General features: G+C 44.1%; 2 pseudogenes; one reads left to right on the top strand and one right to left on the bottom strand.

Moving 5' to 3' along the window:
* Positions 1–44,391: 44,391 nt before the first annotated feature.
* Positions 44,392–44,511, bottom strand: LOC134912812 (5S ribosomal RNA; annotated as a pseudogene).
* Positions 44,512–52,212: 7,701 nt separating this feature from the next.
* On the top strand, positions 52,213–52,332 carry LOC134912811 (5S ribosomal RNA; annotated as a pseudogene).
* Positions 52,333–72,089: the final 19,757 nt, after the last annotated feature.

Here is a 72,089-nt window from a genome sequence, read left to right as displayed (position 1 = left end):
CTGAATTTTAACAGCATACAAGACAGAGCCAGTGTACATTTATTTTCACTGCACCCCTGAATTTTAACAGCATACAAGACAGGGCCAGTGTACATTTACAGATAGATAGATAGATAGATAGATAGATAGATAGATAGATAGATAGATAGATAGATAGATAGATATAAATATATTTTTAGATTCTAATAATACATTTAATTTGTTGTGGTGACAATGAAGTGTACCATATAGTAAGGAATCTTGAAATCCTCTAAAGAGCACCCGTTAGTGGTCCAGTCTGGTGCCAGCTCCAACCTTCTTGTTTTTTGGTTGTATGTATTAATGTATTTATGTAGGTATGTGTGCATGTTTTCCTCTCCTCGAGGACTGGATAGATGTGAATAACCAAATATCTGCATAATGTAACATATATATATATATATATATATATATATATATATAAATTTTGAGGAGATCCGGGTATGAGTGCCCGCTCGTGGGGTAGATGGGCAGCCTCTTACACACAGCAGCCAGGATAACAGCACACCAGTCCAAGGTTTCCATGCAATCTAGCCTTGGTTTGTTTTATTGTGTAGTACAGTACATTAAACATAAAAATAAATCTTAGCCTGTCTGGGCACTAACTAAACAATAGATTACCCCTCTCAGGGTGATAGGACCTAATGCCCCTACCACAAACACAGGCATACTGTGTGCACATTCAGTAAATCACAGGCCGGCTACCTGTTTCCCCAAGTAGTGAGACCCTGAGCCAAGTCCTGACACAGCTTTTATCAGCCTTTTACCGATGCAGGTATTAATTAGCCTGCTCCAGGCTGAACTCTAAAGACCAGTAATGGGCCTTGTGGATGGAGCCCTCCCAGGAACCCTTTTCCGGCTTTTACCAAAAGCTCTCAGCAAAGCAACCACAAACTTCTTCCTGGAGTTTTAAAATACATAGGCCAGATCCTGGGACAAAAAATAGAAGTGTTAATCGTTTATTTTTATGAATTAACAAAATAGCAAGTTACGTATAAGATACATCTCTTAATTGGTTAAATAGTCTCTCTTTATGCTTCTAAATCCCACAAATCAAATTCAAAGTCTGTATGTGTAACTGACCAATTGTCTCATGCCTCCATATACTACTTCTTCACTCTGTGTGTCAGCAGTGCTTCCAGAATGGTTGGTCACCAGTTCTGTTTAAGAATGATGTGTGAGTTCTATGGAGTCCCAGAAATCCCCTTTGTTTTGCAACACACCTCCGCTGTAAAGAGTCCACGCCACCACTCAGGATACCACCAGAATGAAGCAAACCTACTTCTACCCAAAGCTATGGGTCTTTTCAAGGCTATACACACCTCCCCAAATTCCAATGGATACTTTGTGATGGTAATGTGAGTATTGGTATTAAAGTATTACCATTACCATTGTACGAATTAACACTGCCTCATAAAGAGATGTTGTAGAGTTGTCTTTGTTAAAATTGGACATTTCATTTAGTTCTGCCCAGATGTTATAACAATGGGCCTAATTCAGACCTGATCGCTGTTGTGCGAAATCACACAGCAGCCAATTATCAAACGAGTGCGCATGCATATGGATCGGAATGTATAGGCGTGAGTCCAAGCTGCGAAAAAATCCTACGTTGTTCTTATCGCTAGGTGAACGCAGGTTGGTTGACACGAAGCAGGAATTTAGGGGTGGTAACTGGCCGTTTTTTGGAGTGCCTGGAAAAACACAAGAGTTCTCAAGCATTTTCAGGTAGGTTATGTGACGCCAGTTCCGGCCCAATCAGCCTGGTTCTTTCGCACTGTAGGCGTAAGTCCTGGGCTATGCACAGACTGGAAAAATCATTAAATTGCGAATGGATTTGCAGCTGACGGGCGTATGCAAAGCTTTTCACACAGCGTACGCAGGCTTGCACGGAGAGGGCTTTAACTCTGTCTGGGCGGCGACTATCCGATTGCGAACCTCTGCAAATTCACAGAGGTGCAATCAGGTCTGAATTAGGCACAATAACCTTTCATTTCATTGTCTGTGAATCTCTGTGAAAAAAAAAGTTTTTTTCTGCCATTATTGCTACTACTAATTTACTAATAATAGCAGCAGCAGCACTATTAGAAGCTGAAGCAGTGGATGTGGCACTTGAGACTTGGTCTATCAACTTTCTCACAAGGATCTCTTTACACATCTTAAGATCTGGGTCATTTGGAAAAAAAAGACTTGACATAGGACATAACATTCTTTGCTTTCATAATTTCCTACTTGAGATTTCTAAATGCTTTTAAAGTAGTGTTCATTAGGGGTAAGGGTGTAGCTACCATAGGTGCAGAGAGTGCAGCTGCTATGAGGCCCAGAGCTGAGAGGAGCCACCTTTCCTGTGAAAGTTAAATATTCTATATACATTTTTCACCACTGAATAGTACATAGGGGACCTTACAAACGTTTGCCTTGGGCCTTTTTGCCTCTGGACCTGCTCATTGTAATGTGGTATAAAATGAACTGGAGGGCATTATAATATGAACCGGGCTACTGTAATGTTGCACTATATGAAGTGTAACCAATTTAGTCTGGCATAATATAAACTAGAGATGAGCGGGTTCGGTTCGCCGAGAACTGAACCCCCCTGAACTCCACGTGGCAAACACGGGTCCGCCTGACTCGGAAAACCCGAACGAGGCAAAACGTCATCATCCCGCTGTCGGATTCTCGCGAGATTCAAATCCATATAAAGAGCCGCGCGTCGCCACCATTTTCACTTGGGCATTGTAGAGAGTACAGAGAGGACATGGCTACGTTCTCTCAGCAGTTCTCAGTATCAGTGCTCAGTATCAGTGCTTATTGTCTTGTGCTGCTCAGTAATACTAGTACAGTGTCTCTCTTGTGCTGCATCTTGCTGCTGTAGGGTGCTGTGGTAGTAGTGTCCTGTGACCAGAGCTGGATTAAGGCATTGGGGGGCCCGGGGTTCTTAAGACAGGGGGGCCCTAAGGTCTAAAATTTTATATATATATATATATATATATATGTGCCAATAGAGGAATGGGCGCACTTGGGTTGTTTTTCCACCCAATATTCAACGGGGAAAAACAGCAGTCTCCCTAAGATATTTACTCCTAATTTGTGAGCATAAAACCACATTTAAGATGTTCCATGTAAAATTTATTACAACATAAAAGCAATGATACAAAACGGTATAGTATCTCTTCTTGCAGATAACACCATATAGTACAGAGGACCAGTTGAAATAACTTTGATAGATTCCTCCTTCTCCTTTGACAATTCGGAGATTTGATGTTTATGAACAAATAACCCGACGCGTTTCGTCTTACTCTAAGACTTCATCAGGGGTATGTCTAAAAATATATATAAAATATTTATATCAGAATCTTATCCTGATTAAAACAATAATATGAGGGAACATGTCAATGAATGAGGAAAAATGCAAGACAGAACTTAAAACATGGGCAAAATATACAAATATATATATAAATATGTGAGGAAAAAATATACATACACATATGGTTTAACATACAAGGAGGATGATCTTAACATATCCATGGAAAACAATTATGTGATACAATCTCAGAACAAAGAATTCACAATTATACCAAAGAGAAAGAAATAGACATATAAAGAGGAGTTCATCATCACAAGAACATAATAATTACATATGGCATACCTCTAGTGCTTGATAAATACTGTTAGTGCATCAATAAAATGGCAATTACGTATTCTGGATACTTGAAAAAACCACACACCGGTGGGGTACACAGGTGAAAGTTAGATTAAGCCTAATTGGGGAAATATAAGTTTTTAGTACTAACAACAATTAATAACATATTCTGCATAATACTGGGCTCAATAATAACAAATAAATGAATATATCTGTACATTGAACACATACCTTATGGTTAAGTGCTTGAATAACAAGTTCAAACGCATAGGCCTGAACGCAAGTTCAAATAGGTATGTGACCTAACAAAAATTATTAATATTCACTAATTAGAGATATATAACGTAACAGCCTTTATATAAATTGGTTAATGTGCTAGTAGATTGAAACACATACCTTATGATTCAGGGATTTGGATAACAAGTTCAAATACACAGGTCTACCACAATTTCATATGCGTGTGTAACCTGGTAAATTAGAGGAATATGATTCTTGAGACAGAGAACTTGCTCATACCAGGTGTGAGAAGTTTTAATTTAATAAACTCCCTTTAGAAAGGGGGGGTGAAGGATACACTAGTTTCGAAAATTCATTAATTCGATTAAATCTTACGTGAAATTGGTTCCCCAAGGGGGTATAAAACGTATTAAAAATATCGATAACCATATGTTATCCTTGAAATTCAGAATGTTGAGTTAATTCTCATCATCTCATAAGATAATATTAATAAACTTTCATATTGTTACTAATAGTCATAATAACACCCCCTATTTACAAAATAAGCAGGACATAGTGAAAACAAGGGATTCCATTCACATAAAGTGCTAAATGGAGCCATATTTAAAAGCGGTGTTCACAAATAATAAATAATAAATCTTACCTTGCCAGCAGCTACAATAGCTTCAAGTCACAACCAGTGTAATGAGGCTGTGTGCTGAGACTTACCCTTAAATAGGAAACAGAAGTGACCTCACTTCCCCTAATGCAGTGATTGGGGTATTAAAAACCTTAAATAATATTGGAATAAGTCCTATGTTACTAACTGAAATCGTTACAGTGATTAAACATTAAAGTGAGAAAATTAATGGCCTTAAAGTGAACTTTTATAATACACTATAAGGGATAAAAAAACCTTAATAGTAAACACATCCCATAATGCATCTGGTCGTTACAGACCAAACTGACATGATTGACAGGGCTATTCACCAATAAAACTGGTTCAGTGAAAACAGACCTAATCTCTATCCCATACGTCCCATAATGCATCTGGTCGTTACAGACCTGACTGACATGATTGACAGGGCTATTCACCAATAAAACTGGTTCAGTGGAAACAGACCTAATCTCTATCATTATAAGTATAATAATATTATTCTCCTCTGTGCATTACAAACAAAGTGTGAAAAAGCTGTCCTGGTGTGAATTATAAACACCTCAGTAGTAGGGAAATTTATCCCCTTAAACAGTGTTTTCGTGATAAACTAATCCTGCCGCGCTGGGACTAGAACACTGATATCTCGGCGTCGATAAGGCCAGTGTCCCACAGAGCTAGTTACATCTAGATCGCGCCGCTGGGTAAAACGGCTTGCTTTCCAGCGGCGCGATTGTTTGCGTTCCACAGCGCCGAGATGGTGTCACGTGATTGTATCACCTGACACTCGGATACATGATCTGAACTGGCCAATAGGTGCTGAACAGGGCAGCTGGTGTTTAGTGACGCGGACGTTAGTACTCCACGCAGCTGTATCTCACCACATGACCACCCCACGTGACAATTAGACATGTGGTTTGGGCGGCCAATAAACGGATCAAACTAGGTAACCTAGGAGACCGCTATGCAATCGCTACCAAAAATAACATTTATTAGTGTGTAATAATGTGTATATACACATAGTAATGAATAATGTGATAAGTGCGATACTCTACCTAATCTATTAACTAACTCCTACATTATTAGCTACATATATACGATGATTTAGAAAAATATATAAATTGGTCTATTGTTAATTAACCACCTACATTTAAAGCACCGCTCCTAAAAGTGGCTCCACTTTTACAAATAACATATTAAATATTAACAAATGCCCCCTAATAGGAATACAAATGATCATCCTTTTCAACACCATTATTTATAAATACACCAATATTGGGAATATAAATCATAATCAAAGACATAAACAAGGGAATATCTTGAAGTGTGAAAAAACATGATACTACAGGAACGCTACCATATCTATAGTTTCATTTAAACCAAACGGGATAAGAGTGTTCAGCGAATAGATCCAATAGGATTCTCGCTGGGCTAGCAGTCTATCTCTATCTCCTCCTCTTTTATCTACCATAATATGCTCGATAACCGTAAATGAGAGACCCAGGACTTGAGAGTTATGTTTCTCCTGAAAATGTCGAGGTAAACTGTGGTTTTGGACCTTGTTGGTAATATTTCGTAAGTGTTCCTGTATTCTTAACTTAAGACACCTTTTGGTTTTACCAATGTAAGAAAGGTTACAACCGCAATCAATTTTATAGATTACGTAGTTAGTATTGCAGGTCACAATTGTCCTCAGTTTAAAGACTCGTTTGCTGTCGTCTTTCCAGCAAAAGCCTTTTTTATCGATAAAGCGACAACATTTACATTTATTACAGGGGAAGAGCCCTGATCTCTTCATTACAGGATGTTCATTAAGAGTCTCACCCTTGTTTTTATCATTCTGAAGTTGGCTGGGAGCGAGAATGTTCTTAAGGTTCCTGGATTTTCTGAATACTATGTTAGGCTTGGTAGGTAAGTGTGGTCCCAATATGGGGTCCTTCAAAAGGAGATGCCAATGCCGATTCATAACACGTCTAATCTTGATATTTTCTTGATTATATTGTGTTATGAACGGTCTTTCGGTGAAACGTTCTTCTTTTTTACTTTCTTTTACTTCCAAAAGGCTATTTCTATCAATTTCAGAAGCTCGAACCTGGTCTCTCCTTAGATGGATCTCATTATATCCCCTATCTAAAAACTGTTCTACCAAAATAGAAGATTGTTCCCAGTACCTTTCCAAACTGCTACAGTTTTTCCTAATCCTCACGAACTGGGAGTAGGGTACTGTAGTTTTCCATCGTGACAGATGGCAACTATTTGAAGGTATGAAACTGTTAGCGTCGGTCTTTTTAAAAAAGGTTCTCGTATCAAGAGTCCCGTCATCTTCGATGTTTAAAAGGACGTCCAGGTAATCAATAGTAGAAATATGCTGCTTATAAGTAAATTTGAGATTATGGGAATTAATTTGAATCTCTGAAATGAAATCACTCAATTCCTCCAACTCTCCATCCCAAATAAGAATCACATCATCTATGTATCGCTTATAGAATTTGATGTTAGGGTATCGATAGCCTCCGTCCGCATAGATGGTCACACGCTCCCAGCTGTCCATGAAAATGTTTGCGTATGATGGGGCAAATTTAGTCCCCATCGCTGTCCCCTGTTCTTGCAGGTAATACTTTCCTTCAAACTCAAAATAATTGTGATTTAAAATGAATTTTATACTCTCCAATAAAAAGGTTCTTTCTTCTTTACAAACATTCACATCCATTGTTAGGATGTTGCTCACAGCCTCAAGTCCTTTAGAATGGGGAATGGATGTGTAAAGGGCCTGTACATCCACTGTGGCCCATCTATAAGTGGATTGCCACTGAAAATCATTAAGTAGCCTGAGAAGACTGGTTGAATCTTTCAAATATGAAGGTTGTACTCTCACATAAGGTTGTAATTTTAAATCGAGAAAGTGTGACAAGTTAGAAGTCAGGGACTCGACTCCAGCCACTATAGGTCTTCCTGGGGGTGGGACTATGCCTTTGTGGACTTTAGGTAAGTGGTAAAATACCGGAACCCGAGGCTTTTTGTTAAACAAAAATTCAAACTCTTCTCGACATATGATGCCTCTACTACATGCATCATTTAATAGCACATACAGTTCTTCTCCAAAACTGGCTGTCGGATCCTCGTTAAGTAGTTTATATGTTGCCGCATCATTAATTTGGGTCATAGCTTCTTTGACATAGGCCGTCCTCTCCTGGATGACCACCGCTCCTCCCTTATCTGCTGTTTTGATAACAATTTCGTTATCATTCTTAAGTTGTTTAATGGCATACCTTTCCTGTGGATTAAGGTTGCCACAATACTTGTCATCTTGGACTTTCAATCTTCTAAAATCCTCTTTTACTGCGTCAAAGAAAAAATCGATATGATTCCCTCTCGATTCCACTGGATAGTATCTAGACGGTGGAGCCACTAAGGGTTTGCTTTTCGGTTCGTAAGACAATTTCGGTGTAGGATTTTTAAGGAAATGCCTCTTTAGGGTTAAACTGCGTATGTATTTATTGAGGTCCACATAGAGATTAAACTTATCAACGTGTTGGTTCGGAGCAAATTTCAGACCTTTACTTAATACCGAGATCTGTGGGGCTGATAGTTCCTTCTTAGTAAGGTTGACGATGCTTGATTCATTGGCTCTTGTGAGAAGTTGATCGCTCTTCGTTTTTTGTTTGGTGACCTTTCTTCCACCTCTCGTCCCTCTTCTCCTGGGTAAAGTTGTCTTTTCACACCTTGCGGTGAATCCAATCTGGTATGAAGATGTTCCTTTTCTTGGAGGTATGGTAAAACCATCCTCTTTCTTTCCCCTAAAAAAACTTTATTCCTAGGGGATTCATATCTACGTTCAAATTTATTCCGTTGTGCGAACCTCTGTTGATTCCCTCGGGGCGAGTATTGATTATAATATGATGATGTCCTCCTATATCTACGTATCGGGGAAGTGTATGAGCTTCTTCTTCTCGTACCATAGCCGCCTCGTCTGCCTTGATATTGTGGGGGGGGGATATTCTCGTCTACGGTGAAAAACTTCATTATCTAGTGTGTCCGTTTCTCTTCCCCAACCCCCCTGGTCAGGGTATCTTCTTTGACCAGGTTTTTGACTGACATTACTCCAATCATGTATATTACCATTCTCATAGTCCAGTTTATCTCTTGTGAACTTTTTTTGCTTTCGCAAGATGATCTCCTTCTCAAGGGTATCAAGTTTATATTGGAGATCCGACACATCTCGTTTGAATTCATCATCCTCATTGAATTTGGTAAGTAAAACCTCCAGTTTAGCTATATCTACTTCTAAAATTTCTAACTCTTTCTTTCTCTCCTTTATAATCAACTCCACTAATCGGGCTGCGCTCTCATCAAGGATCTTATTCCAACTCTTAGTGAACTCGTCATTCTGAGATCCCATAATCGGGGTCTTATTTAACCTCAGACCTCTAGGAATTCGTCCGACTTCTAAATATTTCTCAAGTGTGCTTAGATCGTACCAACTCTTAAGTTCTCTAGTGGCCAGTTTTTCCATATTATTTAATAAATGATAATACTCATCATTATCATCCTCCGTTTGTTCCATGTCTTGCATATCCTCTAAAAAAATGGTTTTACATTTCTGACTCCTACTTTTCCGATCATTAAATAAAGGCATATCACCTAGCAGCAATGGGGAGTAACTAACAGCAACGAAATAGACAAAACAGATACTCTCCCTTTTGCGCTATTAAACAGAAAGTGAGAAAGGATTGGGTTAAGGCTGCCAAATTCCACTAAGTCCCTTGTTAGGAGGGACTAAAAAGATACAAATATGTGCCAATAGAGGAATGGGCGCACTTGGGTTGTTTTTCCACCCAATATTCAACGGGGAAAAACAGCAGTCTCCCTAAGATATTTACTCCTAATTTGTGAGCATAAAACCACATTTAAGATGTTCCATGTAAAATTTATTACAACATAAAAGCAATGATACAAAACGGTATAGTATCTCTTCTTGCAGATAACACCATATAGTACAGAGGACCAGTTGAAATAACTTTGATAGATTCCTCCTTCTCCTTTGACAATTCGGAGATTTGATGTTTATGAACAAATAACCCGACGCGTTTCGTCTTACTCTAAGACTTCATCAGGGGTATGTCTAAAAATATATATAAAATATTTATATCAGAATCTTATCCTGATTAAAACAATAATATGAGGGAACATGTCAATGAATGAGGAAAAATGCAAGACAGAACTTAAAACATGGGCAAAATATACAAATATATATATAAATATGTGAGGAAAAAATATACATACACATATGGTTTAACATACAAGGAGGATGATCTTAACATATCCATGGAAAACAATTATGTGATACAATCTCAGAACAAAGAATTCACAATTATACCAAAGAGAAAGAAATAGACATATAAAGAGGAGTTCATCATCACAAGAACATAATAATTACATATGGCATACCTCTAGTGCTTGATAAATACTGTTAGTGCATCAATAAAATGGCAATTACGTATTCTGGATACTTGAAAAAACCACACACCGGTGGGGTACACAGGTGAAAGTTAGATTAAGCCTAATTGGGGAAATATAAGTTTTTAGTACTAACAACAATTAATAACATATTCTGCATAATACTGGGCTCAATAATAACAAATAAATGAATATATCTGTACATTGAACACATACCTTATGGTTAAGTGCTTGAATAACAAGTTCAAACGCATAGGCCTGAACGCAAGTTCAAATAGGTATGTGACCTAACAAAAATTATTAATATTCACTAATTAGAGATATATAACGTAACAGCCTTTATATAAATTGGTTAATGTGCTAGTAGATTGAAACACATACCTTATGATTCAGGGATTTGGATAACAAGTTCAAATACACAGGTCTACCACAATTTCATATGCGTGTGTAACCTGGTAAATTAGAGGAATATGATTCTTGAGACAGAGAACTTGCTCATACCAGGTGTGAGAAGTTTTAATTTAATAAACTCCCTTTAGAAAGGGGGGGTGAAGGATACACTAGTTTCGAAAATTCATTAATTCGATTAAATCTTACGTGAAATTGGTTCCCCAAGGGGGTATAAAACGTATTAAAAATATCGATAACCATATGTTATCCTTGAAATTCAGAATGTTGAGTTAATTCTCATCATCTCATAAGATAATATTAATAAACTTTCATATTGTTACTAATAGTCATAATAACACCCCCTATTTACAAAATAAGCAGGACATAGTGAAAACAAGGGATTCCATTCACATAAAGTGCTAAATGGAGCCATATTTAAAAGCGGTGTTCACAAATAATAAATAATAAATCTTACCTTGCCAGCAGCTACAATAGCTTCAAGTCACAACCAGTGTAATGAGGCTGTGTGCTGAGACTTACCCTTAAATAGGAAACAGAAGTGACCTCACTTCCCCTAATGCAGTGATTGGGGTATTAAAAACCTTAAATAATATTGGAATAAGTCCTATGTTACTAACTGAAATCGTTACAGTGATTAAACATTAAAGTGAGAAAATTAATGGCCTTAAAGTGAACTTTTATAATACACTATAAGGGATAAAAAAACCTTAATAGTAAACACATCCCATAATGCATCTGGTCGTTACAGACCAAACTGACATGATTGACAGGGCTATTCACCAATAAAACTGGTTCAGTGAAAACAGACCTAATCTCTATCCCATACGTCCCATAATGCATCTGGTCGTTACAGACCTGACTGACATGATTGACAGGGCTATTCACCAATAAAACTGGTTCAGTGGAAACAGACCTAATCTCTATCATTATAAGTATAATAATATTATTCTCCTCTGTGCATTACAAACAAAGTGTGAAAAAGCTGTCCTGGTGTGAATTATAAACACCTCAGTAGTAGGGAAATTTATCCCCTTAAACAGTGTTTTCGTGATAAACTAATCCTGCCGCGCTGGGACTAGAACACTGATATCTCGGCGTCGATAAGGCCAGTGTCCCACAGAGCTAGTTACATCTAGATCGCGCCGCTGGGTAAAACGGCTTGCTTTCCAGCGGCGCGATTGTTTGCGTTCCACAGCGCCGAGATGGTGTCACGTGATTGTATCACCTGACACTCGGATACATGATCTGAACTGGCCAATAGGTGCTGAACAGGGCAGCTGGTGTTTAGTGACGCGGACGTTAGTACTCCACGCAGCTGTATCTCACCACATGACCACCCCACGTGACAATTAGACATGTGGTTTGGGCGGCCAATAAACGTCACTAAACACCAGCTGCCCTGTTCAGCACCTATTGGCCAGTTCAGATCATGTATCCGAGTGTCAGGTGATACAATCACGTGACACCATCTCGGCGCTGTGGAACGCAAACAATCGCGCCGCTGGAAAGCAAGCCGTTTTACCCAGCGGCGCGATCTAGATGTAACTAGCTCTGTGGGACACTGGCCTTATCGACGCCGAGATATCAGTGTTCTAGTCCCAGCGCGGCAGGATTAGTTTATCACGAAAACACTGTTTAAGGGGATAAATTTCCCTACTACTGAGGTGTTTATAATTCACACCAGGACAGCTTTTTCACACTTTGTTTGTAATGCACAGAGGAGAATAATATTATTATACTTAATATTATTATACTTATAATGATAGAGATTAGGTCTGTTTCCACTGAACCAGTTTTATTGGTGAATAGCCCTGTCAATCATGTCAGTCAGGTCTGTAACGACCAGATGCATTATGGGACGTATGGGATAGAGATTAGGTCTGTTTTCACTGAACCAGTTTTATTGGTGAATAGCCCTGTCAATCATGTCAGTTTGGTCTGTAACGACCAGATGCATTATGGGATGTGTTTACTATTAAGGTTTTTTTATCCCTTATAGTGTATTATAAAAGTTCACTTTAAGGCCATTAATTTTCTCACTTTAATGTTTAATCACTGTAACGATTTCAGTTAGTAACATAGGACTTATTCCAATATTATTTAAGGTTTTTAATACCCCAATCACTGCATTAGGGGAAGTGAGGTCACTTCTGTTTCCTATTTAAGGGTAAGTCTCAGCACACAGCCTCATTACACTGGTTGTGACTTGAAGCTATTGTAGCTGCTGGCAAGGTAAGATTTATTATTTATTATTTGTGAACACCGCTTTTAAATATGGCTCCATTTAGCACTTTATGTGAATGGAATCCCTTGTTTTCACTATGTCCTGCTTATTTTGTAAATAGGGGGTGTTATTATGACTATTAGTAACAATATGAAAGTTTATTAATATTATCTTATGAGATGATGAGAATTAACTCAACATTCTGAATTTCAAGGATAACATATGGTTATCGATATTTTTAATACGTTTTATACCCCCTTGGGGAACCAATTTCACGTAAGATTTAATCGAATTAATGAATTTTCGAAACTAGTGTATCCTTCACCCCCCCTTTCTAAAGGGAGTTTATTAAATTAAAACTTCTCACACCTGGTATGAGCAAGTTCTCTGTCTCAAGAATCATATTCCTCTAATTTACCAGGTTACACACGCATATGAAATTGTGGTAGACCTGTGTATTTGAACTTGTTATCCAAATCCCTGAATCATAAGGTATGTGTTTCAATCTACTAGCACATTAACCAATTTATATAAAGGCTGTTACGTTATATATCTCTAATTAGTGAATATTAATAATTTTTGTTAGGTCACATACCTATTTGAACTTGCGTTCAGGCCTATGCGTTTGAACTTGTTATTCAAGCACTTAACCATAAGGTATGTGTTCAATGTACAGATATATTCATTTATTTGTTATTATTGAGCCCAGTATTATGCAGAATATGTTATTAATTGTTGTTAGTACTAAAAACTTATATTTCCCCAATTAGGCTTAATCTAACTTTCACCTGTGTACCCCACCGGTGTGTGGTTTTTTCAAGTATCCAGAATACGTAATTGCCATTTTATTGATGCACTAACAGTATTTATCAAGCACTAGAGGTATGCCATATGTAATTATTATGTTCTTGTGATGATGAACTCCTCTTTATATGTCTATTTCTTTCTCTTTGGTATAATTGTGAATTCTTTGTTCTGAGATTGTATCACATAATTGTTTTCCATGGATATGTTAAGATCATCCTCCTTGTATGTTAAACCATATGTGTATGTATATTTTTTCCTCACATATTTATATATATATTTGTATATTTTGCCCATGTTTTAAGTTCTGTCTTGCATTTTTCCTCATTCATTGACATGTTCCCTCATATTATTGTTTTAATCAGGATAAGATTCTGATATAAATATTTTATATATATTTTTAGACATACCCCTGATGAAGTCTTAGAGTAAGACGAAACGCGTCGGGTTATTTGTTCATAAACATCAAATCTCCGAATTGTCAAAGGAGAAGGAGGAATCTATCAAAGTTATTTCAACTGGTCCTCTGTACTATATGGTGTTATCTGCAAGAAGAGATACTATACCGTTTTGTATCATTGCTTTTATGTTGTAATAAATTTTACATGGAACATCTTAAATGTGGTTTTATGCTCACAAATTAGGAGTAAATATCTTAGGGAGACTGCTGTTTTTCCCCGTTGAATATTGGGTGGAAAAACAACCCAAGTGCGCCCATTCCTCTATTGGCACATATTTGTATCTTTTTAGTCCCTCCTAACAAGGGACTTAGTGGAATTTGGCAGCCTTAACCCAATCCTTTCTCACTTTCTGTTTAATAGCGCAAAAGGGAGAGTATCTGTTTTGTATATATATATATATATATATATATATACATACATACACAATGTATCCTTTGAACTAGGGGAGTGTCACACGCCCTGCATGTCTGCTGGTCTGTGTTGCGGCCTCTGCCTTCGGTGGGTCATGGGCTCCGGCGTCTGGCTGGCGCGACTCCTGGCGGTTCTCCAGGGCATGGGCGCTGCCATGACACCCGGCATCACATGGACGGGGGGCAGGTGACGTCATTAGACTGCTCCGCCAATCCAGCGGTGGCGGGGAATTCAAAGTCAGACGCCGGACAGAGCCTCAGCGCCTGAGTATTGTCTTTCCCTGACGTGGATGCCAGCGCTCTCGTTCCCGGCAAGGATCTCTGAAGTTGTACTCCAGTGTCTCCGGCATTTCCAGGTGCCAGTTCGCTGCACCGGTTCCTGTGTATTCGGCGGCCGGTATATCTCTCTGCGGTCCAGTCACCAGTGCTCCTAGGAATCAGCGTGGGCTGCGGGCCTAAATCACCGTTCTCAAGTTCTGCGAATCACCAGCGTCCTAAACCACTGCACCTCAGTTCTTCACATCATCAGCGTCTCAGTCACCGTTCTCAAGTTCTGTGAATCACCAACGTCTTAAACCACTGCACTTCAGTTCTTCATATCATCAGCGTCTCAGTCACCGCTCTCAAGTTCTACAAATCAACAGCGTCTTAAACCACTGCACCTAGATTCTTCACATCATCAGCGTCTCAGTTACCGTTCACAAGTTCTGCAAATCAACAGCGTCTTAAACCACTGCACTTTAAGTTCTTCAATTTACCAGAGTCTTAATCTCCGCTCACAAGTTCTTTATCCATCTGTGCCTTTAACCACCATTTATAAGTTCTTCAAGTTATCAGTGACTTTTAAACATCACCCACAGTTTCTTCAGTTGCCAGCATCTCTAATATTGCTCACAAAACCCTTCAGTGGGTCTGGACATTCCCTCATAAATTCTTTTTGACATATGACTTTAAGGTGTTCTTTTCCTGCAATAAAGCTCTTCAGTTTTTCACCATACTCCACTGTCAGTGTCCTGTATGAGGAAATCCTATATTAGGCCACCCCTGTCCCGGCTCAGTTGTGGTTCCTCTTCCCAACCATCGGAAGAATCCCCGAGTTCACAACACCCTCAGTCTAGGCCAGTGACAGTATACTCAGGCCTCATGGACCCGGGGAATCGGAACCCAGAGGCAAGCACCATGCAGGACCTGGTTTCCCGAGTACAGAGTCAGAAAGCAGCACAGAATCAGGTGATGCATTATCTCCAGGAATTATCTGGCCGGCTGGATCAAATCCAGACTTCTCTGGCTTCAGTGGTTCCAGCTCCAGTTCCAGTATCCGCTCCAGTGGTTGTCTCTGGCAATGTTCCCTCCATGTCTGGAACCAGGTCACGCCTTCAGCTTCCCACTCCTCCTCGTTATAACGGGAATCCAAAAAATTGCCGTGGATTCCTCAATCAGTGTGAGGTACATTTCGAACTCCTCTCACATAACTTCCCTACTGATCGGTCTAAAGTGGCATACATTATCTCTTTGCTTGAGGATTCAGCGTTGGAGTGGGTGTCACCGTTGTGGGAGCGATCAGATCCATTAGTTTCTAGTTATACCAACTTCATCACGTCATTCCGAAGGAGCTTTGATGAGCCCGGCAGGACGACTGCTGCCTCTGCTGACTTGCTCCGAGTTCGACAAGGCTCACGTACAGTGGGACAGTATGTGATTCACTTTCAAACTATAGCTTCTGAACTGAGCTGGAATAATGATGCCCTTCGGGCTGCTTTTTGGAACGGGCTCTCGGATCGTTTAAAGGACGAATTGATTACTAGAGATCTGCCAGATTCCTTGGAACAGTTGATCTCACTCTGTGTAAAGGTGGATCTTCGCATGCAGGAATGAGGTGGTGAACGTAGTCGGTCAGTCCGGTTGAGATTCCGATCTCTTCCTTCTAAGCAAACAGTTATTTCAAGTCCAGACGAACCCATGCAGACCAATCGGTCTCGGCTGTCTCCAGAAGAACATCAGCGTCGTCGTGAGGGTAGACTTTGCCTCTACTGTGGAGCGGCGGATCATTTCCTCAAGTTTTGCAAGTCTCGCCCGGGAAACGGGCAGTCCTAGCTTGTTCTGGAGAAGTCGAGCTAGGGGTTTTTTCTCAATCTTCTCCGGCAGTGGACTGTTTACTCTCCGTGTCTCTGTTTACTGAGTCTGAAGTCAAAACCGTTAAGGCACAATTGCCAAGGGTAAAGCAGGGGAGAATTATCAGGGAAGATGGATGGAGAGGTTAATAGTAAGGCCATGGAACAGGCTTAGTAAAGCAGAAAGGAGCAGGCTGAGGGAGTAGGAGAAGTTAGCGCAGTGGAGAAGAAGGAAAGGAAAGGAAAACTAACAGGACCAAATTTATGAGAGAAAAGGGGGAATCAGTTGTGTGCTACGTGTAGAATAAAGTTAAAACCTCTCCCTCCATCTTCCCTGATAATTCTCCCTTGCTTTACCCTTGGCAATTGCTTCATTGATTACAGTGATCCTATAGATTTCACATAGTGTACTCATTATGCAGTTTAACAACATGCTTCCGCATTACCCATGTATGGGGTTACATTTTTTCCTTCCTCCGTTTACAGATCTGCCCCCCTATGTGTTCATTTTACACTGTGCCCCCACTATTGCTGCTGCATTTTAGTTTCACTGCTGCACTTTCTTTCTTTCACAGAGCCGGCGCAGGTGCTCCGGGAAGCGCCGCTGGTTACCATGGCAACCATGCCGCATACCCGACACCACGTTATCTCCTGGAGACGCCGGAGGACTTCTGGCGACCCCCGTGATTGACGGCGCCCGGCCCTGTGTCTTCCTCCACGTGCGGGATTCACCAGGGCGCTATAAAGGTAAGTGGGTCTCTTTCTATCACTGTTCACGCCTTGACAAAGGGGTCTCAGGACCCCGAAACGTTGGTTTTGTATGTGACCACTGTTATGTGTTTTATTTGAATACATATCTGATTGTTTACACCGACGGAGTGCCGCTGCTTCTTTCCTTTCCTGCATTATTGTTGACTGCGGAGGGCACCCGGTTTTTGCCATAGCATACTGGGAGTGCCGGGCATCTCTACATTCTATACAATGGGCTCCAGGGTTTTGTCTCTGTTGCCCACCCAAGCCAAGGCACCCACCTACAATTCAGTATTTACAACGGTCCAGCATTATTAGGACAGCTTAGTAGCAAGGCGATGTCATCCAGCACTATTGGACACTTTTCACTTTATGACACTATCTTTTAAGCAGCATATATACCATAAGCACAGTATGGACAAGCTGCAAGGATCCGGAAATGGCCACCAGGCGGGTTGTCAGACTGCTACAGCACTCAAAGGGGACATGTTCAGTTTCAATACGGAGGATGCCGAGAGGCTACGCTTCAAAGAGAGCTTGCCTCTGATGGATACGCACCTGGAAGCACAGGACATCTTTCACCACTTATTACGATTAAAAAAGAAGGAAATGGACTTCCTCATGCATGGCATCTCCTTGTCCGATTACCATCGCGAACAAATGATCCCACGCGGCTTCAGGATAAGAAATGTACCCACATTGGGAAGATATAATTCGGAGTTCTGCCGCAAATGGACGGCCATCCTGAACAAGTGCAGTTTGGACTTAGTCCTTTTAGTAATAGAGGAGGTGGGCCGAGAACTAAGAACGACTAGAGAGAAAATTACCACCTTTGAGAAGCAATGTTTGAAGACACTGCAGGAAAACACCACGCAAGACTGGGTACTAAAGTTGCAGACACAAGTCGACCAGTACAAACGGGAACTGGTCAGATTTAAGAGAAATAAACATCTCATAGTGAAATCAGACTATGAAGAGAACAAGGTGTACCGCTGGCTTATGGGAGGTGATGGACGAAGAGAGGAGCAATCCAGGTTCACCTTTAGAAAGAATTGGCGGAAACGTAGGGATGACTCCACGTATTCGGCTCAATCGTCTAATAGCGACAGCGAGTTTCCAGTCCCCGAGCCAGAGGAATCCCCGATACAAGGTGGGACCCCTTTAGGCGGGGCTTCTACCAATTTGGGGGACTCCAAGACAAAAGGACGCCCCCCCGCAGGGGGGGCCAAAACAAGAGGCAACAAAAACACCTCCAACAAACGGAAGACCTAATTTTTAATCACTCTGATAGAGTTTTTACCCCAACAGAAATGGCTGTATTAAATAAAGGCCTATCTTACATCCCTACCAGTAGACATGACGAATTTACTTGGAAGATGGACCTACACCGCTTTTCGCGGAAGCTCCGACTCCAGGAATACTTCCAACACCACCAACCTGAACAATCCACGTCTGTCTTTGACAATTTTGAGAGACACAAGGTTTGATCCTCAATCCTCCAATCCATCACTCAAAACTTTTTCTCGATTACTGGACAATTCAGTTCAACGTTACAATGCCACTCCGGTAACGCAGCGTAATAACTTAACTAGGGCAGAAAGGAGTGCCTTAAAGGATCTGGGCGATGCCAGGGACATTATATTCCGCCCTGCCGATAAGGGGGGTGGCCTGGTTATTCAGAATCTAGAGGATTACCGCATAGAGGCCTTACGACAGTTAGCAGATGTTCAAACATACCAGGAATGAACTTCAGACCCCACTGCAGGCTACAAGCGGGAATTGGATTTAATCCTGGATGAAGCTCTAGAAAGAAAACAGATTACGTTTAAACTACACCGGATACTGAAGAAAGAGCACCCAGTTTCACCAGTTTTCTTCACGACCCCCAAGATTCACAAAGATGTCCACAGGCCCCCGGGCAGGCCTATTATCTCTGCCAGATCGTCACTATACCAACCCATATCCCAGTTTTTGGATAGCATACTCCAACCACTGGTCACCAAACAACGGTCATACATCAAGGATACCACAGATTTCCTTAATTTACTGGACGACATTTCTTCTGTTCCCACAGGTACTCTGTTGTGTGTTATGGACATTTGCAATCTTTACACCAGTATACCACATGAAGGAGGCCTGGCCGCTATGCAAGAATTTCTAGTGCAAAATAACATGCAGGATGTGGACAGAACGCTGTTTGTACGCCTACTGGAACTCACCTTAAAAAGGAACTATTTCCTATTTGATGGAAAATATTATCTCCAACTAACGGGATGCGCCATGGGCAGTAATGTGGCGCTGTCATACGCTAATACTTACATGTTCAAGGAGGAACAGAAAATTTTCTTCTCTAATCAATCATACTCCCAGAACATTCTAGCATACTGTCGTTATATCGACGATGTCTTCATGCTGTGGACTGGCAGCAAAGAAGAGTTTATCAGTATGATGGAAGACATCAATCAAGCAGCGGTCCATATTAAATTCACTTATCAATGCGATGCCTCCACCATCAGCTATTTGGACGTACAGGTCACCATCCACAACAACAACATCAGTACTTCCATCTACACTAAACCAACGGACAAAAATACGATGCTTTTGGTGAGCAGCCATCACCCTAAACCCCTCATTAGAGGTTTACCTCGGTCGCAGCTAATACGCACAGCCAGGATCCACAGTACTCATAACACTTTGGGAGTCCAACTGGATAAAGTCATTGACAAATTTCTCCAGAGAGGTTACAACAAGGCTGATTTGCTGAAGCACAAGAATGAGGTCATGATAATGGATAGGAAGGATCTGCTGCGCCCAACAGTAAGAAGGAAAGACGGTATAATACCTTGGAAAAGTCAGTTCTGCACGTCCAGCCCGGTGGTCCAACGGGCCACGCAGGCGCTTTAGCCCATAGTGGCCACTGATGAAAAACTTGCTTGTTTTTAAAAAACAAGAGGCCCATGAACTGCTTCATGAGGGCCAGAAACATTAAAGACACCATCGTGCATGCTGACATCACGGGCTTTACCAGCCCTGCACCGTCTCATTTCCTCACCAAACAGCCTGGCTGTTATAAATGTCTGGGATGCACTACCTGCAAGAATATGATCAGTGGATCATCCTTCAAACATCCATCTAAGGACTTTGTGTTCAAATTAAAGCATGTTATGACCTGCACGTCCACTCATGTGGTATACCTCATTACCTGCCCGTGTGGGCTAGGATATGTTGGCAAGACCATCACCAGCTTCAGAACGAGGATGGCGCAACATAGATCAGCCATCAACATGGCTATCAAGAAGGGAAGTTCTGATCAACCAGTGGCGCAACATTTTGTAGCCAAGGGACATTCAGCAGATGCACTAAAACATATGATCATCGACCACGTTCCAGCAAATCTCAGAGGAGGTGATAGGAGCGGCGCACTATTGAAGTTGGAGGCCCGCTGGATATTTAAACTGGAAACTTTTCCACCGAAGGGACTTAATGACAAATCCAGTGGAATAGTCTCTAATTCGGACAATTCTCTCACGCCTAACTTGATCTAGGTTTAATGTACATGTGGACAATACTGTCTTTAATTACGGTTAGGCTTTCTAGCATCAATTTTTTTCCTTCTCTAGTTGCATGTGGGTCCTAGCTTTCCTTGCCCTGCACTCTGGTATGACTCACTCTTTCACCTTGTATTTCCAGCCCAATTGCACCAGCTCACTTGACATTCCACTTTACAGCCCCACTCACAATCTTCTTGTGCATATCACGCCTATCACACCTTTACTTCCTTACATCTCTACATCGTTTTACTACACTACACAGCAGGTTATGGTTCGCTTCTCTCTCATATGTCCCCTTCTTTTCTCCCTACAGCTTTGGCTTCGCTAACCCTCTATTTTTAGTTTCCCACGTTTTAACTTTATTCTACACGTAGCACACAACTGATTCCCCCTTTTCTCTCATAAATTTGGTCCTGTTGGTTTTCCTTTCCTTCTTCTCCACTGCGCTAACTTCTCCTACTCCCTCAGCCTGCTCCTTTCTGCTTTGCTAAGCCTGTTCCATGGCCTTACTATTAACCTCTCCCTCCATCTTCCCTGATAATTCTCCCCTGCTTTACCCTTGGCAATTGCTTCATTGATTACAGTGATCCAATAGATTTCACATAGTGTACTCATTATGCAGTTTAACAACATGCTTCCGCATTACCCATGTATGGGGTTACATTTCTTCCTTCCTCCGTTTACAGCTCTGCCCCCCTATGTGTTCATTTTACACTGTGCCCCCACTATTGCTGCTGCATTTTAGTTTCACTGCTGCACTTTCTTTCTTTCACAGAGCCGGCGCAGGTGCTCCGGGAAGCGCCGCTGGTTACCATGGCAACCACGCCGCATACCCGACACCACGTCATCTCCTGGAGACGCCGGAGGACTTCTGGCGACCCCCGTGATTGACGGCGCCCGGCCCTGTGTCTTCCTCCAGGTGCGGGATTCACCAGGGTGCTATAAAGGTAAGTGGGTCTCTTTCTATCACTGTTCACGCCTTGACAAAGGGGTCTCAGGACCCCGAAACGTTGGTTTTGTATGTGACCACTGTTATGTGTTTTATTTGAATACATATCTGATTGTTTACACCGACGGAGTGCCGCTGCTTCTTTCCTTTCCTGCATTATTGTTGACTGCGGAGGGCACCCGGTTTTTGCCATAGCATACTGGGAGTGCCGGGCATCTCTACATTCTATTTATATATATATATATATATATATATATATATACTACAGAATAATCAGCGGCAACTGTATTGAACAAGTCACATACAACCGACGTTTCGAGGCTCGCAGACCCTTTTTCAAGGTGTGAATAAGGGGGAAAATAGGTCTGCGAGCCTCGAAACGTCGGTTGTATGTGACTTGTTCAATACAGTTTTTGTTTACTGTAATGCAACGTTTTGAGGTAATCCCCCCAACTGTCATCAGGACCCACTTGTCCTGATGACAGGGGGAAGTATCCCGAAATGTCGAAATAAAGCACTTTATCTCTCACCAAGTGCTGAGTCCAGGAGTGCCGCCTCTGTTGTTTGTGTGTGTGTATGTATATATATATATATATATATATATATATAATATACACATACACACACAACCCAGAGCCTACGTTTAAATTTACTACATAACTTTAAGAAAAAATGAACAGCCCATCCTGACCTTACAGACCGGACTAGAGCCTGTCTCTTCACCCGGCCAGCCCAGTACACACGCGCTGGCAGCTTCCTTGTTTCCTGCAGCCTGCGTGCTCAGCCAGTCGCTAAGCAGCAGGCTGCAGCGTGACACATTATTGGGCAGCAGAGCCATCGCTCAGCACAAGCAGCCCAGGAAGCGCTCAGCGGCGCCGGCGGCTGTGTGAGCGGCAGCTGCTGCTGGGCTCATAGTGGGGAGGGGAGCGCAGTGCAGTGCAGCGGATCGGATTACAGATCCGATCTGTGGTACGTGATGGGGGCCCCTTCAGACAGGGGGGCCCGGGGTACTTAACCCCGGAGCCCCCCCCCCCCCCCCTAATCCGGCTCTGCCTGTGACTGCGCATCGGTCATCATCATTCCAGTCACAGTGGTATCTGGGGGGTGACAATTCCAGAGTGCTTTTGTGCTGCTCACTCATACTAGTACAGTGTCTTGTGCTGCATCGTGCTGCTCAGTGTCAGTTCTCAGTAGTATCATCAGTGCTCAGTATCACTGCTCATTGTCTTGTGCTGCACAGTAATACTACATTACTAATACTAGTACAGTGTCTTGTGCTGAATCGTGCTGCACAGTGTCAGTTCTCAGTAGTATCATCAGTGCTCAGTATCACTGCTCATTGTCTTGTGCTGCTCAGTAATACAGCATTACTAATACTAGTACAGTGTCTTGTGCTGCATCATGCTGCTCAGTGTCAGTTCTCAGTAGTATCATCAGTGCTCAGTATCACTGCTCAGTAGTATCATCAGTGCTCAGAATCACTGGTCAGTGCTCAGTGTCAGTGCACCTCTTTTTCTCTTTTCTTTGCATCATGTGCTGTTTGGGGACGATTTTTTAAAAAATGCCATCCTGTCTGATACTTCCGTATATGTCCAGTGGTACTGCCATTTGATATAATTCCCAACATTACTGCCATTTAATTCCAGTGATTTTGACATTTCTCTTACGTCCTAGAGGATGCTGGGGACTCCGTAAGGACCATGGGGTATAGACGGGCTCCGCAGGAGACATGGGCACTACAAAGAACTTTTAGTATTGGTGTGCACTGGCTCCTCCCTCTATGCCCCTCCTCCAGACCTCAGTTAGATCCTGTGCCCAGAGGAGATTGGGTGCATTACAGGGAGCTCTCCTGAGTTTCTCTGAAAAAGAATTTTTATTTTCAAGGAGCACTGCTGGCAACAGGCTCCCTGCAGCGTGGGACTGAGGAGAGAGAAGAAGACCTACTTAAGTGATAGGCTCTGCTTCTTAGGCTACTGGACACCATTAGCTCCAGAGGGAGTCGGAACGCAGGTCTCCCCCCGCCGTTCGTCCCAGAGCCGCGCCGCCATCCTCCTCACAGAGCCGGAAGATAGAAGCCGGGTGAGTATAAGAAGAAAAGAAGACTTCAAGGCAGCAGAAGACTTCAGATCTTCCCTGAGGTAAGCTGGCATTTATATTGATATAGGCTGTGGAGGCAGTTAGTATATAAATCCCCCGCCAGTTTTTATAAAATTGAGCGGGACCAAAGCCCGCCGCTCAGCACTAACCAGCGCCATTTTCTCCACAGAAGCTGCTGAACAAGGTGACAGAGGGCAGAAAAAGAGGGGGGGGGGCACTTGTAAGGCGCAGTGAGTGTATTACACGGTTATTATATATAAAAGCGCTATATCTGGGAATTTGTTTCCAGTGTCAGTTGGCGCTGGGTGTGTGCTGGCATACTCTCTCTCTCTGTCTCTCCAACGGGCCTTGTTGGGGAACTATCCCCTTATAGATATATCCCTGTGTGTGTGGGGGTGTCGGTACGCGTGTGTCGGCATGTCTGAAGCGGAAGGCTCATCTAAGGAGGAGGTGGAGCAGATGATTGTGGTGTCTCCGTCGGCAACGCCGACTCATGATTGGATGGACATGTGGAATGTTTTAAATGCAAATGTGACCTTATTACATAAGAGATTGGACAAAGCAGAGTCCAGGGAAAAAGCAGGGGATCAATCCATGGCTTCGACTGGGTCACCGGGCCCTTCTGGGTCTCAAAAACGTCCCCTATCCCAAATAGCAGACACTGATACCGACACGGATTCTGACTCCAGTGTCGACTACGATGAGGCGAGGTTACACCCAAGGGTGGCCAAAAGTATTCATTATATGATTATTGCAATAAAAGATGTTTTGCATATCACTGATGACCCCTCTGTCCCTGACACGAGGGTGCGCATGTATAAGGAAAAGAGACCTGTGGTTACCTTTCCACCATCTCATGAGCTGAACGAGTTAATTGAAAAAGCTTGGGAAACTCCAGACAGAAAACTGCAGATTCCCAAGAGGATTCTTATGGCGTACCCTTTCCCTGCACAGGACAGGGTACGGTGGGAATCTTCGCCCAGGGTGGACAAGGCTTTAACGCGTCTGTCCAAGAAGGTGGCGCTGCCGTCTCCAGACACGGCAGCTCTCAAGGATCCTGCTGATCGCAGACAGGAGACTACCTTAATATCTATCTATACGCATAATGGTGCTTTACTCAGACCGGCAATTGCATCGGCATGGGTATGTAGCGCAGTTGCGGCTTGGACAGATACCTTGTCAACTGACATTGATACCCTAGACAGGGATACCATTTTATTGATCTTAGGTCACATTAAGGACGCAGTCTTATACATGAGAGACGCTCAGAGAGACGTTGGACTGCTAGGTTCGAGAGCAAACGCCATGGCGATTTCTGCTAGACGAGCCCTGTGGACCCGCCAATGGACAGGTGATGCCGACTCAAAGAAGCATATGGAGGTTTTACCTTACAAGGGTGAAGTTTTCTTTGAGGATGGTCTCGCGGACCTGGTTTCCACAGCTACCGCGGGTAAATCTACTTTTTTGCCTTTTGTTCCCCCACAGCAAAAGAAAGCTCCACAATATCAGATGCAGTCCTTTCGGTCGCATAAGTCCAGAAGAGGTCGGGGCTCCGCCTTCCTCGCCAGAGGTAAGGGTAGAGGAAAGAGAACGCCTGCTTCGGCTAGTTCCCAGGAGCAGAAGTCCTTCCCGGCTTCTGCTAAATCCACCGCATGACGCTGGGGCTCCACTGAGGGAGTCCGCACCGGTGGGGGCACGTATTCGACTCTTCAGCCAGGTCTGGGTTCTTTCAGACGTGGATCCTTGGGCAATGGAAATTGTATCCCAAGGCTACAAACTGGAATTCGAAGAGGTGCCCCCTCGCCGATTTTTCAAGTCGGCCTTGCCAGCTTCTCCCCCTTAAAGGGAAGTAGTATTGGCTGCATTTCAAAAGCTGTGTCAACAGCAAGTGATTGTCAAGGTTCCCCTGGTCCAACAGGGGAAAGGGTACTATTCAACCCTGTTCGTGGTCCCGAAGCCGGATGGTTCGGTCAGACCCTTTTTAAATCTAAAATCCCTAAACCTGTACTTGAAAAAGTTCAAATTCAAGATGGAATCGCTCTGGGCTGTGATATCCAGTCTGGAATGGGGGGATTTTATGGTATCACTGGACGTGAAGGATGCCTACCTTCATGTCCCCATATATCCTCCTCATCAGGAGTACCTGATATTCGCTGTACAGGACTGTCATTACCAGTTTCAAACGTTGCCGTTTGGGCTTTCCACGGCACCGAGGATTTTCACCAAGGTGATGGCGGAGATGATGGTGCTCCTGCACAGGCAGGGAGTCACAATTATCCCGTACTTGGATGATCTCCTGATAAAAGCGAGATCGAGAGATCAATTGCTGAAGAGCGTGTCACTCTCCCTGAGAGTGCTACAACAGCACGGTTGGATTCTCAATCTGCCAAAGTCACAATTGGTTCCAACGACTCGACTATCATTAATAGGCATGATTCTGGACACGGAACAGAAGAGGGTTTTTCTCCCAAGGGAAAAAGCCCAGGACCTCCAGACCATGGTCAGAGACATGCTAAAACCAAAAAGAGTGTCTGTTCATCAATGCACTCGAGTTCTGGAGAAAATGGTGGCAGCCTACGAGGCCATCCCCTTCGGCAGGTTCCATGCGAGGACATTTCAGTGGGACCTTCTGGACAAGTGGTCAGGGTCCCATCTACAAATACATCAGAAGATTAGCCTGTCCCCCAGGGCCAGGGTGTCTCTCCTGTGGTGGCTGCAGAGTGCTCACCTTCTAGAGGGTCGCAGGTTCGGCATTCAGGACTGGGTTCTGTTAACCACGGACACGAGCCTCCGAGGATGGGGAGCAGTCACACAAGGAAGAAATTTTCAGGGACTATGGTCAAGCCAGGAGGCTTGTCTACACATCAACATGCTGGAATTGAGGGCCATATACAACGGCCTACGACAAGCGGAGAATCTTCTTCACGACCTACCGGTGCTGATTCAATCAGACAACGTCACAGCCGTGGCTCATGTAAACCGCCAAGGCGGGACAAGGAGCAGAGTGGCAATGGCGGAAGCAACAGGGATTCTTTGCTGGGCGGAAAATCACGTTAGCGTTCTGTCAGCGGTCTTCATACCGGGAGTGGACAACTGGGAAGCAGACTTCCTCAGCAGACACGATCTCCATCCAGGAGAGTGGGGAATTCATCAAGAAGTCTTTGCAGAGATAACAAGTCATTGGGGACTTCCTCAAATAGACATGATGGCGTCACGCCTCAACAAAAAGCTTCGGAGATATTGTGCCAGGTCAAGAGACCCTCAGGCAGTAGCGGTAGACGCCCTAGTGACACCATGGGTGTTTCAGTTGGTCTATGTGTTCCCTCCTCTGCCACTCATCTCAAAAATAATGAGAATAATAAGACGAAAAAGAGTACAGACAATACTCGTTGTTCAAGATTGGCCTCGAAGGGCCTGGTATTCAGATCTTCAGGAAATGATCACAGAAGATCCGTGGCCTCTTACTCTCAGTGAGGACCTGTTACAGCAGGGGCCCTGCGTATTCCAAGACTTACCGCGGCTACGTTTGACGGCATGGCGGTTGAACACCGAATCCTAGCTGGGAAAGGATTTCGGTGGAAGTCATCCCTACTCTGATAAAGGTTAAGAAGGAGGTGACGGCGAAACATTATCATCGTATCTGGAGGAAGTATGTATCTTGGTGTGAAGCCAAGAATGCTCCTACGGAAGATTTCCATCTGGGCCGTTTTCTCCACTTTCTACAGACAGGAGTGGATATGGGCCTGAAGTTAGGCTCCATTAAGTTACAGATTTCGGCCCTATCTATATTCTTTCAGAAGGAATTGGCTTCTCTCCCAGAAGTCCAGACTTTTGTGAAGGGAGTGCTGCGCATCCAGCCTCCTTTTGTGCCCCCTGTGGCACCTTGGGACCTTAACGTGGTGTTAAGGTTCCTAAAATCTCACTGGTTTGAACCTCTTCAAACGGTGGAATTTAAATTTCTCACTTGGAAGGTGGTCATGCTATTGGCCTTGGCATCTGCAAGGTGGGTGTCCGAATTGGCGGCCTTGTCTCACAAGAGTCCCTATTTGATTTTCCATGTGGATAGCGCAGAGTTGAGGACTCGTCCTCAATTTTTGTCTAAGGTGGTTTCTTCATTTCATATGAACCAACCTATTGTGGTGCCTGTGGCTACGGGTGACTTGGAGGACTCCAAGTCCCTGGATGTAGTCAGGGCCTTAAAAATGTATGTAGCCAGGACGGCTAGGGTTAGGAAAACAGAGGCACTGTTTGTCCTGTATGCAGCCAACAAGTTTGGCGCTCCTGCTTCTAAGCAGACTATTGCTCGCTGGATCTGTACCACGATTCAGCAGGCTCATTCTACGGCTGGATTGCCGTTACCAAATTCGGTAAAGGCCCATTCCACTAGGAAGGTGGGCTCTTCTTGGGCGGCTGCCCGAGGCATCTTGGCATTACAGCTTTGCCGAGCAGCTACTTGGTCGGGTTCAAACACTTTTGCAAAATTCTACAAGTTTGATACCCTGGCTGATGAGGACCTCGCGTTTGCTCAATCGGTGCTGCAGAGTCATCCGCACTCTCCCGCCCGGTTTGGAGCTTTGGTATAAACCCCATGGTCCTTACGGAGTCCCCAGCATCCTCTAGGACGTAAGAGAAAATAAGATTTTAAACCTACCGGTAAATCTTTTTCTCCTAGTCCGTAGAGGATGCTGGGCGCCCGTCCCAGTGCGGACTAAATCTGCAAGACTTGTATATAGTTGTTGCTTACATAAGGGTTATGTTACAGTTGGGATCGGTCTTTGACTGATACTGTTTTTTGTTCATACTGTTAACTGGTTGCGTATATTCCAGGTTATACGGTGTGGTTGGTGTGGGCTGGTATGAATCTTGCCCTTAGATTAACAAAATCCTTTCCTCATATTGTCCACCTCCTCTGGGCACAGTTTCTCTAACTGAGGTCTGGAGGAGGGGCATAGAGGGAGGAGCCAGTGCACACCCATACTAAAAGTTCTTTGTAGTGCCCATGTCTCCTGCGGAGCCCGTCTATACCCCATGGTCCATACGGAGTCCCCAGTATCCTCTACGGACTAGGAGAAAAAGATTTACCGGTAGGTTTAAAATCTTATTTTTCTTCCAGTGACTTGGACCAATAATACCATTGATTAGAACGAATAATTCCTGTGATACTGGCTTTTAATTCTAGTGATTTTGTCATTTTCTTCCAGTGATTTGGACCAATAATTCCATTGATTATAACGAATAATTCCAGTGATATGGCCTTATAATTCACATGATACTGGAGTCTAATTCTAGATGGACCAGGTGTTTGTGCCGCTTAGCTTAGCCATCCAGCGACCGCCATCCAGCGACCTTGGTGCACCTCTTTTTTCTTTGCATCATGTGCTGTTTGTGGACTATTTTTTCAAGTGCCATCCTGTCTGACACTGCAGTGCCACTCCTAGATGGGCCAGGCGTTTGTACCGGCCACTTGGGTCGCTTAGCTTAGTCATCCAGCGACCTCAGTGCAAATTTTAGGACTAAAAATAATATTGTGAGGTGTGAGGTGTTCAGAATAGACTGGAAATGAGTGGAAATTATTGTTATTGAGGTTAATAATACTATAGGATCAATATTACCCCCAAATTCTATGATTTTAGCTGTTTTTGTATTTTTTTCAAAAATCACCCGAATCCAAAACCCGAAAGGTTGGTTTTGCCAAAACGCGTCCGAATCCAAAACACGACCGTGGACCCGAATCCAAAACCAAAACACTAAACACGAAAAATGCCATCTCTAATATAAACTGGGGACACTGTATGTCATAATGTGAATTGGGGGTACTGTGTTGCATAATGTGTACTGGCAGCTCTACAATGTGGCATAATGTGAACTAAACATAGGCGTTTCTATAATGGGTGCAGTGTGTGCAAACCGGCCCCTGGCTCCAGGGGGCACCAGACCGCACACACTGCACCCATAGAATATACTTACCCCTCCGGAGTCCCGCGATGGGTGCCCTTCTGTGCGGGCACAGATCACTCGTAAAATGGCCACCACGCCCATTTCCGAGTGATTTGCGCATGCGTACTGGAGGTGTCCCCGGGAACATGGCGCCTGCATAGTAGACTCTGGCATTATGCCAGAGTCTACTGCTGCCAGAGAGGAGGGGGCCCGCGATGGAGGCTGCATGCGGGTCCCCTCCTCTCTTAAAATGCCCCTGGAACTAGGGCACTCCTATGGGCATAACATTAATAACTGCTGTGGAAAGGTGTATCTCTAGAAGCATTGGGATAGGGGCTGCTTCAAAATTTTGCAATAGGGCCCACAAATTTGTGGTTATGCTCCTGATTAGGGGTATGACCTGACTGAGACAGTGTCAGAACTCAGTTTGTTATGCTTTCAAATGGCTTTTGTAGCTTTTATAGCTTGCATACAGCTGAAACAAGGAGTCTTGCAGCCAGGTTGGACAGGCCCACAAGGGTACAGGGGAAATCCCCCGTGGGCCCCACTGCGTTGTGCAGGGAAAGAGGAGTCAGACGCTAAAGGTCAAGTATGACTTCTAGCATCTGTCTCCTTCAAGGCGGCGGCCAGTTTTGGAGGGACATTAGCAAATTTACATGCGGGCAACTAGTCTGCATGGGAATCTGCTGCATCCCCCACAAGCCTGGCACATCTAAGCCTCGCAGTGACTGCGGGCGCTGTACTTACGCCAGTGCCTGTGAATGAGTTGGCATGTGTTATCACTGCTGTGATGACAGAATGGTTATGATGGTGAAGATTATGATGTTGCTATTGCTGCTGCTGCTGCTGCTGAGGGTAATACATCTATATAGTGGTTTGTCACAGTCATGTATTCTTTTGTGTGACCACTGGGCTTGTCCATATGGGTGTGGTTCATCAAATCGACAGTGTCTAGGTCGACAATGTTTAGGTCGACCACTATAGGTCGTCACTAGGTCGACATGGATGGTAGGTCGACAGGGTTTCTAGGTCTACATGTGCTAGGTCGACGGGTCTAAAGGTCGACATGAGGATTTTTTTTTTTTTTTCGTTTTCTTCGTAGAGTGACCGGGATCCCAAATTAGTGCACCACGTCCCCTCGCATGGCTCGCTTCGCTCGCCATGCTTCGGGCATGGTGCCTTCGCTCTGCTACTGCTTCGCTCTGCACACTTTATCATTCCAATCGTAGTCCACGTCGATCGTAAAGTATGAAAAAATTCAAAAAAAGAACAAAAAATTTGAAAAACTCATGTCGACCGTTAGACCTGTCGACCTAGCACATGTCGACCTACAAACCCTGTCGACCTTCCATCCATGTCGACCTAGTGACTGTCGACCTATAGTGGTCGACCTAAACATTGTCGACCTAGACACTGTCGATCTTCAGACCGGATCCCGTCCATATATCTGTAGTCAGGTTGATAGTGGGTATAATGCAGTAGTGCATGCAGGGTGTGTTTATGAGTACATAGAAACTCCCCCTGACTGACCACAATCTGACCACAATCTTCCCCCACCTCCTTGTAGTGCAATGCCATGATTCGCAGGTGTCATTGCCCATAATAGGTTATCCCGGTGCCAATAGCACTATAATCCCAATAGAAAATTGTGATTGTGAAGAGTGGCATTGTGTTATTAGGGGCCTAATGACACAATTTACCTGGCTCCACACCCAGCAAGAACTGCTGTCTCTGAAGTTATGCGTGATATAGATATAGACATATATATATATATATATATTATATACACACATCAACACATTCATATATATTAGAGATGAGAGGGTTCGGTTCCCTGAGAACCGAACCATACTGGACTTCACTACCCGTGCCCGGCTCGGGTTTTCCCTCCTGACTCGGAAACCAGAAGGAGGCAAAACGTCATCATCCCGCTGTCAGATTCTCGCTGGTGTTGGATTCCATATAAGAAGCCGCGCATCAACGCCATTTTCACTACGGAATTGGAGAGTGTAGCGAGAGGAGGTGTCTCCGTCCTCAGTGTCTGTGCGGGAGGGGAAGTGGGGTGGCAATTCCAGTGTTGTCTTGTGCTGCTCAGTCCAGTGTAGTGTCTTATGCTGCATCAGTCCAGTCACAGTGGTGGTGTCCTCTGCTGCCATATGTCCAGTGTAGCTGTATAAGTCCAGTGCAGTGGTGCTGTGTTGTCCTGCATCAGTCCAGTGGTAGTGTCTTGTGCTGCATCAGTCCAGTCACAGTGGTGGTGTCCTCTGTTACCATATGTCCAGTGCTGCTCTATAAGTCCAGTCCAGTAATGCTGTGTTGTGCTGCATCAGTCCAGTGGTGGTATCCCTGTGCTTCCGTATAAGTCCAGTGGTACTGCTGTATAAGTTCAGTGATACTGCCGTTTATGTCCAGTGATACTGCCATATATGTCCAGTGATACTGCCGTATAAATCCAGTCCAGTGGTACTGCCATATATGTCCAGTGGTACTGCCATGTAATTCCAGTGATACTGCCATATATGTCCAGTGATACTGCCGTATAAATCCAGTGGTACTGCCGTATAAATCCAGTCCAGTGATGCTGCCGTATATGTCCAGTGGTACTGCCATATAATTCCAGTTATACTGCTGTATATGTCCAGTGGTACTGCCATATAAATCCAGTGGTAGTGGCGTATAAATCCAGTCCAATGATACTGCCATATAAGTCCAGTGATACTGCCGTATAAATCCAGTGATACTGCCGAATATGTCCAGTGGTACTGCCGTATAAATCCAGTGATACTGCCATATATGTCCAGTGGTACTGCCGTATAATTCCAGTGATACTGCCGTATATGTCCAGTGATACTGCCGTATAAATCCAGTGGTACTGGCGTATAAATCCAGTCCAGTGATACTGCCGTATATGTCCAGTGGTACTGCCATATAATTCCCGTGATACTGCTGTATATGTCCAGTGGTATTGGCGTATACATCCAGTGATACTGCCATATATGTCCAGTGGTACTGCCATATAATTCCAGTGATAGTGCCATATATGTCCAGTGATACTGCCGTATAAATCCAGTGGTACTGGCGTATAAATACAGTCCAGTGATACTGCCGCATGTGTCCAGTGGAACTGCCATATACTTTTAGTGATACTGCTGTATATGTCCAGTGGTACTGCTGTATAAATCCAGTGATACTGCCACATAAGTCCAGCAGTGGCGGAACTAGCGAGCGGTGGGCCCAGGTGCGACAGAATGCTTCGCCCCCCCCCCCTCCCTCATCCCATCCAAGTCCACCCCCTCACCCCTTGGGAGGATCTGGTGAGGGTGACCTGCTCAGGGCCAGGGAAATGGATGCCTAGCAACAGTGCCGTAATTAGACATTTTAGCGCTGTGTGCAAGAAATGGCATCGGAGTCCCCTCCACTCCATGTAAAACAAGGGCAGTGCACGCCGTAGGCGCGTGCAAAAAAAGTAGGTGCGTGGCTTTGTGGGGAAGGAGTGTGGCCACAAAATAATAACAATTCATATAACGGTGCACTGTAGTCTCCATTATTCAAATTACGCCGCACGGTAGCACCACTACACCAGGTAGAGCCCCTTTTACACAGTACAGCGGATAGATTCCCCTTTTTACACATTACAGCAAACAGCGTCCCCTTTTTTACACATTATGGCTGACAGCGTCACATTTTTACACATTACGGCAGACAGTGTCCCCTTTTTACACATTACAGCAGACAGAGTCCCCTTTTTTACACATTACGGCAGACAGCGTCCCCTTTTTTACACATTACAGCAGACAGCGTCCCCTTTTTACACATTACGGCAGACAGCGTCCCCTTTTTTACACATTACGGCAGACAGCGTCCCCTTTTTACACATTATGGCAGACAGCATCCCCTTTTCTACACATTACGGCAGACAGCGTCCCCTTTTTTACACATTACGGCAGACAGCATCCCCTTTTTTACACATTACGGCAGACAGCGTCCCCTTTTTTACACATTAAGGCAGACAGCGTCCACTTATTACACATTACAGCAGACAGCATCCCGTTTTTTACACATTATGGCAGACAGCGTTCCCTTTTTTACACATTACAGCAGACAGCGTCCCCTTTTTTACACATTACGGCAGACAGCGTCCCCTTATTACACATTATGCAGACAGCATCCCCTTTTTTACACATTACAGCAAACAGCGTCCCCTTTTTTTACAAATTACGGCAGACAGCGTCCCCCTTTTTTACACATTACGGCAGACAGCGTCCCCTTATTACACATTACGGCAGACAGCGTCCCCTTTTTTACACATTACGGCAGACAGCGTCCCCTTTTTTACACATTACAGCAGACAGCATCCCCTTTTTACATATTACGGCTGACAGCGTCCCCTTTTTTACACATTACGGCAGACAGCGTCCCCTTTTTTACACATTACGGAAGACAGCATCCCCTTCTTTACACATTACGGCAGACAGCGTCCCCTTTTTTACACATTATGGCAGACAGCGTCTCCTTTTTTACACATTACGGCAAACAGCATATATGATTGATAGATAGATAGATAGATAGATAGATAATACTTACTGTTTCCGCTGGCTCAGGCTCCTGGTGCAGATTCTGGCAGGTCCCGGGCAGGCAGTGAAGGAAGAGGAGGGAGGTGGAGGAGGGAGCCGCAACAGTGCTGTGTAATTGGTGGAGGCGCTGCTGCTGCTGTCCCTCTCCTTCATCATAGGCTGCCCTCTGCCGCTGTGAATGCTGGGAAGCGCATCCCAGCATTTACAGCGGCGGAGGACAGCCTATGGTGAACGAGAGGGCTAGCAGCAGCAGCACCTCCACCAATTACACGGCACTGCTGCGGCTCCCTTCTCCACCTCCCTCCTCCTCCTTCACCCCCCCCCCCCCCCCCCGTAATCGGTGCGCTCCTCTCCTCGGTGGCAGCGGCACACAGCGGCAGCCAGGCGGCATGTAATGAATCAGTTTGACTCATTACATGCCGCTCTGGTTTGGGCCCCTGGACAGTGGTGGGCCCCAGTGCAAGGCACTGCCTGCACTAGTGGTAGTTCCACCACTGAAGTCCAGTGAAACTGCCGTATATGTCCAGTGGTACTGCCGTATAAATCCAGTGGTACTGGCGTATAAATCCAGTACAGTGACACTGCCGTATATGTCCAGTAGTACTGCAATATAATTTCAGTGGTACTGCTGTATATGTCCAGTGGGACTGCCGTATAAATCCAGTGATACTGCCATATAAGTTCAGTGATACTGCCGTATAAGTCCAGTGATACTGCCGTATATGTCCAGTCGTACTGCCATAAAAATCCAGTGGTACTGGCGTATAGATCCAGTCCAGTGATACTGCCGTATATGTCCAGTGATACTGCCATATAATGCAAGTGATACTGCCATATATGTCCAGTGGTACTGCTGTATAAATCCAGTGGTACTGGCGTATAAATCCAGTCCAGTGATACTGCCGTATAACTCTAGTGATACTGCCATATAAATCCAGTCCAGTGATACTGCCGTATATGTCCAGTGGTACTGCCATTTAAATCCAGTAGTACTGCCATATAAATCCAGTGATACTGCCGTATATGTCCAGTGGTACTGCCGTATAAATCCAGTTGTACTGGCGTATAAATACAGTCCAGAGATACTGCTGTATAAGTCCAATAATACTGCCGTATAAATCCAGTGATACTGCTGTATATGTCCAGTGGTACTGCTGTATAAATCCAGTCCAGTGATACTGCCATATATGTCCAGTGGTACTGCCATATAATTCCAGTGATACTGCCATATATGTCCAGTGGTACTGCCACATAAATTCAGTGGTACTGGCGTATAAATCCAGTCCAGTGATACTGCCGTATATGTCCAGTGGTACTGCCATATAATTCAAGTAATACTACCGTATATGTCCAGTGGTACTGGCGTATAAATCCAGTGGTACTGGCATATAAATCCAGTCCAGTGATACTGCCATATAAGTCCAGTGATACTGCCGTCTAAATCCAGTGATACTGCCGTATACGTCCAGTGGTGCTGACGTATAAATCCAGTCCAGTGATACTGCCATATATATACGTTATGGTAAGAAGTTACCGTTGATAACGTGATTTCTCTTATGTCCACAGGTATCCACAGGATAACATTGGAATATGGTTGAGCGACAGCAGCAATGGCACCAACACGGTCACAAGCTTTCTGGCCTCCCAGGATGCATCGGGGCCTTCACCATATAGTCCCGCCCACTGACTCAGTCAAATCAGTTCTTTTCACAGCGATTTAGGCAGGAACATCAGGTAGAGACCTGTTTAGACGATAAGAACACACATGCACCCCCTTCCATACAAGAAGGAAGAGGTTTTAGTGATTGTCAAGATCCTCAAATCAGGTGCGTCAGGGTGGGATCTCTGTGGATACCTGTGGACATAAGAGAAATCACGTTATCAATGGTAAGTTCTTACCATAACGTATATTTCTCTGGCTCGGTCCACAGGATTATCCACAGGATAACATTGGGATTCCCAAAGCCATTCTAGTGGTGGGGACGCTCCTGATTGCACAGGAGGACCTTTCGCCCGAAGTCTGCATCATGAGAGGCAAAAGTATCAAGGCATAATATCTAATAAATGTGTTTATGTAAGACCATGTGGCTGCCTTACATATCTGTTCTGCTGAAGCACCCTGTTGTGCTGCCCATGAAGGACCTACCTTACGTGTAGAGTGTGCAGAGACATTAGCCGGAGTAGGGAGATCTGCATGAGAATAAGCTTCTGATATTACCATTCGGAGCCATCTCGCCAGCGTCTGTTTACTAGCAGGCCATCCTCTTCTTTGAAATCCGTAGAGGATGAAGAGAGAATCTGTTTTCCTGATGGCACTAGTACGATCTATGTAGATTCTTAAAGCCCGGACCACGTCCAGCGACGCTTCTCCCGCAGATAGTCCCGATACCTGAAAAGCTGGGACTACAATCTCTTCATTCAGGTGAAACTTTGATACCACCTTTGGAAGATAACCAGATCTCGTTCTGAGAACTGCTCTGTCTGGAAAAAAACGTAGGAAAGGAAACTTACACGATAATGCTCCCAAATCTGACACTCTTCTGGCTGACGCCATTGCCAGTAGAAAAAGTACTTTAGCCATTAACCATTTAAGATCTGCTCTCTTAAGTGGTTCAAACAGAGGACCCTGGAGGAATTTAAAAACTAAATTCAATTCCCAAGTAGCTGCAGGAGGAACAAATGGAGATTGAATATGTACCACTCCCTGAAAGAAAGTACGTACATCCTGTAAATCAGCGATCTTTCGCTGAAACCATACAGTTAACGCTGATACTTGAACTCTCAAGGAAGCAACTTTCAAACCTTTATCCAATCCTGCTTGAAGGAAATCCAAAATCCTGGATACTCTAAAAGATCTTGGATTGAAATTTTTTCCAGTACACCAATGAATATAAGCTTGCCATATTCGATGATACACACGAGCTGAAGAAGGCTTTCTTGCTCTAAGCATAGTTTGGATTACTTGATTCAAAAATCCTCTAGCCTCTAAGATAGAGGTTTCAACAGCCACGCCGTCAAAGACAGGCGATCCAAATGACTGTGACAACTGGGACCCTGCATTAGCAGATCTGGACGTTGAAGGAGCAGTATTGGTACTTCCACGTACATCCTCAGTAGACCTGTGTACCAATGCCTTCTTGGCCAAGCTGGAGCTATTAGAATTATTGCTCCTTTTGCTTGCTTTATTTTTCTCACTACTCTGGGTAACAGAGATATTGGGGGGAACAGATACGCCAGATGAAATCTCCATTCTACTGACAGTGCGTCTACAAGGACCGCTCCGGGATCCTTCGTTCTCGAACCGTACCTCGGAACTTTGTTGTTTATACGAGATGCCATGAGGTCTATCTCTGGTAGACCCCATCTGTTCACTATTGCCTGAAACACTTCTGGGTGTAATGCCCATTCGGTTTCCTGAATGGTGTGTCGACTGAGAAAATCCGCTTCCCAGTTCAGTACACCTGGGACAAATACTGCTGACAATGCTGGGAGATGGAGTTCTGCCCATCTTAGAATGGGAGTTACTTCCTCCATCAGTCTCTTGCTTTGCGTTCCTCCTTGATGATTGAGGTATGTTACTGCTGTCGCATTGTCTGAGCGAATCTGGACTGGTCTTCCTTGCAGACTGTCCTTTGCCTGAACTAGAGCCAAGTAAACGGCCCTTATTTCCAACAGATTTATTGGCAGGCGACTTTCCCTTGCGGTCCATTTTCCCTGGAACCACAGGCTTCCGAGTACCGCCCCCCAGCCTTGCAGGCTGGCATCTGTTGTCAAGACTTGCCACTCTTTTATCCAAAAGTGTCTCCCCTTGTTTAAATGGTCTGTCTGTAGCCACCACGCTAGAGACCTTTTTACGTTTACTGGAAACTTTATCATCTGCTTTTTTATTGTCCGATGATTTCTGTTCCATTTGGTCAGAATAAGGTGCTGCAATGGTCTGGAGTGGAATTGCACATATTCCACCATGTCGAAGGTTGATACCATCAGACTCAACAGTCGCATTGCTGCATGGACTGACATTGTCTGGGCATGCAACGCTTCCTGAGCCATGACCTGCACCTTGACTATCTTTTTCTCTGGTAAGAGAACTTTCTGTAGGTCTGAATCCAATATGGCCCCCAAATGAACCATCCGCTGTGACGGATTCAGAGATGACTTTTCCCAATTTATGAGCCACCCGTGTCTCTGTAAACAAACTATTGTCTGTTGAAGATGGCTCAAAAGTAAATCCTGCGAATGTGCTAGGATTAACAGGTTATCTAGGTATGGGAATATTCTTATCCCCTGTTTGCGCAGACAAGCTGCCATAACCACCATGATCTTGGTTAACACCCTGGGTGCTGTTGCTAGCCCGAAGGGCAAGGCTTGGAACTAAAAATGTTCCTGGAGGATGGCAAACCTGAGGTAACACTGATGCGACAGTGATATAGGCACATGTAGGTAAGCATCCCGTACATCCAGAGATACCATGTAATCTCCCGTTCCATAGCCAACATTATGGAGCGTAACGTCTCCATGTGGAACTTCGGGATCCATATGTATTTGTTCAACATTTTCAGATAGAGAATTTGTCGATATGACCCATTTGGCTTCTGGATTAGAAATAGATTGGAGTAAAACCCCTGTCCCCTTTGTGATGGAGGTACTGGGAAAATCACACCTGACTGCAGTAATTTTTGGACTGCTTCTTGCAGGGCATTGGCCTTCGACTCTATACGAGACGGGCTGGTGCAAAAAAATCTTTGAGGAGGCTGCCTCCTGAATGGGAACCCATACCCCTGAGATACTACCTTCTGCATCCAAGCATCTGTTGTTGACTGTTGCCATATGTGTGCAAAATGAAGGAGTCGGCCCCCAACCCTGGAATCCTCCAGGCGGAGGCCCGTCTCTTCAGGCTGACGGTTTCTGTTCAGGCTTGGAAGATGGCTTTTTGCTAGCCCACTGTTTCCTACCCCTGGTTTTAAACTGGGGTTGCTTAGGCTCCTCTTTAGCTTTTGCTTTGCTTTGCCAACGAAAAGAGCGAAATTTTAAACCCTTGGACTTAGGGTTATAGGTAGCCGGAAATCTGACCTTCTTTGATTCAGCCTCTGATTCTAGGATATCCGATAAAGGTTTTCCAAATAATATATTACCAACGAAAGGCAATGCTTCCAATTCTTTCTTGGATTCCGCATCTGCCTTCCAGGTACGTAGCCAAACTGCTCTGCGAGCGACTACTGTCAAGGCTGAAGCTTTAGAAGCAACTGTACCCATATCAATTGCTGCTTCTTCCAAATATTGGGCAGATTGTAGGAGAAGAGATGTCATTCTCTAGTTCCTCTATCCATTCGCCCATTGCCTTTGCTACCCAGGCCGAGGCCATAGCAGGTCTTACCACTGCTCCTACTAGAGAAAATAAATTTTTCAAAAGGCTATCTACCCTTCTGTCTGTGACATCATTTAGTGAGGTAGATGACAGTGGTAAAGCAGATTTATGCACAAGTCGCAGAACATGTGCATCTACTTTTGGAGGAACTTCTCTTTTCGAACAATCCGCAGCTGGAAATGGATAATAAGAATCCCATCTTTTTGGAATCTTATACTTTTTACTGGGCGCCGCCCAAGACTCATCCATCATTTCCGTCAGCTCGTCTGACGCTGGGAATTCAGCTTTAACTGATTTTGTTTGTTTAAACATAGGTGCTTTAGATTTTAACACTGTCTTGGCTGGCTCTTCCAAAGAGAGAACAGCCTTCACAGCATTAATAAGTTCAGCTACATCTTCTGAACTAAAACTCTGCGACTGATCATCATACGGAGTATTTTAATATACTGTATCATCATCTGTTATATCATCTTGTGTAGTCTGCCACATAGACGTATCTATCTTAGTTTTACCTGTCCCTTGGTTGCTTGTAGAGGCTACTGGAACCAAGCCGTAGGAAGGGAGCTGCATGTATGGGTTAATAGTGTAACCTAACCCTTGAGGTGGTGCTACCGGAGTTAACCTGTCCGCTATTGAAGATAGAGTCTTTGCGAACATATTCCATGGTGGCTCTGTTGGTGGTTGAACCAACTCCTGTTTTTTACTTTGCTGAAAAGCAAAACAGTTCGCACACAAACCCTCATAAGTGACTAATTGGTTCATATCAATTAACCCTGACTAACAAGATAAGCAGAGCCGGCCCTAGCCAATTTGATGCCCTAGGCAAAATTTTGTCTGGTGCCCCCTAGTTCCGCCGCTAGTTCTGCATCTGTACCTGCAACGCTCAGGTAGTGGGGCCCACCGGGGGGTTACCCTGTGGGCCAGTTCAACTCTGCACAATGCCACACAGTAATGACCATAATACATATAATTCCACACAGTAAAGGAACCTTACACATATGCCCCACATTAGTAATACCCATAATACACATAATGCCACACAGTAATGCACCTTACACATATGCCCCACATTAGTAATGCCCATAATACACATATACTGCCACAGATACTGCCTCACTTGCTGGTTATACAAAAAGATCAGTATCAAACATGTAGAAACTGTCCATTCTCTTCACTATTCAGTGTGTTTGCTGGTGTCTGTTACTCCCGTTAACTGCATGCACTTTACTTTATACTGTGGGAGCTAAATGCTCTGCCCTCCAGTCTGATGTGTCCAAAAGTCACGCTGCACTGATGTTTCATATAGAGATGAGCGGGTTCGGTTCCTCGGAATCCGAACCCGCCCGAACTTCAGCTTTTTTCTCACGGGTCCGAGCGACTCGGATCCTCCCGCCTTGCTCGGTTAACCCGAGCGCGCCCGAACGTCATCATCCCGCTGACGGATTCTCGCGAGGCTCGTATTCTATCGCGAGACTCGGATTCTATATAAGGAGCCGCGCGTCGCCGCCATTTTCACACGTGCATTGAGATTGATAGGGAGAGGACGTGGCTGGCGTCCTCTCCGTTTATAGAGAAGAGACTAGAGTAGAGAGAGACACAGTATTTAGTAATTTTGGGGAGCATTTTTAGGAGTACTACTACTTGCTGAAGTGTAGTGTGACTATATGTATATCTGACTTGTGGGGGAGACAGTGGGGAGCAGTTAGAGTCTGAGAGCAGGAGTACATATTTTAACGTACAGTGCACACTTTTGCTGCCAGAGTGCCAGCCACACTGCCATTGTGACCACACTGACCACCAGTATATTGTGATTGTCTGCTTAGGAGTACTACTTGCAAGTTGCTGATAGTGTGACCAGTGACCTGACCACCAGTTTAATTAATCACCACCAGTTTAATATATATATATAATTGTATATATATATAATTGTATACCACCTACCCGTGTTTTTTTTTTTCTTTCTTCTTGATACATACTATAGTAGCTTACTGTAGCAGTCTGCGGTGCTGAGCTGACAGTGTCCAGCAGGTCCGTCATCAGTCATTACATAATAAATATATATACCTGTCCGGCTGCAGTACTAGTGATATTATATATATATATATATATTAATTTCATCTCATCATCCAGTCTATATTAGCAGCAGACACAGTACGGTAGTCCACGGCTGTAGCTACCTCTGTGTCGGCAGTCGCTCGTCCATCCATAATTGTATACCACCTACCCGTGGTTTTTTTTTCTTCTTCTTGATACATACTACTATAGTAGCTTACTGTAGCAGTCTGCGGTGCTGAGCTGACAGTGTCCAGCAGGTCCGTCATCAGTCATTACATAATAAATATATATACCTGTCCGGCTGCAGTACTAGTGATATTATATGTATATATATTAATTTCATCTCATTATCATCCAGTCTATATTAGCAGCAGACACAGTACGGTAGTCCACGGCTGTAGCTACCTCTGTGTCGGCAGTCGCTCGTCCATCCATAATTGTATACCACCTACCCGTGTTTTTTTTTTTTTTTTCTTCTTGATACATACTACTATAGTAGCTTACTGTAGCAGTCTGCGGTGCTGAGCTGACAGTGTCCAGCAGGTCCGTCATTACTTAATAAATATATATACCTGTCCGGCTGCAGTACTAGTGATATTATATATATATATATATATTAATTTCATCTCATTATCATCCAGTCTATATTAGCAGCAGACACAGTACGGTAGTCCACGGCTGTAGCTACCTCTGTGTCGACAGTCGCTCGTCCATCCATAATTGTATACCACCTACCCGTGGTTTTTTTTTTTCTTTCTTCTTGATACATACTACTATAGTAGCTTACTGTAGCAGTCTGCGGTGCTGAGCTGACAGTGTCCAGCAGGTCCGTCATCAGTCATTACATAATAAATATATATACCTGTCCGGCTGCAGTACTAGTGATATTATATATATATATATATATTAATTTCATCTCATTATCATCCAGTCTATATTAGCAGCAGACACAGTACGGTAGTCCACGGCTGTAGCTACCTCTGTGTCGGCAGTCGCTCGTCCATCCATAATTGTATACCACCTACCCGTGGTTTTTTTTTTTCTTTCTTCTTGATACATACTACTATAGTAGCTTACTGTAGCAGTCTGCGGTGCTGAGCTGACAGTGTCCAGCAGGTCCGTCATCAGTCATTACATAATAAATATATATACCTGTCCGGCTGCAGTACTAGTGATATTATATATATATATAAAAAGAGGGGGGATGAGGGTTACAGCGACCAACGGTGTCAAATAAAAAATATGAAGAGACTAACTGGATACGTAAAAAAATAGTAGTATATTTATTAATACAAAAAATATAAAACCAAGGTATAAAACCAGTTATAATAAAATGTCACAGTGGGTTTAAAAGCCGGAGGGTATATGCTAAAAATTAATACCAACTAAAAGGATAGCTAAAACAATAATATAAATAGTATAAAGGCAGTGATGATAGAATATCCAAAAAAAGAGAGAATGCTGCTTATCTTTTTAAGGTGGAGAGTCAATGGAGGTACACCCAACGCGTTTCGTCACTCTGACTTCATCAGGGGGTATGGGACTACTGAACAGGTACTCTTATTTATAGCACATGCAATTAAGAATGGATAGTTGTGACATCACTTCCTGTGTGGACTAATATTATTACCTTATGTGAGTTTTTTAACATGGGTATAACAGTTACTTAGTGTATTATAAAACAACCTCATAGAGCTTTTCATATATGAAAAACGAGTTTTAAATACTATAAAACTTCAGTAAAACAGTCCGGGGATGGGGCCGACGTCACTTCCGCCCCACTTCCTTTGTAGGAGTACTCGTATTGCGCATGTGCACAAGCGCCACACTTCCGGTCCGTGAACAAGTCTGTTTATGTTTCTCGGTCTGTTCTTCCGTTATTGCCGTCGCGTCACTTCCGGTTGCGGGCGGGATCTTCATCTATAGGCTGGGCAGCTTGTCAGTCATCGCGGCGGCCATTTTGTGGATGATTTTGATTTCTGAAGCATACATCAGTGCCGAGTCTTTCTATTTGACAGTAGTAGTTGTCCTTCATTTATCATTGCTGTGGCCATTTTGTTGGAGTTTCTGGCATCCAATGAATATAACAGTACAGAATTCCGTTTTCGAAGCAGCGCACGTATGAAAAGTAAAAAATATGGAAAGATGTATATGTTAGTGTCTATTCTATTAAAGAATTTTCAATTATCATACAGTGATCTGAGACTTTATATTGGGGGAGTTTTGAAAAATAACAATTGTTGCAAAAAAGTGACGTTTTTTTGTTCAAACAGTGAGGTGGACAAAATGTAGAATTAAACCATGGACCATATTTATACTAGTCACTTTGTGGCATAAAAAGGTTTTGAATACATTTTTTTGACCTTAGAGAAGTAATAGATAACCTTGTACACATGGTATAGGCATAGGAATAATTTATGAATGGTGATGGTCAGTGAGGAGATAAAAATAATTATAAACTAGTATCTGATATCAGTTATGTGCATATGTGCTAGACAGCGTGGAACCATTTAGGATACGTTAGTATATTCATAATATATTACTCAGTCATATACTAGTCATTGGTGATATATATAGATAAAAAGTGCATATGTGTATGACTGGTTGTGAGAGTTGGTGATGTGTTAAATTAATTATTTGCTATCAAGAACCTGTGCAATAGTGATTTAGCCATCTATTAATATTATTTCAAGCCTGACAAGGCTCGCTCTTCTACAGTACCCAATATTCGCAAGTAGTTACCCACTTGTTACTGATTGGGCCCAACACTGCTTAGCTTCCAAGATCGGACGGAATTGGGCGTAGAACCAGTGCGGTATGACTGTAGCATATAATGAAATAAGTCAGGCATATACTATAAAAGTTTTTTATTAAGATAATTAGTGACTATATACAGTGTTTTACAAATAGTGGTGATCGGAAAGTAAGTATGATGATGTGAAGCAAGCTTGAGAAGGAAAGAATTGGCTTATCTGTATCCAGAAGATTTTGGAGGGGGGTACTTCTCTCATAGAAATGGAGCGATTTCATATCCCTCATTGAAGCCCATGGGGTGTGCAGTTTTTAGTTGGAATATCCAAAACATCTCTCTTTGAGAGAGCTTCTTGGCAAGGTCTCCACCCCTTTCGCCACTGGTCACGTGTTCGATGGCTTTGAAAGTCATCTCTTCTGGATTACAATTGTGTTCCAGTTTAAAATGTCTGTACAGCAAGTGAGTTTCTACTTTGTTTTTGATACTTCGTACATGTTCCTGTACTCTAATTTTCAAGGTTCTTTTTGTTTTACCTACATATTTTTTGTGGCATGTACATTCCAACAAATAGATTACGGATGTAATATTACAGTTCATGAATTCTTTGATTTTGAATTCTTGTGTGCCGTCTGTATTGCAAAAAGTTTTTCTGTTAGGATTAAGAAATTTGCAGATGTTGCAGTGTCCACACTTGTAAGATCCGATGCATTTGGGGAGAGAGTTGGATTTTCCCTCTAATGGTATTTCTTTTAGCATGCTGGGCGCGAGGATGTCTTTCAAATTACGTGATTTTCGAATTACTAGTTCTGGTTGTGGTGGAAGGATCTTCTTTAAGATGGGGTCCATTAAAAGTATGTCCCAGTGGGTTCTTAGTGAAGTCCTGATGGTTTGTTCATGAGAACTGTAAGTAGTAACAAAGGGAATAGACTCCTTTGGTGCCGTTTTTTCCTTATAGGTCAGCAAATTTTCTCTCTCCAAATTTCTTGTCTTGGTAACAGCTTTGTCTAGTATAGTTTTTGGATAAAGTTTGTCCTCAAATCTTTTTCTGTATGTTTCAAGTTGTTCCTCACATTCTTCGTTTTTGTTGCAATTCCTCCTTATTCTATGGAATTGAGAGTAGGGGATGTTGTTCTTCCATTTTTTGGAGTGATTGCTCTTGTAGTGAAGGTAGCTGTTCTTATCAACATCTTTTATAAAAATTTTTGTAGACACTGCCTCTTTCTCTCCCATTAAGATTAGATCCAGGAATTCAATGGACTCTTTGTTCAGATTGTAGGTAAAAGATAAATTAAAATCATTGATCTGTAAAAGTTTAAAAAAGTCCAGAAATGATTCGGCACTCCCATCCCATATGATCAGGATATCGTCTATGTATCTTTTATACATGACAATGGATTCCTTGAAGTGTTGCGTGGTGTATATGTGCTTCTCCTCCCATCTTCCCATAAATAAATTGGCGAAGCTTGTGGCAAAAATAGTCCCCATAGCGGTGCCGCACCGTTGTAGATAAAATTTGTCTAAAAATTTAAAATAATTACGGCTTAAAATGAATTTCATAAGATCGCAAATAAAATTCCTATGGGGTTCGGTGAGAGTGTTATCTTTGTCCAAGTATTCTCTGCTTGCTTCAATTCCTTTTTCGTGCTCGATACAGGTATATAAGGATTGCACATCAATAGTTATCCATATATATGACTCTTTCCATTTCACTTTCTTGACTTCATTCAGGACCATGGTGGTATCTTTAAGGTATGATGGTAATTTTTTAACGTACGGATTTAGAAACACATCAACATATTTAGACAGATTTGATGTAAGGGAGTCTATCCCGGCAACAATTGGTCTCCCTGGTGGGTTGGACAGGCTCTTGTGGATTTTTGGCAGGAAATAAAATATGGGGGTCGTGGGGTTGGATTGTATTAAAAAAGAAAATTCATCCTTTGTGATGACGTCTTTCCTCAGTCCCTGTAGGAGTAGGGACCTCAGTTCATCTGTGTATTGATCTTTCGGGTCGTCTGTTAGCACGCTGTAGGAGTTGGAATCTCCTAACAATCTCCGTGCTTCTTGTATGTAATTATCCCGATTCATAATCACCAACCCCCCCCCTTATCAGCTGGTTTTAAAACAATTTGAGTATTCTTCTGTAGTTTCCGCATCGCTTCTATTTCTCTGTTATGTAGATTCTTGTTGATTACTGGTGGTGGTTCTTTCTCACATAGGTCCTTCTTCACTAGGTCGTAGAAGACGCTGATATTGCTCCCTTTGGATTCTACTGGATAATATTTGCTTTTTTGTTTGAGTCCGGATTTGGAGTTTGCTTCATAGTTAGAGATGACGGCATTCTCTTTTTTCATGAAGTGTCTTTTAAGGGTTAGTTTGCGTACAAATTTATTAAGGTCGATAAAGGTGTCAAATTTATTTAGTCCTTCGGACGGTGCAAAGGAGAATCCTTTGCTGAGAAGTGATTGTTCCGGTTTGGTGAGGGTATGAGTTGACAGGTTGAAAATACCTTTATCCCCTATATTGGAGGTTATAGGTTCCTCCTCTTGAATTCCTTTCCTCCTACCGCCCCGTTTTCCTCTACTTCTGCAAAACGTCTTTTTAGTGGGGAGGCATGTCTGACGTCCTCCTGTATTGTGCTTTTTGGATGTTCTTTTGGTCGTGTTCCTCGGCCTGATGATAAAAAATCCTGTTCGTCACTAGATTTGAGTCGATTCAGGACATTAAATCTGTTGTTTGTTCTTGTATGGGGTGTTCTTGGTGATTCTGTTCTCCATGTTGATCTTGTTCTTTGTGGTAGCGTCTTCCATTGGTATCTTTGGTCTGTTTTCTGAGGTTTGTCATATGTTTTAAATCTGCTCCAGTTCTTGGTGTTTCCCTGTTCGTAGTCCCTTTTATCTCTGAGAAATTTTTTCTCCTTCCCTCTTATGACTTCTTCTTCAATGTGATCCAACTTTTTGTTAAGAACATTCTCATTAACCCGGTAGTCGTCTTTGCCTTTATACGGTTCCAATTCAGCTTCTTTATCCTTAATGTCTTTCTCAAGTATCACTGCATTTTTCCTCCTTTCATTTATTAATAATTTCATTAAATTCATGGAGCATGTGTGTAAAATGGAGTCCCATTTTTCAATAAATTCGGGGTCCGTGTTCCCGAGGGTAGGTTGTTTCAAAATTCTTAGACCCCTCGGTATTCTATTAACTTCCACATAATGCTCAAGTCCTTTAATGTCCCACCAATTCTTTATTTCTTTAGCCATTAATCGTTCCATTCCCCAGAACAGGTCGTCTAGATCGCCTGATGGGGGTGCAGTGCTGTTTTGAGTCTCTTCATTAAATATCTTTTGGCACCAATCATTACGTTTATTGGTGCGTTCGTTCAATCTGAACATCTTAGAAATCTACTCACAGATACCAGGCTGCCTTACAAATAGTATCAAGTGAATTGGACAGTGGAAGTATGGCGCCACAGGTGTGTGTGAGATAGATAAATATGACAGAATCAGACACTCCTTAAATAATTCAAGGCGTCAGCTAACCCTCAAGTATTAGGCAGGGATAAACTGCCTAGGTTAAATTGTATAAAAAGAGGGGGGATGAGGGTTACAGCGACCAACGGTGTCAAATAAAAAATATGAAGAGACTAACTGGATACGTAAAAAAATAGTAGTATATTTATTAATACAAAAAATATAAAACCAAGGTATAAAACCAGTTATAATAAAATGTCACAGTGGGTTTAAAAGCCGGAGGGTATATGCTAAAAATTAATACCAACTAAAAGGATAGCTAAAACAATAATATAAATAGTATAAAGGCAGTGATGATAGAATATCCAAAAAAAGAGAGAATGCTGCTTATCTTTTTAAGGTGGAGAGTCAATGGAGGTACACCCAACGCGTTTCGTCACTCTGACTTCATCAGGGGGTATGGGACTACTGAACAGGTACTCTTATTTATAGCACATGCAATTAAGAATGGATAGTTGTGACATCACTTCCTGTGTGGACTAATATTATTACCTTATGTGAGTTTTTTAACATGGGTATATATTATTGTTTTAGCTATCCTTTTAGTTGGTATTAATTTTTAGCATATACCCTCCGGCTTTTAAACCCACTGTGACATTTTATTATAACTGGTTTTATACCTTGGTTTTATATTTTTTGTATTAATAAATATACTACTATTTTTTTACGTATCCAGTTAGTCTCTTCATATTTTTTATTTGACACCGTTGGTCGCTGTAACCCTCATCCCCCCTCTTTTTATACAATTTAACCTAGGCAGTTTATCCCTGCCTAATACTTGAGGGTTAGCTGACGCCTTGAATTATTTAAGGAGTGTCTGATTCTGTCATATTTATCTATCTCACACACACCTGTGGCGCCATACTTCCACTGTCCAATTCACTTGATACTATTTGTAAGGCAGCCTGGTATCTGTGAGTAGATTTCTAAGATGTTCAGATTGAACGAACGCACCAATAAACGTAATGATTGGTGCCAAAAGATATTTAATGAAGAGACTCAAAACAGCACTGCACCCCCATCAGGCGATCTAGACGACCTGTTCTGGGGAATGGAACGATTAATGGCTAAAGAAATAAAGAATTGGTGGGACATTAAAGGACTTGAGCATTATGTGGAAGTTAATAGAATACCGAGGGGTCTAAGAATTTTGAAACAACCTACCCTCGGGAACACGGACCCCGAATTTATTGAAAAATGGGACTCCATTTTACACACATGCTCCATGAATTTAATGAAATTATTAATAAATGAAAGGAGGAAAAATGCAGTGATACTTGAGAAAGACATTAAGGATAAAGAAGCTGAATTGGAACCGTATAAAGGCAAAGACGACTACCGGGTTAATGAGAATGTTCTTAACAAAAAGTTGGATCACATTGAAGAAGAAGTCATAAGAGGGAAGGAGAAAAAATTTCTCAGAGATAAAAGGGACTACGAACAGGGAAACACCAAGAACTGGAGCAGATTTAAAACATATGACAAACCTCAGAAAACAGACCAAAGATACCAATGGAAGACGCTACCACAAAGAACAAGATCAACATGGAGAACAGAATCACCAAGAACACCCCATACAAGAACAAACAACAGATTTAATGTCCTGAATCCACTCAAATCTAGTGACGAACAGGATTTTTTATCATCAGGCCGAGGAACACGACCAAAAGAACATCCAAAAAGCACAATACAGGAGGACGTCAGACATGCCTCCCCACTAAAAAGACGTTTTGCAGAAGTAGAGGAAAACGGGGCGGTAGGAGGAAAGGAATTCAAGAGGAGGAACCTATAACCTCCAATATAGGGGATAAAGGTATTTTCAACCTGTCAACTCATACCCTCACCAAACCGGAACAATCACTTCTCAGCAAAGGATTCTCCTTTGCACCGTCCGAAGGACTAAATAAATTTGACACCTTTATCGACCTTAATAAATTTGTACGCAAACTAACCCTTAAAAGACACTTCATGAAAAAAGAGAATGCCGTCATCTCTAACTATGAAGCAAACTCCAAATCCGGACTCAAACAAAAAAGCAAATATTATCCAGTAGAATCCAAAGGGAGCAATATCAGCGTCTTCTACGACCTAGTGAAGAAGGACCTATGTGAGAAAGAACCACCACCAGTAATCAACAAGAATCTACATAACAGAGAAATAGAAGCGATGCGGAAACTACAGAAGAATACTCAAATTGTTTTAAAACCAGCTGATAAGGGGGGGGGGGGGTTGGTGATTATGAATCGGGATAATTACATACAAGAAGCACGGAGATTGTTAGGAGATTCCAACTCCTACAGCGTGCTAACAGACGACCCGAAAGATCAATACACAGATGAACTGAGGTCCCTACTCCTACAGGGACTGAGGAAAGACGTCATCACAAAGGATGAATTTTCTTTTTTAATACAATCCAACCCCACGACCCCCATATTTTATTTCCTGCCAAAAATCCACAAGAGCCTGTCCAACCCACCAGGGAGACCAATTGTTGCCGGGATAGACTCCCTTACATCAAATCTGTCTAAATATGTTGATGTGTTTCTAAATCCGTACGTTAAAAAATTACCATCATACCTTAAAGATACCACCATGGTCCTGAATGAAGTCAAGAAAGTGAAATGGAAAGAGTCATATATATGGATAACTATTGATGTGCAATCCTTATATACCTGTATCGAGCACGAAAAAGGAATTGAAGCAAGCAGAGAATACTTGGACAAAGATAACACTCTCACCGAACCCCATAGGAATTTTATTTGCGATCTTATGAAATTCATTTTAAGCCGTAATTATTTTAAATTTTTAGACAAATTTTATCTACAACGGTGCGGCACCGCTATGGGGACTATTTTTGCCCCAAGCTTCGCCAATTTATTTATGGGAAGATGGGAGGAGAAGCACATATACACCACGCAACACTTCAAGGAATCCATTGTCATGTATAAAAGATACATAGACGATATCCTGATCATATGGGATGGGAGTGCCGAATCATTTCTTGACTTTTTTAAACTTTTACAGATCAATGATTTTAATTTATCTTTTACCTACAATCTGAACAAAGAGTCCATTGAATTCCTGGATCTAATCTTAATGGGAGAGAAAGAGGCAGTGTCTACAAAAATTTTTATAAAAGATGTTGATAAGAACAGCTACCTTCACTACAAGAGCAATCACTCCAAAAAATGGAAGAACAACATCCCCTACTCTCAATTCCATAGAATAAGGAGGAATTGCAACAAAAACGAAGAATGTGAGGAACAACTTGAAACATACAGAAAAAGATTTGAGGACAAACTTTATCCAAAAACTATACTAGACAAAGCTGTTACCAAGACAAGAAATTTGGAGAGAGAAAATTTGCTGACCTATAAGGAAAAAACGGCACCAAAGGAGTCTATTCCCTTTGTTACTACTTACAGTTCTCATGAACAAACCATCAGGACTTCACTAAGAACCCACTGGGACATACTTTTAATGGACCCCATCTTAAAGAAGATCCTTCCACCACAACCAGAACTAGTATTTCGAAAATCACGTAATTTGAAAGACATCCTCGCGCCCAGCATGCTAAAAGAAATACCATTAGAGGGAAAATCCAACTCTCTCCCCAAATGCATCGGATCTTACAAGTGTGGACACTGCAACATCTGCAAATTTCTTAATCCTAACAGAAAAACTTTTTGCAATACAGACGGCACACAAGAATTCAAAATCAAAGAATTCATGAACTGTAATATTACATCCGTAATCTATTTGTTGGAATGTACATGCCACAAAAAATATGTAGGTAAAACAAAAAGAACCTTGAAAATTAGAGTACAGGAACATGTACGAAGTATCAAAAACAAAGTAGAAACTCACTTGCTGTACAGACATTTTAAACTGGAACACAATTGTAATCCAGAAGAGATGACTTTCAAAGCCATCGAACACGTGACCAGTGGCGAAAGGGGTGGAGACCTTGCCAAGAAGCTCTCTCAAAGAGAGATGTTTTGGATATTCCAACTAAAAACTGCACACCCCATGGGCTTCAATGAGGGATATGAAATCGCTCCATTTCTATGAGAGAAGTACCCCCCTCCAAAATCTTCTGGATACAGATAAGCCAATTCTTTCCTTCTCAAGCTTGCTTCACATCATCATACTTACTTTCCGATCACCACTATTTGTAAAACACTGTATATAGTCACTAATTATCTTAATAAAAAACTTTTATAGTATATGCCTGACTTATTTCATTATATGCTACAGTCATACCGCACTGGTTCTACGCCCAATTCCGTCCGATCTTGGAAGCTAAGCAGTGTTGGGCCCAATCAGTAACAAGTGGGTAACTACTTGCGAATATTGGGTACTGTAGAAGAGCGAGCCTTGTCAGGCTTGAAATAATATTAATAGATGGCTAAATCACTATTGCACAGGTTCTTGATAGCAAATAATTAATTTAACACATCACCAACTCTCACAACCAGTCATACACATATGCACTTTTTATCTATATATATCACCAATGACTAGTATATGACTGAGTAATATATTATGAATATACTAACGTATCCTAAATGGTTCCACGCTGTCTAGCACATATGCACATAACTGATATCAGATACTAGTTTATAATTATTTTTATCTCCTCACTGACCATCACCATTCATAAATTATTCCTATGCCTATACCATGTGTACAAGGTTATCTATTACTTCTCTAAGGTCAAAAAAATGTATTCAAAACCTTTTTATGCCACAAAGTGACTAGTATAAATATGGTCCATGGTTTAATTCTACATTTTGTCCACCTCACTGTTTGAACAAAAAAACGTCACTTTTTTGCAACAATTGTTATTTTTCAAAACTCCCCCAATATAAAGTCTCAGATCACTGTATGATAATTGAAAATTCTTTAATAGAATAGACACTAACATATACATCTTTCCATATTTTTTACTTTTCATACGTGCGCTGCTTCGAAAACGGAATTCTGTACTGTTATATTCATTGGATGCCAGAAACTCCAACAAAATGGCCACAGCAATGATAAATGAAGGACAACTACTACTGTCAAATAGAAAGACTCGGCACTGATGTATGCTTCAGAAATCAAAATCATCCACAAAATGGCCGCCGCGATGACTGACAAGCTGCCCAGCCTATAGATGAAGATCCCGCCCGCAACCGGAAGTGACGCGACGGCAATAACGGAAGAACAGACCGAGAAACATAAACAGACTTGTTCACGGACCGGAAGTGTGGCGCTTGTGCACATGCGCAATACGAGTACTCCTACAAAGGAAGTGGGGCGGAAGTGACGTCGGCCCCATCCCCGGACTGTTTTACTGAAGTTTTATAGTATTTAAAACTCGTTTTTCATATATGAAAAGCTCTATGAGGTTGTTTTATAATACACTAAGTAACTGTTATACCCATGTTAAAAAACTCACATAAGGTAATAATATTAGTCCACACAGGAAGTGATGTCACAACTATCCATTCTTAATTGCATGTGCTATAAATAAGAGTACCTGTTCAGTAGTCCCATACCCCCTGATGAAGTCAGAGTGACGAAACGCGTTGGGTGTACCTCCATTGACTCTCCACCTTAAAAAGATAAGCAGCATTCTCTCTTTTTTTGGATATTCTATCATCACTGCCTTTATACTATTTATATTATTGTTTTAGCTATCCTTTTAGTTGGTATTAATTTTTAGCATATACCCTCCGGCTTTTAAACCCACTGTGACATTTTATTATAACTGGTTTTATACCTTGGTTTTATATTTTTTGTATTAATAAATATACTACTATTTTTTTACGTATCCAGTTAGTCTCTTCATATTTTTTATTTGACACCGTTGGTCGCTGTAACCCTCATCCCCCCTCTTTTTATACAATTTAACCTAGGCAGTTTATCCCTGCCTAATACTTGAGGGTTAGCTGACGCCTTGAATTATTTAAGGAGTGTCTGATTCTGTCATATTTATCTATCTCACACACACCTGTGGCGCCATACTTCCACTGTCCAATTATATATATATATATTAATTTCATCTCATTATCATCCAGTCTATATTAGCAGCAGACACAGTACGGTAGTCCACGGCTGTAGCTACCTCTGTGTCGGCAGTCGCTCGTCCATCCATAATTGTATACCACCTACCCGTGGTTTTTTTTTTCTTTCTTCTTGATACATACTACTATAGTAGCTTACTGTAGCAGTCTGCGGTGCTGAGCTGACAGTGTCCAGCAGGTCCGTCATCAGTCATTACATAATAAATATATATACCTGTCCGGCTGCAGTACTAGTGATATTATATATATATATATTAATTTCATCTCATTATCATCCAGTCTATATTAGCAGCAGACACAGTACGGTAGTCCACGGCTGTAGCTACCTCTGTGTCGGCAGTCGCTCGTCCATCCATAATTGTATACCACCTACCCGTGGTTTTTTTTTTTTCTTGATACATACTACTATAGTAGCTTACTGTAGCAGTCTGCGGTGCTGAGCTGACAGTGTTCAGCAGGTCCGTCATTACATAATAAATATATATACCTGTCCGGCTGCAGTACTAGTGATATTATATATATATATATTAATTTCATCTCATTATCATCCAGTCTATATTAGCAGCAGACACAGTACGGTAGTCCACGGCTGTAGCTACCTCTGTGTCGGCAGTCGCTCGTCCATCCATAATTGTATACTAGTATCCATCCATCTCCATTGTTTACCTGAGGTGCCTTTTAGTTGTGCCTATTAAATATGGAGAACAAAAATGTTGAGGTTCCAAAAATAGGGAAAGATCAAGATCCACTTCCACCTCGTGCTGAAGCTGCTGCCACTAGTCATGGCCGAGACGATGAAATGCCATCAACGTCGTCTGCCAAGGCCGATGCCCGATGTCTTAGTACAGAGCATGTAAAATCCAAAACACCAAATATCAGTAAAAAAAGGACTCCAAAATCTAAAATAAAATTGTCAGAGGAGAAGCGTAAACTTGCCAATATGCCATTTACCACACGGAGTGGCAAGGAACGGCTGAGGCCCTGGCCTATGTTCATGGCTAGTGGTTCAGCTTCACATGAGGATGGAAGCACTCAGCCTCTCGCTAGAAAAATGAAAAGACTCAAGCTGGCAAAAGCACCGCAAAGAACTGTGCGTTCTTCGAAATCCCAAATCCACAAGGAGAGTCCAATTGTGTCGGTTGCGATGCCTTACCTTCCCAACACTGGACGTGAAGAGCATGCGCCTTCCACCATTTGCACGCCCCCTGCAAGTGCTGGAAGGAGCACCCGCAATCCAGTTCCTGATAGTCAGATTGAAGATGTCAGTGTTGAAGTACACCAGGATGAGGAGGATATGGGTGTTGCTGGCGCTGGGGAGGAAATTGACAAGGAGGATTCTGATGGTGAGGTGGTTTGTTTAAGTCAGGCACCCGGGGAGACACCTGTTGTCCGTGGGAGGAATATGGCCGTTGACATGCCTGGTGAAAATACCAAAAAAATCAGCTCTTCGGTGTGGAAGTATTTCAACAGAAATGCGGACAACATTTGTCAAGCCGTGTGTTGCCTTTGTCAAGCTGTAATAAGTAGGGGTAAGGACGTTAACCACCTCGGAACATCCTCCCTTATACGTCACCTGCAGCGCATTCATAATAAGTCAGTGACAAGTTCAAAAACTTTGGGCGACAGCGGAAGCAGTCCACTGACCAGTAAATCCCTTCCTCTTGTAACCAAGCTCACGCAAACCACCCCACCAACTCCCTCAGTGTCAATTTCCTCCTTCCCCAGGAATGCCAATAGTCCTGCAGGCCATGTCACTGGCAATTCTGACGAGTCCTCTCCTGCCTGGGATTCCTCCGATGCATCCTTGCGTGTAACGCCTACTGCTGCTGGCGCTGCTGTTGTTGCTGCTGGGAGTCGATGGTCATCCAAGAGGGGAAGTCGTAAGCCCACTTTTACTACTTCCACCAAGCAATTGACTGTCCAACAGTCCTTTGCGAGGAAGATGAAATATCACAGCAGTCATCCTGTTGCAAAGCAGATAACTGAGGCCTTGACAACTATGTTGGTGTTAAACGTGCGTCCGGTATCCGCCGTTAGTTCACAGGGAACTAGACAATTTCTTGAGGTAGTGTGCCCCCGTTACCAAATACCATCTAGGTTCCACTTCTCTAGGCAGGCGATACCGAGAATGTACACGGACGTCAGAAAAAGACTCACCAGTGTCCTAAAAAATGCAGTTGTACCCAATGTCCACTTAACCACGGACATGTGGACAAGTGGAGCAGGGCAGGGTCAGGACTATATGACTGTGACAGCCCACTGGGTAGATGTATGGACTCCCGCCGCAAGAACAGCAGCGGCGGCACCAGTAGCAGCATCTCGCAAACGCCAACTCTTTCCTAGGCAGGCTACGCTTTGTATCACCGGTTTCCAGAATACGCACACAGCTGAAAACCTCTTACGGCAACTGAGGAAGATCATCGCGGAATGGCTTACCCCAATTGGACTCTCCTGTGGATTTGTGGCATCGGACAACGCCAGCAATATTGTGTGTGCATTAAATATGGGCAAATTCCAGCACGTCACATGTTTTGCACATACCTTGAATTTGGTGGTGCAGAATTTTTTAAAAAACGACAGGGGCGTGCAAGAGATGCTGTCGGTGGCCAGAAGAATTGCGGGACACTTTCGGCGTACAGGCACCACGTACAGAAGACTGGAGCACCACCAAAAACGCCTGAACCTGCCCTGCCATCATCTGAAGCAAGAAGTGGTAACGAGGTGGAATTCAACCCTCTATATGCTTCAGAGGTTGGAGGAGCAGCAAAAGGCCATTCAAGCCTATACAACTGAGCACGATATAGGAGGTGGAATGTACCTGTCTCAAGCGCAGTGGAGAATGATTTCAACGTTGTGCAAAGTTCTGCAACCTTTTGAACTTGCCACACGTGAAGTCAGTTCAGACACTGCCAGCCTGAGTCAGGTCATTCCCCTCATCAGGCTTTTGCAGAAGAAGCTGGAGGCATTGAAGGAGGAGCTAAAAGGGAGCGATTCCGCTAGGCATGTGGGACTTGTGGATGGAGCCCTTAATTCGCTTAACAAGGATTCACGGGTGGTCAATCTGTTGAAATCAGAGCACTACATTTTGGCCACCGTGCTCGATCCTAGATTTAAAACCTACCTTGGATCTCTCTTTCCGGCAGACACAAGTCTGCTGGGGTTCAAAGACCTGCTGGTGACAAAATTGTCAAGTCAAGCGGAACGCGACCTGTCAACATCTCCTCCTTCACATTCTCCCGCAACTGGGGGTGCGAGGAAAAGGCTCAGAATTCCGAGCCCACCCGCTGGCGGTGATGCAAGGCAGTCTGGAGCGACTGCTGATGCTGACATCTGGTCCGGACTGAAGGACCTGACAACGATTACGGACATGTCGTCTACTGTCACTGCATATGATTCTGTCACCATTGAAAGAATGGTGGAGGATTATATGAGTGACCGCATCCAAGTAGGCACGTCAGACAGTCCGTACTTATACTGGCAGGAAAAAGAGGCAATTTGGAGGCCCTTGCACAAACTGGCTTTATTCTACCTAAGTTGCCCTCCCACAAGTGTGTACTCCGAAAGAGTGTTTAGTGCCGCCGCTCACCTTGTCAGCAATCGGCATACGAGGTTACTTCCAGAAAATGTGGAGAAGATGATGTTCATTAAAATGAATTATAATCAATTCTTCCGTGGAGACATTGACCAGCAGCAATTGCCTCCACAAAGTACACAGGGAGCTGAGATGGTGGATTCCAGTGGGGACGAATTGATAATCTGTGAGGAGCGGGATGTACACGGTGATATATCGGAGGATGATGATGAGGTGGACATCTTGCCTCTGTAGAGCCAGTTTGTGCAAGGAGAGATTAATTGCTTCTTTTTCGGTGGGGGTCCAAACCAACCCGTCATTTCAGTCACAGTCGTGTGGCAGACCCTGTCACTGAAATGATGGGTTGGTTAAAGTGTGCATGTCCTGTTTATACAACATAAGGGTGGGTGGGAGGGCCCAAGGACAATTCCATCTTGCACCTCTTTTTTCTTTCATTTTTATTTGCGTCATGTGCTGTTTGGGGAGTGTTTTTTGGAAGGGCCATCCTGCGTGACACTGCAGTGCCACTCCTAGATGGGCCAGGTGTTTGTGTCGGCCACTAGGGTCGCTTAGCTTACTCACACAGCTACCTCATTGCGCCTCTTTTTTTCTTCTTTGCGTCATGTGCTGTTTGGGGAGTGTTTTTTGGAAGGGCCATCCTGCGTGACACTGCAGTGCCACTCCTAGATGGGCCAGGTGTTTGTGTCGGCCACTAGGGTCGCTTATCTTACTCACACAGCTACCTCATTGCGCCTCTTTTTTTCTTTGCGTCATGTGCTGTTTGGGGAGTGTTTTTTGGAAGGGCCATCCTGCGTGACACTGCAGTGCCACTCCTAGATGGGCCAGGTGTTTGTGTCGGCACTAGGGTCGCTTATCTTACTCACACAGCTACCTCATTGCGCCTCTTTTTTTCTTTGCATCATGTGCTGTTTGGGGAGTGTTTTTTGGAAGGGCCATCCTGCGTGACACTGCAGTGCCACTCCTAGATGGGCCAGGTGTTTGTGTCGGCCACTAGGGTCGCTTATCTTACTCACACAGCTACCTCATTGCGCCTCTTTTTTTCTTTGCGTCATGTGCTGTTTGGGGAGTGTTTTTTGGAAGGGCCATCCTGCGTGACACTGCAATGACACTCCTAGATGGGCCAGGTGTTTGTGTCGGCCACTAGGGTCGCTTAGCTTACTCACACAGCTACCTCATTGCGCCTCTTTTTTTCTTTGCGTCATGTGCTGTTTGGGGAGTGTTTTTTGGAAGGGCCATCCTGCGTGACACTGCAGTGCCACTCCTAGATGGGCCAGGTGTTTGTGTCGGCCACTAGGGTCGCTTAGCTTACTCACACAGCTACCTCATTGCGCCTCTTTTTTTCTTTGCGTCATGTGCTGTTTGGGGAGTGTTTTTTGGAAGGGCCATCCTGCGTGACACTGCAGTGCCACTCCTAGATGGGCCAGGTGTTTGTGTCGGCCACTAGGGTCGCTTAGCTTACTCACACAGCTACCTCATTGCGCCTCTTTTTTTCTTTGCGTCATGTGCTGTTTGGGGAGTGTTTTTTGGAAGGGCCATCCTGCGTGACACTGCAGTGCCACTCCTAGATGGGCCAGGTGTTTGTGTCGGCCACTAGGGTCGCTTATCTTACTCACACAGCTACCTCATTGCGCCTCTTTTTTTCTTTGCGTCATGTGCTGTTTGGGGAGTGTTTTTTGGAAGGGCCATCCTGCGTGACACTGCAGTGCCACTCCAAGATGGGCCAGGTGTTTGTGTCGGCCACTAGGGTCGCTTAGCTTAGTCATCCAGCGACCTCGGTGCAAATTTTAGGACTAAAAATAATATTGTGAGGTGTGAGGTATTCAGAATAGACTGAAAATGAGTGGAAATTATGGTTTTTGAGGTTAATAATACTTTGGGATCAAAATGACCCCCAAATTCTATGATTTAAGCTGTTTTTTAGGGTTTTTTGAAAAAAACACCCGAATCCAAAACACACCCGAATCCGACAAAAAAAATTCGGTGAGGTTTTGCCAAAACGCGGTCGAACCCAAAACACGGCCGCGGAACCGAATCCAAAACCAAAACACAAAACCCGAAAAATTTCAAGTGCACATCTCTAGTTTCATATAGAAATAGCACAACGCAACTTACTGACCACGTTACAGTGCTAGATGGCAGGGGAATTTTATGCCATGGACTGACTGAGAGATAAAGTGTGGGGAGAACACTGCCCATGTTATGTCCCTGCAGACACCTGGGGTTTGCACAGGGATAAGGGACACACACAGGATGGCAGGGTCCCCCTCCCCCATGTGGACAAGCAGTATAGGTGATGTCAGGTTTCTGTGAAGCAGTCTTCCAAAATACACATGTGTTATCATAAGAAGCCATCCAGTAATAACCTTATATAGTCAGTAAAAATGTCACAGGTCCAGGAATTGCATTTACTGGGCTTCTGCTGTCTGTCTGAGGTCTCACAAGTCGGGGGCATTCAAGCATGTCAGAGGAAGTTTAAGGCACAGTGTGCATTTTTTTTGACAAATGTAAACAGCAGTGTATACAAGTACTGATTGAATACATTTGGAAAGTAACAGTTAGTTTGCGGACTGTCCCTCTCAGCATGAGATGCTGCAGGGACATGCTTGGATGCCCCTAGACATGCTTGAATGCCCTAGGCAAATGCCTTGCCTGCCTATAGCTAAGGCCGGCTCTGAAGATAAGCATGTTAGGGCTGTAGGAGTGCTTGATAAATTTTCCTCGTCACTTTTGCCGCTCACAGACATGGTAATAATCTGTTAATCACTACACAATTTGTGACTGAAAATCACCTATATATGAGTATATAGAAGTGATATCAATCTGACCACAGTGCAACTGATTTGAGGGTCAGAACAGGACTGACATTACACAGAAAAGTCAGCACACATACTAGCAGTCAGTCACATGTTAAAGCATTAGACATTGTCATATGAGAATACAACCCCCATAACAACTTATACATAAGTAGGAAAATTGTACCTCTGTTTTTAACTGGTTCTTTTTTCAACATAACATGCAGAAAACACAGTAATATACAGGTCTCATGCAATAGGTACTAAAAATTAACAATTCATACTAACAAGTAGAGAGAATTTTTAGTACTGTATACCCTGTCTCCGTAGAGCGGGATACAGGGAGACTGACCACACTTCCATATCCAAGCAAATACGCTCGTAAGAGGCTGAGTGGATTCAGACGCTACTGATGTACACTACCGCTCTTGATAACTGATAACGGACACAGTCGCTCACTGACGGACACTGACGCTCAGCGACTTCCACATGTATGCAGACGCTAAAGGCCTGCGACTCGGTCTAGGCGGGATCTCTAGTGTACACAACCGCAGCGTCTAAGCTGCGACCGAGTACCCTCGTGGTAGTGTCTGAGCCGGAAGTGAGGTCATTCAGTTCATGGACGAGAGACACGCGGGAACTGGTCATGAACTCGGAGGAGGGGCGGCCAGCAGAGCGTCTGAATCCCCCTGTTTGTTAGGTTCCTGGTGCTCAGAACAAGGGAGATGTTGCGTAGTGAGTCCTGAGCACCAGAACGTGACGCTGAAATAAGGTGTGGTGTGGAAATGGGAAGGAAATAGCCCCTAGCACCCTACCTCCGTTGTCTTACCCGTGTTATCAATTCACGCCTGAACGACTATGGTTTCTTGGGCCCATGGCAGCCGCGTTTGAAGGGCGGATTAGGTCTGCCCAACTCCGATGCCCCCTCAGGTCTTAAAGAGAGACAAGGCGTGAACTGAGACAGGATAATAACAAGGGGACCTCTAACTGAAATAACCACGCTAGGGGCTATAAACTACCTAAAAACTAAACGTATGTGCGGCACGCCGCCAAAGGAAAAGAACAACAAAGGAAATGCTGTCCACACGCCGACACAATACTTTTGTGTACCAACGGTGACAGCATAAGCAGAACCCTCTGCAAAACACCAGGAACTAAATATAACAAAAGAATACTGCGGCCTAGGCCGACGGACGCGGCAAAGCCGCTACTCACGGAACCGGTACAAATGCTGGCAAACAGACAGGAACCCCCAATGTAGCCGACACAGACTCTCAGAACCGGAGGACTGGCAGAATCCCAATACGACAGACCGGTGGACACCAAGAAGCTAGATACTCGACCAGGCAAAGACAAAGCCACAGGACTTCTGGACAGGAATGCTTCACGGCAGGACACGGAATCAGACACAGGAACTGACACAGGAATCGACACAGGAACCGACACAGGAAGCAGCTAGACAGACACTGCTAGACAGGAGCTCAGGAACTGGCAGGGACTTGCTCAGAACTCAAGAACTCTGGAACCCTGGAAATATCACCAGCCTCTGTGAATTGCACTGAGCCAGAATATAACAGAGAGTCTTAATTAATTATGTCGTGCAGCTGACCTGCTGCACAACTGAGAGGTGCAATCAACAGACAGGTGAGGCTGAACACATGGGAACAAGCTGCAATAACACAGACTCACCACCGGTAGCAAACAAGAGTATTCTTAAACCAGAGCAACGGGAAATCCTGGCCTGCAAGACAACTATAAACATAAAATAGGAATGAACCACTACCTGTGGTTTATAACAGTACCCTCTCTTTAAGGGTGAGCTCCGAACACCCCATGACACCCACGGGGAACATAAACAGAAGTATAACATAAAATACATAACCAAAATGCAAAACAGGAATGAGCCTCAGCCGTGACTCATAACATTACCCCCCCCCCTTGATTAGGGGTCAAAGGACCCCAAAATTCAGACTTTCCAAAACAAGGGATACAAAAAAAAACCTGACACACTGGTCTAACAGAAACAAGCTGTGGCAACAGCTTGTAACGGTGCCCCCCACTTGACGGTGGCCACTGAACACAAAACAAGGGGGGGGGGAATATTTTTATTGTTTTTTAACAAGGCAAGAGTCAATAATCATTTCTTTTTCTTCTTCTTATTTTTACAAAGTTCTTGAGGTCTGACCAAGGTAATTCCCCAAACATTGTCTGAACTGATGGTACCACCCAGCAAGGCTGCGTTCAAATCAGAGATAGGTTTCTTAACCTTGGGAGCTGAACTTTCAGGCAAAGTACTACTATAAGAAGAAGACAGAAAAGCACATCCTGCAGTCAAAACAACGGGCTGAGACTCTTGTGCCGAGTTTACAGTATACGGTGAACTCTCAGCAAATAAGACGGGTGACCTAGAGGAACCTGAACCAATTTCTTTGGAACCATATCTTTTAATAACCGCATCACTGAATACTGGGGGATCCTGAAGAATGGGATCTTCAGCTTTCATTAGGCTGGTCGCCCACTCAAAAGGCTCTCCTCTAAAGGAATATATCAGATAGAGCACAATGTTCTCTGAAGTGATGCCCAGAAATGGTCTAGACAACAAAATGGTGTAATAGTGTTTGTAAAGCGCCAGAAATTGGACTAAGTCCCCATCAAAGATTATAGATGTTGAGATATCAACAGAGTCAGGATCTGCTTCCTTCCCATCTGACTGACTAGAGTGCTTAGCTAGGACCTGGTCACTATTGACCTTACTCGAGTCTGAGACTTTCTGAACCCCACCTGGGGCAGTGACTTTCTGAACCCCACCTGGGGCAGTGACTTTCTGAACCCCACCTGGGGTAGTGACTTTCTGAACCCCACCTGGGGCAGTGACTTTCTGAACCCCACCCGGGTCAGTGACTTTCTGAACCCCACCCGGGGCAGTGACTTTCTGAACCCCACCCGGGGCAGTGGCCTTCGGGAACCCCGCTGGGGCAGTGGCCTTCGGGAACCCTGCTGGGGCAGTGGCCTTCGGGAACCCTGCTGGGGCAGTGGCCTTCGGGAATCCCGCTGGGGTCAGCACCTCGGATTCTTTTACTGGGACCGGGCCGTTGGCCTCCCTCACTGGGACCGAGCCGTCGGCCTCCCTCACTGAGTCGATAATTATCGAAACTTCTCCCGGGACTATGACTTCCGGGACTTTTGCTGACGCTATAACCTTCAGAACCTCCACTAACGCTATGCCTCTTGAGTCCTTTCCTGGGAAAGCGACTTCTAGACCCTTCTTTGGGGCTTTGTCTCTCGAGACCCCACTTGGGGATATTACTTCAAAGATCCCTTCTGGGGTTTTGCTTCTCGAGTTCCCTTCTAGAACTATGGTTTTAGACACCTTCTCTGGAGTTGCGCTTTTCAAGTCTCTACCTGGGGTAACAGCTTCTGAGACCCCTTCTGGTATTGACACCTGAGCTATAATATTCGATGTCCCTCTATAACCTAGAGCATCGGGTACCGCTCCAGAACTCTGGGCATCGGGTACCGCTCCAGAACTCTGGGCATCGGGTACCGCTCCAGAACTCTGGGCATCGGGTACCGCTCCAGAACTCTGGGCATCGGGTACCGCTCCAGAACTCTGGGCATCGGGTACCGCTCCAGGACCCTGGGCATCGGGTACCGCTCCAGGACCCGGGCACCGGGCACCGCTCCAGGAACCTGGGCATCGGGCACCACTCCAGGAACCTGGGCATCGGGCACCACTCCAGGAACCTGGGCATCGGGCACCACTCCAGGAACCTGGGCATCGGGCACCACTCCAGGAACCTGGGCATTGGGCACCACTCCAGGACCCCGGGCATCGGGCACCGCTCCAGGGGCTTGCAACTCTGCTTCAACAGGAACCTCAAGAGAGGAGAGAAACATTCTCCTTTGGTTCCTGAATCTATAATGGGGCTCCCTAGCCCAAGGACCCCAATTATAGGACAGAGTGCTTTTAAGTGTGGGTTGTGTGACAAGTACCTCTGCCACAGTAGAGACAGGAGTAGGTCTTGTATCCTGACTAAACTTGGCCAGAGGGCAGGACTTGTCGCCACACTTTGGCTTGCGCAACTCACAGGTCTGCAGATAGTGGCCTAAACCCCCACAATATAGGCATAAATCTAAGTTTCTGCGATGCAGACGCTCCTCTTCTGAGAGCCTGGGCCGCAGAAAACTTTCAAACTTTTTCTCTCTAATTGAACCAGAGGATTCTCTTGTCACCATATTGTGAGCAAGAGTCTCTTTAGAGGTAGATAAACTCTCCATAACTTCTGGCAAGATAAGCAAAATCTTAGTCAGAAGGTTTTGCAGTTGCTTTAAGAATTGTTGCAAAACTTCCAGTCGCTCAGGTCTCAAAGCACTGAAAGCAGAGTTCAGGGCTGAGAGAGACGCCTGCAGGGCTTGCATAGTTGGCATAGGAGGATTTTAAACTAGACAAGACAAGACTAAACTAGACTAGACAAGACAAGACAGGACCTTTTTTTTTTTTTTTTTTTAAACTAGACAAGACAAGACTGGATCTTTAAGCTCCGGACTGGATTCTACACTCTGAATTCTAGACCGGACTGGATTCTAACACCGGACTGGATTCTGCACACTGAGTTCTAGACAGGACTTGATTTCTAAACACCGGACTGGATTCTAGACTAGACATTGGACTGGGCCAAAAAAGAAAAAGTTTTATTTATTTTTTGTGGTATGGCTGGTGATAATGTTAGGTTCCTGGTGCTCAGAACAAGGGAGATGTTGCGTAGTGAGTCCTGAGCACCAGAACGTGACACTGAAATAAGGTGTGGTGTGGAAATGGGAAGGAAATAGCCCCTAGCACCCTACCTCCGTTGTCTTACCCGTGTTATCAATTCACGCCTGAATGACTATGGTTTCTTGGGCCCATGGCAGCCGCGTTTGAAGGGCGGATTAGGTCTGCCCAACTCCGATGCCCCCTCAGGTCTTAAAGAGAGACAAGGCGTGAACTGAGACAGGGTAATAACAAGGGGACCTCTAACTGAAACAACCACACTAGGGGCTATAAACTACCTAAAAACTAAACGTATGTGCGGCACGCCGCCAAAGGAAAAGAACAACAAAGGAAATGCTGTCCACACGCCGACACAATACTTTTGTGTACCAACGGTGACAGCATAAGCAGAACCCTCTGCAAAACACCAGGAACTAAATATAACAAAAGAATACTGCGGCCTAGGCCGACGGACGCGGCAAAGCCGCTACTCACGGAACCGGTACAAATGCTGGCAAACAGACAGGAACCCCCAATGTAGCCGACACAGACTCTCAGAACCGGAGGACTGGCAGAATCCCAATACGACAGACCGGTGGACACCAAGAAGTTGGACAGGAATGCTTCACGGCAGGACACTGAATCAGACACAGGAACTGACACAGGAATCGACACAGGAACCGACACAGGAAGCAGCTAGACAGACACTGCTAGACAGGAGCTCAGGAACTGGCAGGGACTTGCTCAGAACTCAAGAACTCTGGAACCCTGGAAATATCACCAGCCTCTGTGAATTGCACTGAGCCAGAATATAACAGAGAGTCTTAATTAATTATGTCGTGCAGCTGACCTGCTGCACAACTGAGAGGTGCAATCAACAGACAGGTGAGGCTGAACACATGGGAACAAGCTGCAATAACACAGACTCACCACCGGTAGCAAACAAGAGTATTCTTAAACCAGAGCAACGGGAAATCCTGGCCTGCAAGACAACTATAAACATAAAATAGGAATGAACCACTACCTGTGGTTCATAACAGTACCCTCTCTTTAAGGGTGAGCTCCGAACACCCCATGACACCCACGGGGAACATAAACAGAAGTATAACATAAAATACATAACCAAAATGCAAAACAGGAATGAGCCACAGCCGTGACTCATAACATTACCCCCCCCCCCCCCCTTGATTAGGGGTCAAAGGACCCCAAAATTCAGACTTTCCAAAACAAGGGATACAAAAAAAAACCTGACACACTGGTCTAACAGAAACAAGCTGTGGCAACAGCTTGTAACGGTGCCCCCCACTTGACGGTGGCCACTGAACACAAAACAAGGGGGGAAAAAATCTTTTTTTTTTTTTAACAAGGCAAGAGTCAATAATCATTTCTTTTTCTTCTTCTTATTTTTACAAAGTTCTTGAGGTCTGACCAAGGTAATTCCCCAAACATTGTCTGAACTGATGGTACCACCCAGCAAGGCTCGTTCAAATCAGAGATAGGTTTCTTAACCTTGGGAGCTGAACTTTCAGGCAAAGTACTACTATAAGAAGAAGACAGAAAAGCACATCCTGCAGTCAAAACAACGGGCTGAGACTCTTGTGCCGAGTTTACAGTATACGGTGAACTCTCAGCAAATAAGACGGGTGACCTAGAGGAACCTGAACCAATTTCTTTGGAACCATATCTTTTAATAACCGCATCACTGAATACTGGGGGATCCTGAAGAATGGGATCTTCAGCTTTCATTAGGCTGGTCGCCCACTCAAAAGGCTCTCCTCTAAAGGAATATATCAGATAGAGCACAATGTTCTCTGAAGTGATGCCCAGAAATGGTCTAGACAACAAAATGGTGTAATAGTGTTTGTAAAGCGCCAGAAATTGGACTAAGTCCCCATCAAAGATTATAGATGTTGAGATATCAACAGAGTCAGGATCTGCTTCCTTCCCATCTGACTGACTAGAGTGCTTAGCTAGGACCTGGTCACTATTGACCTTACTCGAGTCTGAGACTTTCTGAACCCCACCTGGGGCAGTGACTTTCTGAACCCCACCTGGGGCAGTGACTTTCTGAACCCCACCTGGGGCAGTGACTTTCTGAACCCCACCTGGGGAAGTGACTTTCTGAACCCCACCCGGGTCAGTGACTTTCTGAACCCCACCCGGGTCAGTGACTTTCTGAACCCCACCCGGGGCAGTGACTTTCTGAACCCCACCCGGGGCAGTGGCCTTCGGGAACCCTGCTGGGGCAGTGGCCTTCGGGAACCCTGCTGGGGCAGTGGCCTTCGGGAACCCCGCTGGGGCAGTGGCCTTCGGGAATCCCGCTGGGGTCAGCACCTCGGATTCTTTTACTGGGACCGGGCCGTTGGCCTCCCTCACTGGGACCGAGCCGTCGGCCTCCCTCACTGAGTCGATAATTATCGAAACTTCTCCCGGGACTATGACTTCCGGGACTTTTGCTGACGCTATAACCTTCAGAACCTCCACTAACGCTATGCCTCTTGAGTCCTTTCCGGGGGAAGCGACTTCTAGACCCTTCTTTGGGGCTTTTTCTCTCGAGACCCCACTTGGGGATATTACTTCAAAGATCCCTTCTGGGGTTTTGCTTCTCGAGTTCCCTTCTAGAACTATGGTTTTAGACACCTTCTCTGGAGTTGCGCTTTTCAAGTCTCTACCTGGGGTAACAGCTTCTGAGACCCCTTCTGGTATTGACACCTGAGCTATAATATTCGATGTCCCTCTATAACCTAGAGCATCGGGTACCGCTCCAGAACTCTGGGCATCGGGTACCGCTCCAGAACTCTGGGCATCGGGTACCGCTCCAGAACTCTGGGCATCGGGTACCGCTCCAGGACCCTGGGCATCAGGTACCGCTCCAGGACCCGGGCACCAGGCACCGCTCCAGGAACCTGGGCATCGGGCACCACTCCAGGAACCTGGGCATCGGGCACCACTCCAGGAACCTGGGCATCGGGCACCACTCCAGGAACCTGGGCATCGGGCACCACTCCAGGAACCTGGGCATCGGGCACCACTCCAGGACCTTGGGCATCGGGCACCACTCCAGGACCCCGGGCATCGGGCACCGCTCCATGGGCTTGCAACTCTGCTTCAACAGGAACCTCAAGAGAGGAGAGAAACATTCTCCTTTGGTTCCTGAATCTATAATGGGGCTCCCTAGCCCAAGGACCCCAATTATAGGACAGAGTGCTTTTAAGTGTGGGTTGTGTGACAAGTACCTCTGCCACAGTAGAGACAGGAGTAGGTCTTGTATCCTGACTAAACTTGGCCAGAGGGCAGGACTTGTCGCCACACTTTGGCTTGCGCAACTCACAGGTCTGCAGATAGTGGCCTAAACCCCCACAATATAGGCATAAATCTAAGTTTCTGCGATGCAGACGCTCCTCTTCTGAGAGCCTGGGCCGCAGAAAACTTTCAAACTTTTTCTCTCTAATTGAACCAGAGGATTCTCTTGTCACCATATTGTGAGCAAGAGTCTCTTTAGAGGTAGATAAACTCTCCATAACTTCTGGCAAGATAAGCAAAATCTTAGTCAGAAGGTTTTGCAGTTGCTTTAAGAATTGTTGCAAAACTTCCAGTCGCTCAGGTCTCAAAGCACTGAAAGCAGAGTTCAGGGCTCAGAGAGACGCCTGCAGGGCTTGCATAGTTGGCATAGGAGGATTTTAAACTAGACAAGACAAGACTAAACTAGACTAGACAAGACAAGACAGGACCTTTTTTTTTTTTTTTTTTAAACTAGACAAGACATGACTGGATCTTTAAGCTCCGGACTGGACTCTACACTCTGAATTCTAGACAGGACTGGATTCTAACACCGGACTGGATTCTGCACACTGAGTTCTAGACAGGACTGGATTTCTAAACACCGGACTGGATTCTAGACTAGACATTGGACTGGGCCAAAAAAGAAAAAGTTTTATTTCTTTTTTGTGGTATGGCTTGTGATAATGTTAGGTTCCTGGTGCTCAGAACAAGGGAGATGTTGCGTAGTGAGTCCTGAGCACCAGAACGTGAAGCTGAAATAAGGTGTGGTGTGGAAATGGGAAGGAAATAGCCCCTAGCACCCTACCTCCATTGTCTTACCCGTGTTATCAATTCACGCCTGAATGACTATGGTTTCTTGGGCCCATGGCAGCCGCGTTTGAAGGGCGGATTAGGTCTGCCCAACTCCGATGCCCCCTCAGGTCTTAAAGAGAGACAAGGCGTGAACTGAGACAGGGTAATAACAAGGGGACCTCTAACTGAAACAACCACACTAGGGGCTATAAACTACCTAAAAACTAAACGTATGTGCGGCACGCCGCCAAAGGAAAAGAACAACAAAGGAAATGCTGTCCACACGCCGACACAATACTTTTGTGTACCAACGGTGACAGCATAAGCAGAACCCTCTGCAAAACACCAGGAACTAAATATAACAAAAGAATACTGCGGCCTAGGCCGACGGATGCGGCAAAGCCGCTACTCACGGAACCGGTACAAATGCTGGCAAACAGACAGGAACCCCCAATGTAGCCGACACAGACTCTCAGAACCGGAGGACTGGCAGAATCCCAATACGACAGACCGGTGGACACCAAGAAGTTGGACAGGAATGCTTCACGGCAGGACACTGAATCAGACACAGGAACTGACACAGGAATCGACACAGGAACCGACACAGGAAGCAGCTAGACAGACACTGCTAGACAGGAGCTCAGGAACTGGCAGGGACTTGCTCAGAACTCAAGAACTCTGGAACCCTGGAAATATCACCAGCCTCTGTGAATTGCACTGAGCCAGAATATAACAGAGAGTCTTAATTAATTATGTCGTGCAGCTGACCTGCTGCACAACTGAGAGGTGCAATCAACAGACAGGTGAGGCTGAACACATGGGAACAAGCTGCAATAACACAGACTCACCACCGGTAGCAAACAAGAGTATTCTTAAACCAGAGCAACGGGAAATCCTGGCCTGCAAGACAACTATAAACATAAAATAGGAATGAACCACTACCTGTGGTTCATAACAGTACCCTCTCTTTAAGGGTGAGCTCCGAACACCCCATGACACCCACGGGGAACATAAACAGAAGTATAACATAAAATACATAACCAAAATGCAAAACAGGAATGAGCCACAGCCGTGACTCATAACACTGTTGACTTAAACTCTAAGGATCGCGGCCTCTCAATAGTCCTGGCGCCTATGATCCCTGGAGAGTAGCGCTGTCGCACTCGAGATGTTCGGCGTATCAACACACTGTTTGCAGTCTCCACCAAATCAGTGTAGCTGTGTCCTGACCCCTCTAGTAAGAGGAAATCCATAGACTCACCATCTCCCCATGCTCCTGCCACAGCCTGGTTACGTCTGCTGGACCTGCTAGAACATCCGACACAGACGCCCGTCGAGACAGCACTTATACCCGAAGGTAAGCGTTGTTGCGACCTGGTGGGGAGTTGTTGGAGCGACTCTTTCTAGTATGCGTTTAAGACGCTGTTTAGAGAAGTCGCTCAAAAAGATATAGTAAGTCTATAAAAATAAAATAATAAAAGCTTGAGGCTGCTACTCTCAGCAGCCCTGTGACCATGCGGCTTCCTGCCGCACCAAGCAAAAAAATGATTTGACTGAGTCAGTGGGTGGGACTATATGGTGAAGGCACCGATGCATCCTGGGAGGCCAGAAAGCTCGTGACCGTGTTGGTGCCATTTCTGTGGATAATCTTGTGGACTCAGCCAGGGAAATGTCCAGTGGTACTGCCATATAAATACAGAAGTACTGCTGTATAAATCCAGTCCAGTAATACTGCCGTATATGTCCAGTGGTACTACCATATAATTCAAGCAATACTACCGTATATGTCCAGTGGTACTGGTGTATAAATCCAGTCCAGTGATACTGCCGTATAAGTCCAGTGATACTGCCGTATAAATCCAGTGATAATGCCGTGTATGTCCAGTGGTACTGCCATATAATTCCAGTGGTACTGCCATATAAATCCCGTGATACTGGCGTATAAATCCAGTCCAGTGATACTGCCGTATATGTCCAGTGGTACAGCCATATAATTCCAGTGATACTGCCATATATGTCCAGTGATACTGCCGTATAAATCCAGTGGCACTGCCGTATAAATCCAGTCCAGTGATACTGCCATATATGTCCATTGGTACTGCCAAATAATTCCAATGATACTGCTGTATATGTCCAGTGGTACTGCCGTATAAATCCAGTGGTACTGGCGTATAAGTCCAGTCCAATGATACTGCCATATAAGTCCAGTGATACTGACGTATAAATCCAGTGATACTGGCGAATATGTCCAGTGGTACTGCCGTATAAATCCAGTGATACTGCCGTATATGTCCAGTGGTACTGCCATATAATTCCAGTGATACTGCCATATATGTCCAGTGATATTGCCATATAAATCCAGTGGTACTGGCGTATAAATCCAGTCCAGTGACACTGCCGTATATATGTCCAGTGGTACTGCCATATAATTCCCGTGATACTGCTGTATATGTCCAGTGGTATTGCCGTATACATCCAGTGATACTGCCATATATGTCCAGTGGTGCTGCCATATAATTCCAGTGATACTGCCATATATGTCCAGTGACACTGCTGTATAAATCCAGTGGTACTGGCGTATAAATACAGTCCAGTGATACTGCCGCATGTGTCCAGTGGAACTGCCATATACTTTTAGTGATACTGCGGTGTATGTCCAGAGGTACTGCTGTATAAATCCAGTGATAGTGCCATATAAGTCCAGCAGTGTCGGAACTAGCGAGCGGTGGGCCCATGTGTGACAAAATGCTTCCCCCCCCCCTTCCTCGTCTTATCCAAGTTCACCCCTTCACCCCTGGAGGGGATATGGTGAGGGGGACCTGCTCAGGGCCAGGGAAATGGATACCT

This window comes from Pseudophryne corroboree, chromosome 4, assembly GCF_028390025.1.
Source record: "Pseudophryne corroboree isolate aPseCor3 chromosome 4, aPseCor3.hap2, whole genome shotgun sequence".
Taxonomy (NCBI): Eukaryota; Metazoa; Chordata; class Amphibia; order Anura; family Myobatrachidae; genus Pseudophryne; species Pseudophryne corroboree.
This window is presented reverse-complemented; position numbering and strand designations above follow the sequence as displayed.